Source organism: Oryzias latipes, chromosome 15 (genome assembly GCF_002234675.1).
Source record: "Oryzias latipes chromosome 15, ASM223467v1".
Classification (NCBI taxonomy): Eukaryota; Metazoa; Chordata; class Actinopteri; order Beloniformes; family Adrianichthyidae; genus Oryzias; species Oryzias latipes.
The window spans coordinates 3,899,296-3,957,438 of record NC_019873.2 but is presented as its reverse complement, the minus strand read 5'-3'; the positions used below and the strand labels follow the sequence as shown (position 1 = coordinate 3,957,438).

Genomic DNA, 58,143 nt, shown 5'->3' with positions numbered 1-58,143 from the left:
AGAGATCTGCAATTGGACAGGGTGGGGACTGTGGGCTGAAGCTTGTTTTTGCATTGTCCTGTGTTTTTCCTCTGTGGCCTGTCTTTGGATCTGCCAATGTCTTTTAATAGGGACCTGTCTTTCAATCTGGTAATTCCTGTGGTAGGTGTTGTATCTTTGATTGTGGTCCCTCCTTTGATAGGTGTTGTATCTTTGATTGTGGTCCCTCCTTTGATAGGTGTTGCATCTTTGATTGTGGTCCCTCCTTTGATAGGTGTTGCATCTTTGGTTGTATGGCTGCCTTTGATAGGTGTTGTATCTTTGATTGGGGTCCCTCCTTTGATAGGTCTTGTATCTTTGATTGGGGTCCCTTCTTTGATAGGTGTTGTATCTTTGGTTGTATGGCTGCCTTTGATAGGTGTTGTATCTTTGGTTGTGGTACTTCCTTTGATAGGTGTTGTATCTTTGATTGTGTGCCTGGCTTTGGATAAACACCTGTTTTTTGAACAGGGCCTTTTGTATGCACTGAAGATTGGATTTTGCCTTGTATCTTATTTTTAACCGGGTCACCTATTTTTAGAAGGGCCATTCTATCACACAAATCATCCATAATAGAAGGGGGACTCATTCTAGGTCTAGCTGCTGAGGTATCAGCCACAGGTGAATTCCAGACAGTTTTAGAAGAACTGATTTGGTCACGAATATTTGCTCTGTAGCTTCGTCTCAACATTTCACTTGTTCTTTCTTCTTTTGTGTACACGGGTTCACTGATTCCTCGGAAACGAGCAAGTAATTGATCCTTGCTAAATTTACGCTGAACCCACTGTTTGGAAGAATTCTTGTCATTGATTGAATCTATGTTTCCAAAACTAAAGGAGAACACATTCTGGGTGTCCACTTTGTTCTTGGATGTTGCCGTTCCTTGGTTTGAAATCACAGCTGGGTCAATTCTTCGGAAGTGAGCCAGCAGCTGAAATCTGCAATCTTTGCGGTGAGCCCAAAGTTCAAAGGATCTCTTGGAATGGATAAAAGAGCAATACTTAAAATGGAAGGAAAAAGCTTTGGCGCCTGAAATCTTGGTCAAAGTTAATTCAGGCATGAATACTTTAGGGTTATTCATCTTTTTGCTTTGATAACTCAGAAAGAACTCAAAAAAATTCACTGTGCGAAACGTGGGTCTCTACTGGTGAAAGGTTCACTTAACTGCTAAGTTAGGATTATTTTTCCTGACTTTCAAAGATCTATAAAGGGAAAAATCTGATTTGGTAATATGAGCAAAAATTACATCACTGATGACATCATAGTGTTAGATTATTATGTCAGATGATGATGTCAGATGACATGACTAATGATGACATCACTGATCATGACGTAATAAAGACATCAAACAAACAAAAAGACATTTAAATATATATAGATATATTGAACATAGATTGGATATTAGTTCATTAATTAAATGAAAATAAAACAAAAATAAATAAAAACAATCAAAAATTAAAAGAATAAATTAGAATGGAAATGGACACACGCATATGCATAAAAAATAGCCTACACATCCAAAGAAATTCCTTTAGACATGAACAATTTCTGTAACTAGATACAAAACACTGAAAAAGTTTTTATTCTATGACTGTAACAGCACTAAATAATGATGATAGCTGCTCCTATTTGAAGAAGAAGGGAGAAGTGTGTGTGATGGTGGGTTAAATGGTGTTTTTGGTTCTTTCTATATTGTTACATTTTTAATGGATTATTGTTTATTGAGTCACTATTTAGTTTACAGCTTATTGCTTTTAATATCAATTTGGCTGAACAAAAATTTGGATTTCAGCTGAACATTTGGAGATTTTTAACAACAATAAAGAAATCTATTCTATCCCACCACTAATTGATATCCAACAAAAATGTCATTTACAATACAAACTATTTTCTATTTTTACATATAATTTAGGCACTGTATTCTTTTTAAATCTTCCTAACACAAAGTTTATATCATACAGCTGTGAGGATGGAGAGAAAGACGAGAAAAGAGAAAAAGAATCAGGACAGATGGAGGAAAGAAACAGGCTGGTCTTATGGTGGAATTTCAGGGCAAAGCCAGTTAATACCACGTTTTGAAATAGTATTCTTCATTCAGAGGTGGTTTTACCCTGAATTACTCCCTGTCCCATCACTTTTTAAAATGGCAACTGTTGAACCCATCCTGAATAAACCTAGTTCAGATCCCAAATTATTCATTAATCTCCGTCCAATCTCTAACCTTCCCTTCTTTCATAAATGCTTGAGAAAATAGTTGCCTCCCAACTCAATGATTATTCAGAACATAATAATCTTCTTGAACCTTTGCAGTCTGGTTTCCGCCCCTCTCACAGCACTGAAACGTTAGGTTAAGAACTTGACCCCGGTTCTCTGAAACATGAGTGAGGTATCTCACTATGGGACACGCCCCCTGCGCTGTCCCCCAGAAGTTCTTTTACATTACGCCAGTCTTGACTGGCAGACAGAAGGTGACGTCTGCTCTCAGGAGGCGGGACTTTATCCTGGTATAAGAGCCTGACGCCATCTTTTCTCCTCATTCTAAGTAAGCGCACCCCTTTCGCTCCAGGCAAGGAGGGGGATCTGGTGAGATAGCTCACTCATGGGTTAAGTTCTTAACCTAACGTTCTCTTGCAACATTCGTTTCGGTATCTCACTCTGGGATGTAGAGACTCCCGTTTTGCCAGATAAGCTTACCCCGAAGACCAACAGAGAGCAGGTGTAGGTGTGGACCCCACACCTAGCACTGCGTGAGGCACCCCTGGTCTAGTGACATCCAATCTATGAAATCTGATGAAGGTGTGAGGTGTAGCCCAACTGGCAGCCGTGCACACGTCATCCAGAGAAATGCCATGAAAAACTGCCCATGATGATGCCATGCCACGAGTGGAATGAGCGCGCAGGCCCGCCGGGGGTGTTAACCCCTTGCTTTTATAAGCCATGGTTATAGCGCCTACAACCCAGTGTGACAGGCGTTGTTTGGTTATGGGCTTACCTGTGTGAGGAGAAGCCCACGACACAAACAGCTGCTCAGATTTTCTGAAGCCAGCAGTCCTCTCCACATACATGCGCAGCGCCCGCACAGGACACAGTGTGTGAAGCCTCCTGAATCCTCCGTCGAGGAAAAAGGAGGCGGGTTAAATGCCAAAAACTCAATGGGGTGGTAAGGTATGGCAGGGTTGAAAACTTTGGGCGTAAATGCCGGATTCAGTTTCAACAAAACCTTAGAATCCCCTCTGGAGAACTGCAAACAGGACGGGTGAATGCTCAGCTTTTCAGCTGCTCTTCTGCAGACATGATGCAGGTCCATCGCGGCGGTCGGGTTTGGAAAGCCGCCGCACACGTTGCCCGCAGCCAGCGGCTCTGCAGCCGGTGGCAAAAGGAAAGGCTCGCTGTCCTCCTCGTCCTCCTCAGAGCCGAGGCTGATGGACTCGTCTCCGGAGTCGGGCACAGTGTCCACCATGTCCTGGAACTCCGGGGGTGCAGCCTCCTGCTTCTCCATGCCCTCGAGTGGCGCGACCGCATTTAGTTGGTCGCCCCAGCTCGTGCCTGCCTCTCTCCGAGTAGACTCAGCTAGCTCTGGTAGCTGGTTACCCCCAAGACCGGGTCCGCCTTGGACATACTAGTTTGGCGCGCTAGTCTGGGTCTCAAGGTCTTGAGGGAGAGGCGCGCACAATGCTCACAATTAGCCGGAGATGCTAACGCGTCCTGGGCATGTCGCAGCCCCAGACATGCAGCACAGGCAGAATGGGTGTCTCCCCCCTGCAATTTTGTTGCCGCATGTGCAGGCTATAGGCAGAGGTCTGACCGTCTCCATGGCGAGGAAAGGTTCAGGCTCCATGACTTCGTCGACTCCGATTGAAAGCGAAGCGCGAAACAAACTAGTATGGTGGCTAGTTGTAACGGGTGCTGTTTGGAGACAGACCAACCGCGTAACCCAGACAAGCTTAATGTAACACCGACTAGCGTTCAGCGACCGAGTTGTTAGCTCGCTGTAGGAACAGTTAAGCTAGCTTCGGATACTTCACCTGCCGTCTGAGGATGCTTCTGGGAGCGAGAAGAGGTGTTAGACTGAGGAGAAAAGATGGCGTCAGGCTCTTATACCAGGAGGAAGTCCCGCCTCCTGAGAGCAGACGTCACCTTCTGTCTGCCAGTCAAGACTGGCGTAATGTAAAAGAGCTTCTGGGGGACAGCGCAGGGGGCGTGTCCCATAGTGAGATACCGAAATGAATGTTAAGAGAGAACTGCTCTGCTCAAGATCATCAATGGTCTTCTCGTTGAAGCTGATTCTGGCCTCCTCACCATCCTCATCCTCCTTGACTTGAGTGCAGCCTTTTCATACCATTTCACATTCCATACTCCTCCAAAGGCTCTCCTCCCTTGGCATCACTTCCACCCTACTCCGTTGGTTCCACTCCTACATCTCAGACCACACCCAATTCATTCAGCTTAAATCATTCAAATCTCAGTCTTCCTTTGTCTCTTCTGGTGTCCCTCAAGGTTCTGTCCTTGGTCATCTTCTTTTCATTTACTTATCTTCTACCCCTTGGCAATATTTTCCGTAAATGTAAGGTTAATTTTCACTGTTTTGCCGATGACACCCAGCTCTATGTATCAATCAGACCTGATTCCTGTCTTCCACCCTCCTATCTGAAATCAAAAACTGGTTCACCTTAAACCTTCTTAACTCAATAGTGATAAAACCGAGCTGCTTCTCGTTGGTTCCAAATCCACCCTCTCCAAAGCCACAAGTGTTACTCTTTCCATCAATTCGTCTTCCGTCTCCCCGTTCTCTTCGGTTCTCCTCCTCTGTTCAGCTCTCTGTTCCTCCGGCCCGCCTCGTCACCATGGGAAGCCGAGCCTTCAGCTGCTCGGCTCCCAAACTCTGGAATTCCCTCCTGACCTCCGTAACATAGACTGTCTTCCAACTTTCAGATCGAAACTCAAAACTCATCTGTTTATTTCTGCCTTCCCATCCTGATTCACTTTTGATTTTGTCTTTTATATTTATTGTGCTCTTAATGATTAATTTTAACCTTTGTTTTGTAAAGTGTCCTTGGGTTTCATGAAAGGTGCTTTAAATAAAATGGATTATCATTATTATTAAGCATTGCACTGAGTGAGGCCCAGTGTGAAGTATTGTTTGTGCCACTCAGCCTGCATTACTGAGCAGTGTATTTAGACCTGATCTTCTACTTTCCTGACCCTATACTGTATTTGACTCCGTCTGCCTGCCGCCTGCCCCGAAAATTGCCTGGATCCTGACTTCTGTCTCTCCTTTGATGCTCCTACGCTCGTTGTTGACCCCTGCCTGCCTGATGCTAATTTTAGCTTTGTGGACTTTTAGCTGAGCTGAAAAACTTTCTGCATTTGGATCCAGCCGTCTGCTTGTTGTCGTGACATGAGGAAACCTCTACATAATCCAAATAGACACATTGGACAATAAACTTTGTGTAAAGCTGAAAACTAAAGAATTTGAAGCCCTACATAAGAATATATAATTACCAACAGCAAATCTGTGGTTTTGTTTTAGAATGCTTTGCAAGAAAGCACAAAATATCATGTTATTAAATCACACTGTTCACTCTCTGACTTTTATCATTGCTCAAATTACCATTTTTACATTTTCTCAGATGCCAACAACCTGTTCTGGGCAAATGACTGGACCTGTAGAGGCAAGATGAACATCAAAATGTTTTCATGCCCACAATAAACTAGAACTTCTTTTTATGTTGTTGAATAATTCAACTGATAGTTCAATTTCCTGGAAAACTTCCCACCCAGGTCGTCAGCTTGCATAAGAACAGCTCCTGCTCTGATATGACTTATCAAACTGAGAGCTGCCACAACAGCTCCACTGCTCAACATCTTTTTCACTTTGTCAAAGACTTGACCAAACAAAGTTAGTGTTAGCTATCTGTCACACACCTCGGTATGCAAAATTTGTCCCATCTCCTGGGCCCCTGGGGGAGCGGTGAACTGCAGACACAGCAGCGCTCAGGAAGCATTTGGTGGCTTAACCCCCCAATACAAACCTTTAATGCCGAGTGTCAAGCACGGAGGCATTGGATCCGATTTTTAGAGTCTTTGGTATGATTCGGCCTGGGTTCCAACCCACGACCTTCCAGTTACAGCAGGGCTCCAGACTGCGACCAAAATTTGAGAGTGTGCGACTGAATTTTAAATCCAGTCGCACATGTGCGACCAGTAAATTTGCCTCCCCCACCCTCCGTATTTTTATACATTAAACGTGGAAGGGGCAAGTCAATGATCAATGAAATGAGCAATGAAATCATCAATGAGACGCGAGCATAACGCACGCAGACAGACACACACACTCGCGCAAATACCCATGAGACTGGAGCACACGCGAGAACACACTCGCGTGTCATTGAGTGATGCCTGAGGCGGCCAATGCATGTGAGAAGAATAGGGAAAGTCACTGCAAGTGGCTAAAATATGTGGAGGGGGCGGGGCCTAGAGATAATCGAGTGCGCGTAAACATCTGTGGGAAGGAAACGGAGACAAATATCATCACGACCTGATATGTGCGTCTGAGCTATGAGCAAGCAAACTATTGATTCGTTCTTCCGACCTGCGGCTAGTGTGCCAGTGCCAGAGTGTACAGCAGGGGTCTCAAACTCGAGAAGCAAACCAATGTTCTCATCATGCACGGCTGTTTCGGCAGCACACCGCTCCCGCGGGAGATGGTCAGCTGGGGAGCATAAATGTCCCACACCTACATGCGTGACAGCTAACGGGGCTCTAACATTAAACACGTGTGAGCAACAACACGATTTAGTCTTAGTCACATTTAAAACAGGCGGGGAAAATGCAACGACAGACGTGTTTAAGATGAACCAGCGCCCTGGGGGTGGGGGGCATGAAGGCGAAGCTGCAGCGAGACTGAAGGAGAACAGGAATTAGGAGTTGTCCTTAACATTCAATTTAGTTTAAATATGCCTCTCCCCCTAAGTATGATCTGTGATATGTATTACATCTTTTACAATTTTTTTAATGTTTTGTAATGGATGTAACCTTTTTTAATCATTTGGTATTTTAAATTATTTTAATTGATCAGTGAACTACAAAAAAACCATCAGGACGCATGTCCCATAATGCATTGTTTTGTAGTCTGTAAGGCAGCTTTCAGTCAGTTCAATACTAAATTTCCAGCTGCATTCGCTCAGGTTGTGGTCTTGCTTCCGCCCCTTTCTCGTGATATTTTTGTTTTGATTGACAGGTGATGTTAGGGCAAAAACAAAAATATGCGTCTCACACCAGGTGATCTGTGCAGTGTTGCGTCCATCTGGGTGATCTCAAATTATTGTGCATCTTGGCTGCACCTATTTGGTGTCGCCAACATGAATTTCCATCCTCTAATATTTACAAACATTTAAGTTTTGTTTGTAACTGTGAAATGACCGAAAGGTTCCTACGGTAATCACTTCGTTACTAAAAACTTTTTTTATTCTAAATGTATGGTATTTTGTTTGCTATTTGTACTGTCATGACAGCGATGGTGCTGTCAGTTTAACTTGTTGTTGCATCTTCAAAAGTGCAGATTAAAATGTGACACTGAATTAGAAACAGCACATTGTAATTTCTGCATCTATTATTAAAGTATTTATTCGTAATACAGTGGAAATTAGTAGATCTGGTTAGCATGTTGATTTACGGTATGCGCCCCTAAATTTTCTGGTTGTGCCCCTAAAATTTTCAGTTGGGGGGAACAGTGCTCCTAGTGAAAAAAGATAGTCTGGAGCCCTGTACAGGGCGGACACTCTAACCACAAGGGTTCACCAACAGGGTGTCTGTGCAAATTGGAAAAATTATAAATGGCGTATACTTATTTAGCGCTTTTCTACCCTCTTTCGAAGGCCCAAAGCGCTTTACAGTCACAGTCCCATTCACACACAGTCACACACTGGTGGTCGATGGGGAAAAGGAGGAAGGCACATTCATAGGAAGAAAGAGAAGAGGAATATCATGAGTGTTGGACTGAGAGTAGTGCCTTTGAATGTTAGAACTATGAGAGGAAAAGGTAGAGAGTCAATTGACAGATGGAAGTAAAAGTAGTGTCAAAAAGATTATGAGTATGAAGAAAGAAATGGAAGGTGTGATGGTGAATGTTGTCAATTGATAAAGTGATGCTCTTTCCTCTCTGCTCTTTGTAGGACAATATTATCTAAAAAAAAAAAAGTAGAAGGGAGGAAATCTTGTACAGATGATGTTGGAGATGCACAGGATTTCTTCTCTGCCCTCTGCAGAGGATAACATCATCTGCAAAGAGTCAATGCAGATAATGTTGTGTTCTTTTCAAAGGACAACACCATCTGCAAAAAGCATAGAGATCCTGTGATCCTCAAACCAGATCCCCTCCAGCCCCTGGGTGGGCCTAGAAATTCTGTTCTTCAAGTTTATTTAAAAAAAAACAACAATGATAAAGTGCAGCCCTGCTGCAGTCCAAAAAGCACGGTGAACAGGTCTGACTTACTGCCGGCTATGTGAACACAGCTCCTGCTTTGGTCATTCAAAGATCGGATAGCTCTTACTAAGGCTCCCAGACCCCATACTGACAGAGCACCCTCCACATGACACCACAAGGGACGCAGTTGAACATCATCTTCAAATCCACAGAAGACATATGCACTGGATGAGCGAACTCCCACAAACCCTCCAGCACCTGTAGAGGGTGTAGAGCTGGTCCACTGTTACACGACCAGGACAGAAACTGCACTGTTGTTCCTGGATCTGGGGTTTGACTGTCGACCGAACTCTCCTCTCCAGTACCCTGGCAAAGAGTTTTCCAGGGAGGTTGAGGAGTGACCCAACTGGTCCTGATGCCTGGATAACTACAGTTAGTGTGATCAAGGAGACAGGTAGGGATGTACTTGGTGTGTAATCAGGAAAGAAAGTTGATGAGACTTGAAAATACTCTGAGGTACAGGGAGCGATTAAACATCTTTTGACTCAATAATGGCAGCGCGACCGACACTCGCGGCGGCCTCTCCTAGTAATAATACAGTGCCATCGGATGTTAATGTAAATTTTAGTGATTTAAATGTAAAGTATGTCAGCGAGAAGTTAGTATACCAGCAACAGCTATTCTTGAAATTTAGTTACAAGGAATCTTGTCATGACAAACCTGTGCTCTGTGTGCTGGGGGAGCTTGACTCCTATGTAGAGGTCTGATGGAAACCCTGGAATAACATTCCAAGGGAAGCACCAAAAACAATGCAACAGGGTGCAAATGGGGCTAAAGTGGAGTAGCTAACAATAGACTAGCCACTTAACCACACAAGCCAGCAATTCCCACACTCCTGCTGGCAAGCGTACGCTCCCTGGAATACATCAGACTTTGGAGAGCTTCCTAACGTAGCGTGAGGAACTGTGTTCTTCACTAACCGATAAACAAAGAGGCGCCAGGTTTGTTATGTACACACACACCCTATGGTGTCAAGATGCCGTGGTGGTCTCGACCCATTGCTCGCCACATTTGGACTCCGTCTGAAAAATGCCGACCTTTCTACGTACAGTACCGACCAAAAGTTTGGACACACCTTCCCATTCATTTGAATGAGAAGGTGTGTCCGAAACCTTTGGTCTGTACTGTACATACCGCGGGAGCCAACAGCTGTAATCATAACATCTGTCTCTATACCACTGAGCGCTAATGTGAAGGAAGCCATTGCAGAGCTGTGTATCAACCTCAGTGAGCATCAGAAAGATTATCCTGACGCCTTCTTCATAGCAGCTGGTGACTACAACCAGGCAAGTCTTGCATCTGTTCTGTCTAGATTCTACCAGCACATAGACATTGCAATCAGGGTAGGGAATACACTAGACTAGATCTAGTGTATATGAACATTAAGCACTCGTACAAAGCTGCTACTCTTCTGCCCGTCGGCAACTCTGATCATCTGGCTGTTGTGTTAACACCAGCCTACAAAACCAGAGAGAAGCAGGAAAAGTCAGAGATCAGAGAAGTTAGAATTTGGCCACAAGAAGCAATTTCAGCACTGCAGGACTGCTTTGAGGCCAAAGGGACATTTTTAGGAAAGAATCAACTTATGACATCACCAACCTCCAGGTACACACCGTGTCTGTCAAGGGCACCATTGAAAAAGTCTTGACAGAGAGCTTTACATCATGGTTTGGCAGCTGCAAGGTTCAAAACCAACAACGGCTCAGAAAGATTAAGACTGCGAGCAAGATTGTTGGTGCCTCTGTTCCGTTCCTGAAAGAGTTATACCAGCAGCGTGGTGGATGGAGGTGGTGTGGGAGTTTGTAAGAGGCTGTATAAGGAGTTATAAACATGTTTGACTTTAGTGCTAAGAGGTACACTACACTATGATATTACTGCCAAACCACCTCCTTTCCCTGAAGTCCTGGATATCTGATGGCTATAAAGGGGGGGGGTTGCTTAATTCAGTCTAGCAGTTATCCTGTTGGTGCCAAGTTTCTGTCTAATGTATGTGTAATGTGGATCTAACAAGTAACAACCTGGCTAGCTGGGTTAGCTTCCACCGCGTGCAGCTGCGGTGCATCCATCTATTAACATTACAGACATCTAATTTTAAGTAGTACAACTTGCGCACACACACACACACACACACACACACAAACAACCAACATAATGTAAAATTATTGAGATCATTTTTATTCTTAGAGAATTGTTGCAGGTTTTTTCCCCCTTCTTGCATTTGAGAAAATCTCTTAGTAAAAGTCAAAGTCACTTCATTATGAAGCACTTTGTTAAACAAAACGCAGCAGTCAGGAACTCACAAGTAAGAAAGGAAAAGGTCAATATCACTAGAAAGTGAGAAAAAAAAATGTTGAAATAAAGAATACAGGAATTACAGTACAGTTGACACAAAACAAAAAACTGAAATAAACACATGACACTGTCAGACAGCTACATTTTGGAAGCTCTTTTCTTCTGGCGCAAAGGAGACTGAACGTTCCATAATGTTGGACCAGCATCACTGAAAGAAAAGCCAGCAAAACAAAAGTTAAACCAAAACAACTTCACGTTATTAGCAATACTTTCATAAATATTTGTTTGTATTTGTTACCAACAAGTCTTAATAAAGCCACAAGAGAAAAGACAAAACAATTATTAGGACCACAAAAAAAACATTTTTATGAAAGTAATCTTTGCAGGGTTGTATTTTGTCTTTGAACATTCATTTTTATTCTCAAGAGGCGAAGCTCTCCTTTTCTCATACCTTTGGAGTAAACAGTCATTTTCTGTAGGAAAATGCTTCCAAAAAAGGGATTTTGATCAAACTATTCTCCTCTGATGGAGTATAACAATTGCACCACATTACATTGGGCCAAATATGTTCACATAGCACATTTATTTTTTTAAATACCAAGTAACTGATTCGGAAGAAAGGACAATGTTCATTTGAGCTTGTATTGTGATTTTTCTCTCAGTTAAAAACCCTGAAGAAGTCCTCCATCGTTACCAAACTACTGAAAGAATTTTGACGGACAAAAAAAGCACGATCCCACATGTCACCAGTGTAATATAGACAAAAATACAATAGATTTGACTGCAACTATTGCAGAAATGACTGGCTGGAAAAGGTGAGGATCTGGGCTCATTTCCTGTTTTCACGGTGGGTGACAAACTCATGAGCTATGCAAAGGAGTGTGAATCATTCCTGGAACAACACAAAACTCTGGAAGAAAATATAAATAATATGAAAAAAAATCTGTTCTTTGGAATGCTCCTTTTTACTGTTTTGTTGAGAACCTAAAACAAATTTCATTGTGATGACACTTTGTATGCTGCAGAAGTGTATCATATTAAAGATTGTTGTTTTCACTGCTGTCTTGTTTCTCTTTAAATTTTCCACGTTACAAGAAGTAATCAGGCCAGAATATGTTTTTACAATGCAGTTACTTCACCTTTACCAACAAGTTAGCATTGTCTCCTTTGGTAAGGTCAGAAGACCGAGTGTGTATGTACACTGTACGGGGAGGTAATACGTGAACATTCCCAGTATTTACTACTGAAAGTACCAAGTAATAGAGTGGAAATAGGGCTGACTTTCTTTTACAGTCCAGTTTCATTGTACTTAAGAGGTAGTTTCTGGGGTAAAATACCATGAAACATACGAGTGCAGACCTAAAGGTCAAGGTACTTTATTTGTACTTACCTTGTTCTCACATGTGGTAAGTACCACACAGAACACCTTTGCACAACATGTAAATACCCAGTAAGTATATCATAAATACCCAGTATTTACCACATAGGTATGAACCAAATAGTACCACATAAATACGCAGTATTTGCAAGTACAGACTAGACACAAAAGAAGTACCATGTAAGTACCCAGTAAGTCCTATGAAATGTACCATGTAAATACCCTGAAAGTACCCAGTAGTTACACAATAAGTACCATGTAAATTCAACTTAAGTACACTGTAAGTACTTCACTGTAAAAGAAAGCGTTACCAAACAGGGAACCGAGGAGATTGAAAGATTCAACAACCAATCAGGACACAAAACACAGGTTAAAAAATAAAAAAATCGGAAAAAACAGAAACTGCAAAAGGTGAACTACGCTATAGCAAAAGAACACTGCATTACCTTTTATTTATAAAGTCCCTTTTAAACAGGTCATCATAGTCAGAGTAGTAAAGATATAAAAACAAAAGGAAAGACAATAAAAAAAAGTCCATAACAATAAATCAAAGCTGTGAACTTACTTCTGTTCATTTGGCCTCATGTGAAGGACACTGGCCTCTCCATTGAGGGCTGTGAGGACGCAGTAAACAAACGACTTGAATGACTAAAATGGATATCAAAGAAGTTTCCTTTGTCTATATATCCACAGATAAATTTGATGATTTAGAGGAAAAGTATCTTACTTGATCCCTGTTCACTGTAGATTGCACTGAGGCCTTCGTTAAATGTTATCTGCACGTTTGTGCCTAGAAATCAGCAAGAACAAAACCAAAATGTAAACAATGAAAACATGTGAGGCACACTGATCATCTCAGTTTTCTTTAGACCTTTCAGTTCACACCTGCTTTTCAGTCTCAGCATTAATGTCTGTATTTTTGGTATATTAGCCGTATTTGTCATTTTTTTTTTTCGTTTTTTTTTATTAGGTCTATTTTTCAAGACTGGTGCTTGGAAATGAGCAGACGACACCCATCGGCCACTTCATTAGGTCCACCTTGCTAGTACCGGGTTGGACCCATTCTGTCTTCAAAACTGCTTAAATCCTTGGTGTCACAGATTCACTAAGGTTCTGCAAACTTTCCTCATAGAGCTTTGCAGACGTCGGTTGGAACCTGTGGTTCTTTGAGTTCCTGTTGTCTTTCTATCAGCTGGAACCAGTCTGACCTATGACCTCTGGCATCAACAAGGCATTTCTGCACACAGAACTGCTGCTCACTGGATATTTTCTCTTTTTCAGACCATTCTCTGAAAACCCTAGAGATGGTTGTGGGTGAAAATCCCAGTAGATCAACAGTTTCTGGAATCCTCAGACCAGCCCGTCTGGAACCAACAACCACGTTCAAAGTCCCTTAAATCACCTTTCTTCTCTGCTCTGATGCTGATTTGAACTGCAGCAGATCGTCTGGACCATGTCTACATGACTAAATGGATTGAGTAATCTTAACCCTTCTTCCAGGTGCGTTTGACCAAGAATGAAGCACTGGCCGCACAGATTTAGAAAATTATAAGCAAACTGGCACTTAATAATAATCATAACAATAGTAAAAGCATATTTAGAAGATCATCTCACCCTATGCCGTAGCTCTATTTGTTTACAAGGGAACTCCCCATTTCTTCTTCTATGACCGTTTCCGGTATTTTACAGAGTTCTCCACAAGTCGAAATGATTGTTCCGATAAAAAGTGTGCCGTATGTAAACTGGGTCCATGTACACAGTTCAATTCTAATGTGATCTTTGATCCGAGCAAAGATATTTTGCAGCGTATTTTCAGAAATAACCTTGACATCTAGTTAAAAGTAAACCACCTTAAATGTATACTTTTCTGGGTTGAACCATAACCTGGAATATACATGGAAAAGGCTGGAGTGCTCTTACCTTTGGGTGTGCTGAAGGCTCGATCTTTCAGAGCTTCGCTAAGCCTCCCTGCAATCAAAGTGACATGAAACAGTCAAAGTCTACAGTCACTGCAGAACTAAAGTTAATGGAGACGCTTACAGGAGCCACAGTCTCACATTAAACCCTGATAATCATATTAAAAACTGTTCCAGATGAATAATCTTGGTGTAAGGGTTTTTCTGTGCTGTCTGTCAATGCATTTTGCTTTTAACGTTTAGGATCAGCATTAAATGGTCTGGACCTCCCTTACATTTGATGCACAAATCATACCTGTTCTTTCCAGGGCAATTGATTTGGAGCTGCTGTGCTCTCCTGGTCTAGATCTGCTCACACGCCTGAGGAAACACACAATTGCTCACAAATGAGCACAGAACAATATTCAATGCTGACAAAGCAGTCAAGTCAACAATTACTTTCTCAAACAAAACAGATGACTGATTATTTCAATTTAAAAATGTAGAGGACTCTGGGGACTTACAAGTCAGTCATAGGTCGTCTGGGCATCTGTGGGTGTGGACGAGGCGGCTGAGGCGTGGTGAAGTTAAAGGTCAGAATGCGGCTCTGCTTTATGGGGGAGCTGTGGACTGAACCCTGACGGGAAAACACAACACAACACAAAGTCAGGAACTGACAGACACAGCAGTTACAAGAAAATAACAGACAAATGTCTCCTTCAGGCCTGAGGTGTTTTGTTTTTTTACAAATCTTTCTTAGGTTCCGTTTTATTTGCTAAATGCAATCCATTGCATCAATTCCCCCATTTGACTGGATTACACCGAAATACACAGGAATTATCACACACTTACACTCTACACTTACTTAAACTCAAGATTTTCTCCTTTTTTTATGAATGCTAAACTTAAAGCTCATTTTAAAACAAATAATGACAAAAAGTTTTTGGTGTCTCACTTTTCTGTTAATACTTCATGAAATGAAGAAACCAATCATGGCTGCTTTGCAAGTTTCTTCTCTTTGTATTTGATTTGAGTCATTATCAGTTTAGCGCTGAAGCTCCTGTCAATGACAGCAGCAAGAACACGAAGAGCCTGGTGCTAAACCTGCAGTTCTGTCAGTCTGAACAACATGGTTGATGAGATGGTTTAGTTCAGAGTTTGAGTCCCTCATGCTAGAGATTAAAGCTGCTGCTAATGTGTTGAAGGAAAGTTTAGTAACAAAAATCTGAATCATGAATATATTTAACAAGCTGTTGTGTTTACTGAAGCTCAGACCACAGAGAGAAAACGATCAATCAAATGGCTTGGTCTGTGTTATAATCTATAATCAGAGTCTCGTTGGTCCCCCTTCATTTCAGCTCTTCAGTCTTTCCACCGGGTCATGGGGCAACAATAGAGCAGAACCCCCAAAAACAACCTTGTCTCTACAAACATCTTCAGTTTTCTGGAGAAATTCTAGACATGAAAAACTGTTTTACTTCAATGAGTCACGGGTCTTTTACAACAAACGTGTGTTCCAGTGGTCTCCCTGATAGATGGTAGTCCATCCTTAGCGTCTCACTGGATCACAGAGTTTTTTAGAGTCATTTTACGTTTCTATTGAATTCACCAATCAAGATCAACGATTCACATATCCAACCATAAATCTGACTGGTTGCTGTATGCATGTCTTTTAACAAAATGAATTCAAATTAAACTAACATGTATTTAATCACATCTCTGATACCTTGATTTAGAACAGGAGCACAAAACCAACAAAACAGATAAAAACTCAAAGATTTGAAAAGAAAAAGTATATTTTAAAGTATGTAAACTTTAAACAATGACATTCAGACTTTTTTTCTGTCAACTTCCTGGTTGACTTCAGCCTTAAACTAAACCATCCCTCTTGTTTTGGATCATTTTAGAGCAAATCCTGAAAATCTTCTCCAAAGATCTGCTGACTTCAGTTCCAGTAGATTGATGACGAGAAGACAGCAAATGAAGACACGGCAACACCTCAATAGAAATTCCAGTTCTTTTAGAAAGAAACCGACTTATTTTCATCTTTAGAGGAAATTGATCATTTTTTTTTGGTATAATTCTATATTCATCATGGTTTATTTTATTTTTCAATGTACATTTTTTATAATATTATTTTTCATATACAGGTACATTTAAATCATGTTTGCCAACTGAACTGGTGGCTTTTTTTAACCAACATAAAACACTCGATACTTTTACTTTGAAAATGAGAAGCTTTAGTGACACTTTACTCTGAAAATTAACTTTAGAACAATATTGATTTGTACTACATACATTAAATGTATAAAGATTGCAATCTCAGATGTTGCACTGCAATACTCCACCCGATTGGCTGTAAACCTCGTCAGTCGGTCTCTGGTTCGTGTCTCCTGTCCAGAATGTCTTCAGTTTCCTACATTAACACATCTTTATTTTCATTCTACAGTAATGGACTTTTTGTTCCATGAAGGTTTGAACTGGGAGAGTTTAAGCAAGAGAAAAGAGTTAAAATGTTCATGCCTGTCTGAGAAAAAAAGTGTGTAGTGAGGAGTTTTACAGCCTTGAAACATCTGTTATCCTACTTTGTGGATTTCGGTTATCATGGGCTATTTTTAGAACACATCCCTGCGATGAACAAGGGAGCAATGTACCGATGGAGCTCTGCCCTCACTGGTCGTCTGGTTCTTGTGTGAGATAAAGTCTGACCTGTGCAGTTTGTGCTTCTGCTCCTTCGCTCAGGGTGCAGTTCTCCATCTGTTCCTGCATCTTCTTTTCCTTTTCTGCTGTTTTCAGAGCAAATTCCACTTCAGCAGCCAGTTGCTCATCTCCAGAGAAAAACTCCTTCACCTCATTGCGGTATTCCTGCATCATCACCTGTGGGAAATTACATGAATAAATCGCTGTTCTGCCACAGAGAGGCTCGACAAAAATACATAGAAATACTAGATTTAGAGACGCAAAAGGCTGAACATTCCCGGTCTGGCTCTACAGGAGACAAATAACCTGAACATTAAAATGAGATTGTGTAGATGCAAACAGAAAAACATGTGTAACAAAATAACTAAGGAAAATAGACTGTAGAGCAGTCTGTTCCATATCAAAAGTCAGGCTTTAAAAATGGGTCCAACCAGCATCTAGAAGATTCTGCTGATTCAACGCAAACTTGCATCACCAGAACACAATGAAATATTCATATGGTACAAGAGTCTTTAATCACAAAGCTTTAACACATTTAAACATCTCATTGCTTAATAATAATCTTCCAAACATTTTTATGCTGAGAAGAGTCTTCAGGATCCTGGAGAAGTGAAGCCTTTAAAGTTAGATTCAAACTTAAGAAATAGAAAGGAAGGAAAAGAAACAAAGATTAGCTTCTACAATGGGGTTTTGGTGAAGATCAAAGCAGCTCGAGTTCTCAACTAGAGGATTTTCTGAGGAAGACCAAGCAAAAATGATAAATGGTGGATGCTTCTATAACACTTTTCTACCGTGATTAAAGTGCTTTACAGTCACATTCACCCATGCACACACTGAGCACTGCTGCTGAACTCTAACTACCAGCTATGTGGATGTGAGTGTCTTGCTCAAGGACACTTCTGGAGCCTTGGAATCAGAGGATGATCGCCTCCCTCCACACAACAGCCGCAGAAAAGAGAGTTACAATAATCAATGCGGGAGTCAATAAGGCTGAACAGAACAAAGTCCCACTTCAGCACTTCCGTCATCTTTTGATCTACTTTCATAGAGTTTCCAGTGAGCCTTTCATTGGGATTTGAGCCCAAATCAAACATCTTTGTTTTCTAGGACAGAGTTTCTGCAGACTTCATTGGAAACTTGCCTCTGAGTTGTGGGTGGGACCTTTGGAGTGAAGCTCTTTATGAACTATGAGTTATTTTCTCAAACTTTTTTTCCAACCCGAAGGAGAAATGACTCCATATTTTAGGCTCCGCCGTTCTCTCAGTGTGACGCTCATTTCATGACACCATCCTAGAGCTGGCCTCGACAGCGTGTCTGCGTTTCTCCCACAAAAACAAACATCCAACCTTTTGCAAAGATGGATGTGCATATTGTGCATTTAAAAGGAAAACGTTTTAGCAGAGAACTGCTGGCTCCATGGAGAAAGTGGATGTTTGTGTACGCTCAAAGATTGATTTGGCATGGTATATATAGGCCCTTTAATATATGACCTCCATCCTTAGAAGAATGCCACAAGAACATGTTAGAAAAAGAAAACACCTTACCATTGGAGTGAGTCAAAAAACAACATGTGTTGCATGTTAAATACATGTGTTCAAATTTCATGCAATTACATGTTACCTATTGCTTCTATTACTTTTTTACTATATAATTATTTTTCTGCTCTGTACTGTAATGTCCCATTTTATCCTACATGTCAAGTTTGACTTCTTGCAAGTTCTACAAATGAAAAGAGTCTAGTTTTTTCTTTCCCCAGTACTGGTCTCACCTGAAGGTAGGCCATGAGGTCTTTGAGAACAGGAGATCTTCTCTGCTCTAGCAAGTTCTTTAAGCTGATGACTAGAGGAATTGTGTTCTCAATGAAAGCCTTCTTCTGGACCTTTGAAACAAAATAAAAAAGATAATATGAATCAGGTTATCTCAAATGTAATTCTGAACAAAAAAGTACCGTAATCAAATTGATACCTCTAAGAGTACTTAGACGTTCTTAACAGTACAGTACAATGAAACTTGTTTTGGGATTATTGGATGTTGAGAAGGAAAAGGAATTCATCAACAGGCTTTTTCATTTCCCCTTCTAGACCTTTTGAAAGCCTTCTGCCCAGAGCTGCGTACCTGTGACAGCACTTTCTTCTGTGCGGCCTGCAGAACAGCCTTGGCCATGTTCTCCTCCTCTATTTCTTCTCCTGCAGTCCCGCCAGCAGTTACAGCCTGAAGTTTCATTTCCTTCAGGCTCAAGATTTTAAATGTCTCTGATAAAATCTCGGCACCATCTGCATCCAGAGGCAGGTCCTCATCAGCAAAGGATGCTGGGACGGAAAAAAGTAAAGACACTGTGACTGCTGCTCCTCAAGAAGACGCCAATGGACAACCGCTCCCTTTGGTGTTCAGGATAACAGGCGTGCTGACCTAAAACCGTCTGGTTGATCTTGTTGGTGGTGTTGAAGCGCTGTGCATCTGTGAAGTGCTCCAAAAGGAAGCGATAGATCCGAAAGCGCTTCTCATGGTGCTGTGCTCCTTTCAGGGAGAAGCGAACTTTTTCTCTATGCAGATTTACAAGAACACTTCAAATCACCTTCAGAGTTATGACCCAACGTTCACATCCTTAGTTTACACGCACAATAATACGCTCTTTTTATGTGGACGTGAGAATACCCTACCTCTCACTTTGAGGGAATTTGTTGTAGGACTTGTGCTTGTGGTAGGAGTTAAAGTGGAAGATGCACTCAATAAAGTGCTGACTGAACATTTCGGGGTTCTTCTTGAGCAGCAGGTGGACGAGGCAGTATTCACACAAGCTAAAAAATAACAACAGGAACATTCTGGTTAATCATGAAGTGAATATGTAATGAAAATACAATGGTTCATCTGAGTGAAACTTGTTTTGTTACAGAAAGATTTGCTGATGACTGAAGGCTCTGCATGAACATCTGCTTCATCTTTACAATCTCAAAGGGTTTTGTCTGTTCTGAGAAGTCAGACCATTTGCCAGTACTAGCTTTACAAACCCAAATCTGTCATGTGATGCATCATTAAGGAGGAAGTATCCATTATGTAAGGGTTAATGGTTGACGAAGTGTGCATTATATAAAGTAATTTCTATAATGCACACTTCGTTGGCCCGCTTATACCATGGTCACATACCCCAAAAAAAAATTTAATCAGTTCTTAGTACTTTATTCTTGTTATTTTTTGGTTTGGATCGCTTCTGTCACAAGCAGCGAACTATGTGTTGCGTGGTGCAGCGCGCAAAGGAAAGATGTACGTATTTTCTAATCGCCACGATGGGTTGAATAAAGCATCAGACGCTGGTTTTTGTCCAAATGATGAAGCTAAAAATATTGTCAAAGAAGCCAGCGCAGTGATACAGAACATTTAAGCTATGTGACCAGAACTTCTTTTTTAGGCGTACATCATCACAGAGTATCATCACTTTTTAACGCACACCCAGCAGCCAATCAGAATTGAGAATTCACCTGGACCATGGTATAAAACATGTTAGGCAGCAGGTAAAATATTGTTCCTGGCTGTGAACAAAACTCCCCGTAGTATTTTTAGACTCTGGACCTCTTCTTACGGTCCATTTACCTCTTCCTTGTAAAGTCTTTAAAGAACACAATACTTCATTTTACTTGTAGATGAGAAACAGGTACACCAAGTCCCCCACTGAATCTTAAACACTTTTTATCCAGACTTCTCCCAGAAATCCAGTTTTTTTTCCTTCTCTTTAACATGCTGGTCTGTCATTTTTTGACTTATGTTCTCAAACATCACAGGATCTTGTCTCAATCTCTTCATACTCTAAGGTGTGATATTTCTCAGATAGAATACGTGTTTCTTTTCGTTTATAATGGAAATTTATAATACAGCTATTTTTAATATCTGTCCTCATATTACAAATGTCATGCTTTTCAGTGTTTTCCTGAAATATAAGACATGAATAATGGTAAAAGTGTACTGTGGACTCCACACACCCACTGCAGCTTCCACTCACTTGACAGGTCACATACCTGGCAACAGATGGGACCGGGTCAACAAGTGACGCCATAAAGCGAAAGAACAACGAGCCCTTCCATTTAACGAATTCCTCCTAAAAAGAGCAAAGACATTTGAGGACATTCTGACAGATTTCCCAGTAGATTGCCACTGAAAAACATCTGTAAACCCAAGAGCATTTTAGATGTACATCTACTATAACAAGCTGTTACAAGCAACATGCTTTTTTATCTGCAGAAAACATTCAAAAGATTTACAACATCTTAGTTGCATGTTTTGTGTCCATCTTTATTTACTGGCTTCAGAGAAGAAGGTGCTTGAGTAATAACAACTTTGAATGTAAATTACTCACAATAAGTTGAGGAAATCACGCCAAACTCTAAATCGGAATCTAATCGGAAGACAACTGTATCAGGGTAATAGACACACCTCATTGTGTGTTTTCCACACGTGTTCAGCGTCTGACTTTTTGGGACCCAAACCAAATAATTCTACAAGAAAAACCTTTTCATTATGGCATCAATGTCAACATTGTGTGGGTCTAAAAACGACTCTGAAGTCGGCTCCTTGGTGTGAAAGACAAGAGCTGACTCCTTCCCGGGAGTTTTTTTTTCTATTTCAATTCACCCTTTCTTACTGATTTTTCTCTCTAAGCTGCACACGACTGCATGTCTGGTCAAGTAAGAAGTAGTGAATTCATTTTTCAAATAAGTAATGAGTAAAGTAATTTAATAACTATTTTGATCCAGTTTCTAAAGTAAAGTAATCAATTACTTTTTAGAAGTAATGTATCCAACACTGCCAGGGGGAGTGGTCACTCAGTCCAGTTCTCTTAAACAGTCAATGATCGAGACACAGAACTACTGGCAGGGCTCTAGACTACATTTTTGCACCGGTTGCACAGGTGCGCCTAACTTTAGGTGCACCAGCAGAAAAGATTGGTGCGCCCACCTTCTCTCTCAACCACATTGTATTTAACTCTATTACACTGTCACTTTTAATCGTTGTCAATATCGGCATCAAGAGTTGAAAAGGATCAACTTACAAACTGGTAAACATGAAGAACTTTATGTCAAACAAAGCTCTACAATAATGCCAAATTACATTTAAAATGCTTGTGTTTAAAGACCCACTTTGTGAAGATTGTTTTTTGTATTTTTTTCCTCATAACGGCTGAGCACAGCGGAGTGACCACGCATTTTTATTTTTTATGATCAGACCGCACCCTCAAGAGAAGAGCTGAATGTAGCACCTGTAGAAGAGCGCAGTGCCACAGAACAACATCATGAGTCTAGTGAGGAGCATGTCGCTGTCGAGCTGTCATTGCAGCAAATGGTGGGAATACCCGCCACCGATATGCTCAATGTTTGTTAATTACGGTAGAAAAATTGTGTTTCTTCCCATTCTTAGTAGCATCAAAGGAAACTAACATTTTTCATTGAAATTCAGACCAAACAGGAGAAGCACTCATGTAAATATCAATATCTCTGCGAGTAGCACTGTTTCAAAGGTAACCCCACCTGCAGCAGGTTAGTGAGCATGATCAGAGTCTGCTCCCTGATGACATCTTCATCGTCCCGGAGACAGGCAGAGATGTTAGGTATGTAGTGGTCCACAATGTTGGTGTATCGAACACAGAGATCACACATGACCACCACGATGTTGTTGCGCACAGCAACCTCTTTGCCGACCTCCAGCTCTCTGGCAAACACTGGCAGATACTTGTGCACGAGCTCCTCCTGCTGCAGGCACAGCTTACCTGAACCACACAGACCGCAAACACAACATGAAACATTGGAAACACGAAGAGCAGCATGCAGTTCTTATGAAGAAGACTTTACCTAAAGTTAAGACTCCATGGGCTTTGATTCGGGGGGGTAAAGCGTTGACTTTGAACTGAGACAGAGGCAGTGAAGCTGGCAGATCATCCTGGCAATCTGTTCAAATTCAACAAAATTTAAACCATATATGGGATTTGTTTCCCAATTGTTTTTAGGACCTCTTTGTATAATGGAAAACCCATCTCTTCTTTTAGATTTTTTTTTCCAAAACAGCATTAAGGAATACACAAGAAAACTCCTTCAACACAGCTGGAACATGTGACTTTTAAACTCCACATCTGCTGAGATAAATGCTGCCCTCACCTGTTAGTTTGTTAGAATGTGCTGTCAGCACAGATTCCACCACCAGCACCGTCTTCTTGCTCACTTTAGCCGGACATTGAAGTGATGCCACACCCAGAGTGTGGAGATGCTTTATCTAAAAACAAATAATAAATAAACAAATATTTAAAAAAAAAAAAAAATCACTCATTCTGACAGATTTGTAAAAAGTTCTTTCCCTCCTACTTAAGCTACAAATGTTAAATTCTAAACACATTTTGCTCACATTTGGTCAACTTTACAAAATAAAATGTTTTCCAGAATAAAGACTGAACAGAATACAGAATACACTACAGAGATATCATCAGGTGTGCCATAGGAACTTATTCAACTTCACCCAATTTGGTCAAAAAACATTTACGATAAATCATAAAGTACTTCTTTCTTTTTGCTTATTTGATTTTTTTAAATTCTGATAAGAATAACTGTATATTGTTGATACAGACAACAGAGTCTCATTATATTTCCAGTTTTGGTTGGTTAAGGCCTTGTGATCTTTTTCAAAAAAAAGGGGAACCTTGGCTCACAGAAGGTTGGAAAACACTGGATTAAAAACCCAAACAGCCATAGTCAAGCTGTAATGAGTGAAAAGCAGGATAATTTTACTCTAATGTCTTTTTTCTAACCAGTGGTTCGCTTCATAACCATGTAGCTACTGTAATTGTGTTCTTTAGCTCCCATTAAACATTTTCTCTCACTGACACATTTCCCAAATCTCCGCTATAATCAGAAGATGTCATTCGTAGCTGATCCAGTAGAGTAGATGTCATGCAGGTCAACAGACCCTCTGTGGAAAATGCACATTGGTGGACTCATTTTCATTTTGAATTGCTAATGTTTAAGATTACATGTTCCAACAGACTGAAAATGTGTAAAACCTAGAGCTGGGCGATATGGCCAAAAAATTAAATCTCGGATTTTTTTTTATTCAAAATTCGATTATAATCCATTTTTCCCCTGCTTTTATTTCTTCAAACATTCGAAAGATGTAATATATTTAACATAATTTATTTTATGTTAACTTCTTCTTTATAAATTGGCTCTAATACAAAGTTCAACTAAATCCAAGCTGTAAAAATGTTTGTAGAACAAAGCAGCAGAGAAATACTAGAACGCACTCAGCAGAGCATTTCTGGTAGCAACAACCATGAAAGGGATTTTGCTCTTTGTGGTTTGATGCTCTAAGTTTGAAGTCACAACTCCAGAGACCAAAATCCCATTTTAGACTCACCAGACAAGATGACCAGTAGATAAAAAGCAAATGATTCCATTATTTTACAAAGAAAAACTATAGGTGTTATATTAAAAAATGATATTAGCGATAGAATTTCATTAGCGATAGATATAATTAAGTCTTTTCCAAAGTTTAGGGAGAACGGTACAAAAATAAATAAATAAAAGGTTTCCTCTAAAGAACAGAGACTGGATCTTTTATCAAACCCCTCTGGAGGCTCTGAGGGTCCGAAAGGGGCGTTAACGTGCCCGCGCCTTAACACCTGGTGCGCCCTATGGTCGTGAAAATATGGATACATGGAAAAACTATGGGATAAATTAACAAACCTGATAAAAACTGAAATTTATACACATTTTACTTTAACTTGGAAAAATATCTTATTTGGTTTTGTTAATTATGGTAATACAATTTCATCTCAATTTATTTAATAAATCTTCTGATTTTATTAACCAAGTCTTATATTCACAAAAAGACTAAATTTGGAAATAAAGCTCCCAATTTTGTTGATTTACTAGCCCAAATTAGATTTTATTTACAGTACAGACCAAAAGTTTGGACACACCTTTCCATTCATTTGAATGAGGGGTGTACAAACCTTTGGTCTGTAATGTCATTCCATTTCCCCCAGTACAAAAAAAAGCGATTAAAACGTGTCATTTTGCTCAGCTTGATAATTTAATATTTTTATTTTGTGTTTTTATCCCCCCTGGTGATTTCTCTGAACAATTGATGAACAGTTTTTTGTTCTTTGCTGTATGTGTGTGTGTGGGGGGGGGTTTCTAGCTCAACACCGGCTCTGTAATGTTACAAAGGCACTACTAATAAAGTTCCATACAAAGTGTCTCTTCTTAAATTTATAAAAAAAAGTTTTATAAATGTTTTATGAATGGTTTTTGTTTCATTTATTCTCCACGTCTTAAAGTTCACTCCGTGAAAATATAGTCTGACTTTAAACCGGAGCAGCTCGATAGCATTTAGCATCCTAGCATTAAGCATCGTAGTATCGTAGTCTAACCACACAGCTGTCTGTTGCTGCTGTATTTCAACAGGTTTTTCCTCCAGTTCTTTCTAGATCCTGTTATAAATCATCATGTTCTGCTGCTTCATCAGCTTAAACTGAAGCTACAGGAGGCATCTAGCAGAAGTCTCTAACACTAGTGTTTTCTTTTTCCGCCTCATGGAAGAAGCTCCTCTCTGCTTGCTGCTGTTTCCACATCTGCGCTCTGAGAGAGACCGACGGACTGACTTTACTCCAGACAACGGAAACGCAAGAGAGCAGATAGCTGGGAAACTAAAATCTAGATTTTCCAAAAAAATAAATCGTTTAAAAAAATCCAATTAATCGCCCAGCCCTAGTACAACCCCTCTGACCAGCTGATTACAGAAGGTTAAAAATATGGTTGACGGCAGTCATAGGAAATTCTTTTGGTAGAGCGGTTCTAGAAATTTAACTCTTCAGTGAGTCACTTCAAGTCATATTTAAAAATAATAATTTTTTTAAAGCCATGCACACTTATTTTGACTTGACTGGACCATGGTTGTTAGAGCAAAAGGTGAAGATATCATTTAGCAGGTAGAATAATGGATGCATTGCCTATGCCCTCATAAGGCCATCACCTTTATGCACCTGCAGCCAGGTGTGGTTGTGTCTGCTAAGTGTGTTTGGGAGAAAAGAAGGTGAGGGCAGAGAAACTGTTTTGGAACCACAAATATTTCAGTTAACCCTTTGAGAACTTTTTTGTTCTAGGACGCAAGTCCACAGCAGAGAACGTAGAGACTGATGTATCTTTTAGAAAGAAGCTTTGGATCCCCATGAGAACTTTTGTATCCGAGTGTAATTTGATTCAACAAATAAAAAGAAAAATCATTTTTGGTGAGGGACAAGTGACCACCAACTTGCAATGACAGGAGTGTGGTTGAATAAGAGGGAAAAGCCTGCTCACCATGAGCTCTTCATCAAGGTCCTGGGCTCCATTTTCATTGAGGATGACAGCGGATAAATAAGCTTCACAAATAGACACGAGCTCGCCACAGTGCTGGTTTAGGAAGGCCTGAAGACAAGAAACCCAAAAAGTCCTCAAATGCAAAACGTTTAACAGTTTGACAAAAAACGAAGTAAACATTTTTGATATGAAAGAAATGTTAAACTCCATGAAACTTAAAAAAACAGATAACAGAATATGAGCTTAGAGTGTTGTGATAATGTGAGGATAACATCAAAGACACAGATGGACACAAACACAACTCAGATGAACATAATGCACAACATCCACACACACACACACACACACGAGTCACAACGCAAGGGGGAGACAGATGCCTACCACAACAGACCCACCAAACTAGTGACACAAACACTTGGTAACAACTCAATCTCTCCATGATCTATCTGTCATCTTACTGTGGTTGGGTGGTTGAGAGCCAAAGTGATTCTTGTCAAGAGAATATGTTCTTGTATGATTATGTTTTTGGGCTTGCAGGCAGGGACCTGGTGGCTGTGCCTCCTCCCACAGAACCAGCTAGGCTCGATGCAGAAAAACCACTTCAGAATGCCACTAGAGATTCGGTGTGAATGTGAGTGATTGTGTGACAGACCAGCAACCTATTCAGTACCCCACCTTTGCCCAACAATAACTGGTATGGGCTCCAGCAACCCCGTGTCCCTTACAGGGCTTCATTGGGTTTGAAAAATGAATGGATGATATTTCCTGTCTAGTTGGACTCTGGACTCTCATTTTTAACTTGGACAACAAGCCAAGTATGATGAGAAAGACCCTCACTTTTGGCTACTCGCACTTCTTGTTCGACAAGTAAACAAAAACGAATACATATTTTTTAAAACAAGGTTTCTTTCCAAACCTGGGTCTCTTTGATGTTCTCCTGACAGCCAAGCTGATAAAGAGTCTGCACGGCTGTGCTGATCAACTCAAGAGACAAAGTGAAACTCTTCAACAAAGACATTAGATCCTCTGAAAGAAGAAAAGTGAGGGAGGGTCATCATTCTCCAGCTTCTTCTAGTGAAGTCTATCGCCTTTCCACAATCATTTACCAACTATCCTGTTCTTGGTATCATCATTTAAATGAACTGCAACGTCTCCCATAACAGATAGAATGTGACAGAAGGTTGTCACGTCGACATCTCTTGATCTGCAAGAATATAAAGTAGATTTTTGGGTAATTAAACAAACACAATTGGATCATCAAAAATGACCAGTACCAAAATGTCTGGAAATGATTCAGGTAAAACTCGTGCTCGCCTGATCGATGCGTCCCACGAGTCCAGGATTTTGCCACATGGGACTTTGGGACATGAAGTGGCGACCTTGGAAAGCAGCAGCCAGGCCCCTGCAGCATGATCGGCCTTAAAGTGTGACATCAGGTTTGTGATGAAAGCCGGCGTGAACTTGTTCTGCTTCGACCAAATGGTGAAGGCTCTGCTAAAATAACGGCTGGAACAAAAGAAATGTTACAATTAGTCTCCATCTCCTTTTCTCTGGCAAATAGACTGATGTGATCGTAAAGACACACTCACATTAAATTGAGGTCTATATAGCTTTGCTTTTGGTCAAACCACAGCCCGTTTGCTGTGGTTGATACAGATCATTGAAGGACCCACTCTGCTGTTAATGGGGATTTTAACATATAGGATTTTTCTCATAGTGGAGGACATATGTAAAGAAAATTAAGCTCACAAATGCATTTCTTCATTCACATTGTTCTGAAATAAGGTGTAGATGAAAAAACGTAGTTGTAGAAAGCTTGTGGTTATGGAAAAGCTGCAACCTGCAAGTCACAGTCCCCCTGCTCTGCTCCATTCTGATCATCCACTGTCAGACACATAGATCCATGAACTTCTTTATTTTCCGGGTCTGAGCTGGAATCTGGATCAGAACTGGACGGCTGGATAGATCTGATGTTGACCACCATTTTTGTTGCACTGCTAAAGATAATTGTGAGGTGTGCGGGGGGCTGTAAGCTAGCAGGAGTGTGAGTGTAAACAGAAGGATCATGGGAAATGAAGGCGGGCTCAGTCAACACCAACAGTCCCGCCCACATCTCAAAGGGAACATTTTTGATAAACTCCTACGCTCTGCAAAAACTATGTTATAGAAAATTACAGGTTTTTTTTAATTCCATATAAAAATGAAACAAAAAACCTAAATAAAATAAAATAAAAACAGACTGGGAACAATCTTAAAATGGATCAAAAGATCAGACTGGGGCTTTAAGATGATTCTTTTAAGGCAGCCAGTAAAGTGCCACAGATTTTCCTTTAACCCATAACCTTCATAAAGAAAAAGAAAAAAAATTAATAAAAAGAAATGGGGGGGGGGGGTCTGACTTTTATGATGAGACGGATAAATACATTTAAAAAAATAAATAGGTCACAAAAACAGCCATTTTGTAAAAGTATTAATAAATGTGAATCTACCATTTCAAATACTTTATTAGCAGCTTTCTGGTAACATTAGACATTAATTATTATAATAATAATTATAATAATAATAATTATTATTATCATTAGACATTAATATTATAGTGTGTGGGAACAACGGCTGTAATAAATCCATATTTGGAGGAAAGACTGTTTTTTCTGTTAAATGCAGTTCTCTTATTTTGAAATTAAAGGCTCTTCTTCTGTTTCCTCTTTGCATCTTTTCTGCCAAAAGAAACTTTTCAAATACGTTTGTCTTTGTTAACTTTGCTAGTGGGTTAATATAGCATGATATAGCACCGGAACAGCCACTTTTAGAACGTAATGGTTGTATTTTTTAACGCATGACAGAGCGGCTTGATGTCCGTCAAGATTGTGTCAGATGTGGTGGAGAGAATCCAGCAGCTTTTTAAAATAAAACTTCAAAATCAGATTTTAAATAAAAAGGGTGTAGAATGTTTTCTTTCCCCTCTGCTGCCCGGTCCCAACTGTTCTATGGACCGATTAGGCCCACGGCTCAGGGTTTGGGGACCAATGTTGTAGAGTACTGCCAAGGGAATTAACATGGTGAGATCGACCAGTGGAGCATCACAGTAGTTGTAACTACAGAAAATGGATTTAGCTTAGTAAAAAGACCGGTTCTGGTCAGTTCTTACCTCAGGTTTCTGCATTCATGTGACAACAAGCCTAGCAGATCCCATGTAAGCCTCTGATCTGTGTCCATGTGATGGCCGCCATTGTACAGTTTGACTTGACTAAGCAGCACTTGTTCCAGAGCGTCCAAGGCCTTCTCCTGCACCGAGCTCTCAGAGTCCACCACAGCCGGCAGCACGCCCTGCAGCCATGCCTTCTGGACCGTGCTGCACTCGGCTTTGGCCTGGTAGTGACAGGACATCCAATGGCAACAGGTTTTTATTCCCATTTCCAGAGATGGGCAGTAACAAGTTACATTTATTTGAGTAACTTTTTGAAGATTTTTAATACTCCAACTAGTTTAACTAGTTCAAATGCATATTTTCTATGGAATTATTTGTGTCTCATAATAAGTCAATACCAGAAATGCTTTTTCATTTTCACAATAAAGCTGCATTTGTTGACTTAAAAAATAAAATTAACAATCCTCCAAAATGCTTTTTCCTTTTGTACTCCAACGCCGCTCATTCTGTGACATCGTTAAAGAGAAAAAGCAAAGAGGGGACTGCATTTCCATTTATACATCCCTCGCGCAAAAACTGTTGCATAACTTAATTCCAGTCAGCCTTTCCAGGGGGGAGGCGGGGCGACCTGTCCAGGGTGTATCCCGCCTTCGCCCAACAGTAACCGGCACAGCCTCCAGCTACCCCGCAGACCAGCGGGTAAAGAAAATGGATGGAAGTTCATGACACAAACCCTCGCATTGAGCGGCCACACTGGATTTATTTTTCTACCCTTTGATCGAGTCACTAAAAACGCCACGTGCCCAAACCTTGTCTTGCCAACCTTGCCGCGTCTGACGCCCAAGTCGCGCCGCAGGACCTCAGATCGCGTCCGTACGTTGACTTAACATTGAAATGTGAATGCAGCATTACATGCATACAAATTTTGGATAGTCTATCTCTCTTTACCCATTTTACAAAGAAAATACTAAACAAAGAGGCCATTGGCAGGAGAATTGGATTTTACACAGTTACCGTTTTAATCTGTTATTGTACAAGTTTGAGGGTTTTTAAAGTGGTTTTCTTTTGGGTATCACTCACACTGAGCAGCTCTCCAACACACTGTAAAGCCTTCTTCCTCACAGACACAGCTGGGTCTCTGGTGCGCTCTGACAGAGTCTCCAGATTCTCCCAGGTTGGGGGAATTACACCATGCTTCAGGAGACCTAGCAGGGCCTAAGACCGTAGTCAGAGGAACACATAAGAAGGTCAGTCCAGAAAGGTTCTATAGGGTGAAATGATCACTTCTGGCTGACCAACCCTGGTCATCAAAAACCCAAACCCAGCTGTTTTCTAGCTCTCCCTGCACCGCTTGCTGATGATGATGATGATGACCAGACTGTGGAATCCCTGCAGTCAGCTCAGCAGCAGCTAGCGGAACAGGGAAAGCTGGAAAACAGTCATGGGTGTGGTCTTTGATGACCAGGGTGGACCTTTAGTTTCCTTTATTTCAAAACAAAAACAGTAAAGCACCTGCAGCGCTGCCTTCCTGACATTTGTCTTTGAGTCCTTTACACGGCGAAGAAGAAGAGCCAGGTTTGCCTTTGCCGCTACAAAACATGGAAAGAGTCTTTTATTACAAGATGGTCGACAGAGAGCCACAGGAGTGTTGACGGAGCCTTTGCACGTGCTAGAATCTCACCTTCAGAGCCTGAGCCGTCAACACAGCTGATCTCCACCGTCCTGAAAGGCAGGCTTTTCATGCTGCTCTGCGTGCACGAAGGTACTGCAACACAATCCCATTTGCAGCAACAGTTACTAGAACAGGAGCAACAGCAGCCTGGGCCTTGACATAAAGCTTCACTGAGGTCTTGACATCGGTGCTGCATTTGTTAAAGACCCACTCCAATGAATGGGTGATGTTAACTGCTCACCATTGATATGGTAATTGCCCCAGGATTCCTGCATGTTAGCCTCTCACCTTACCAACCGAGCTACCCAGCCGCTATGATAAACCCAGAGATTAATGACCGATTAAAAAATAAATGAATTAATGGCGTGTTGTATTTTCAAATAGCAACAAGCCTCTCAACTCATCCGAACTAAAAGGAGCTCCGCCTACATGTCGATATTACATCTGCAGTCTTTTTTTTTTTAAATCATCAGACCTGAACACTAATCATTAAATGAGAGTAGTGCGAGGATCCTACATCTATCTATCTATCTATTATAGCTCCTGCTTGATCCTGTTCAGACATGGGAAAACTTGTATTACTTGCCAACTTTTATGTATCATGTGTGATTTAATAGGCTCAGTTTTATTATCTGTTGGCACTTTGCTTTTAAATGAAAACAAATAAACTAGAGGCTTACTTGATTGGAGTACCAAATGTTTTTAGCGATTTGAGATTCTTCAGAGAGTTTTGACTTTTTTTTTTGGCTGTGAAGTGAATTTCAAACAAGCCTCGATGCAACAAAGAAAAAGCAAAAGGAACCCAAACCTCCTGCGAGTTCACTGTCCAGCACCGTCTGAGTCCCAGCTGAAAATAGAAGATAAAAGTCTGCTTTAGTCAATGGATGAAGACAACAAAACAATGATAATGTTATTTAAGTTTGTCCAAGTACTCTGTACAACAAACCACAAACATATGGAAAACCACATGAAAAAAAGCATTGAAAAGGCGCCCAAGTCTGCCTTACAGGTTGAATAGCATTAGGTATAAGATTTTGTAGTGTTGATGAATACTAAACAAACTCCAAATGTTTAAATATCCTTCAATAAATCATTTTATTTAGGGGTGTTGGAAAAAATAGTTTCGCCAATATATCGTAATAACCGTGTTTTACTGTGAAGCACTATGTGATTTTTATTTTGAAAGGAACTGTACAAATAAAGTTTATTATTATTAAAGTTTATTATAATAGTTTATTTGCCCTCTACAACAGTGGTCCCCAACCCCCGGGCCGCGGACCAGTACCGGTCCGTGAGTCATTTGGTACCGGGCCACACAGAAAGAATAAATAACTTGCATTACTGTTACATCAGTCCATGTCATTTTTGACGCATTCCAAGGCGCTATTCTCGGTCACGTGATAAGTATAAGTTACTGGTAAAATAAAACCCAGCAGCTAGTAAAATTAGTAAAAAAACAAACGTCTCTGGAAAGTTTCTTTGCCGAGGGGAAAAGGCCCAGCCAGGAGACGGAAGAGGAGCCTTCCACTTTTAAAAAAGAAAGCTATATTTAATTGACAGTACTTGTTTTTTGCGCCATGAGAGTGTGGGAAAGGGAGAGGATGATGAGACCTGTGCGATGTCAACTGTTAAGCGTGTCAAAATAAAAGCACAGGGCTCGTCTTGTCACGAAACTCACTGCCACGTTGCTGCCAGTATCGTATAAAGCTATCTGGTGGGGGGTTTTTCCCTGTTCAACATCGGGTTACGTATCGTATCGCCAATACACACCCCTAATTTTATTGTCTTACGTCAGTTTCAGGGAACAGTTCAATAAAATTCATGAAAAAATATTTATTATATTCATACTCAATACTTTGCCTCCATTTATTTGAACATTTTTATCTAGATTTAATTCTACGAGGATGAGTCACTGTTAAATTATTTTTGTATTGAAAGCATCAAATGATGTTATTCTAGTTTATGCCCATGGTTATAAGCTTGTAAGTATGCTCTTACTGCCAGAGAAGAGGTTGTGGACGGCCCTGGTGACATTGAGGGAGGGCAGCTCCAAACACTGAGCCAGGCAAGAAAGGGCGTGGCCTTGGACGGTGGGAGAATCATCCATCCTTCGAGCAAACAGCAGATCCTGGATCAAAAACCTCTGTGGCAGAAAGATGGCAAGCTCCGGATCCTGAGATTCCTCCAGCCGCCTCTCTGTCTGCTCCAGCAAAGCCATGACCACGTCCACGGAGAACAGTCGATGGACCATCTGCCGACAGCAGGGCAACAAGTCAGCACTGAGGTTCTAGCGGCAGCTGGTGATGAGACCAGACTAAGAAAAGTCTCACTCCATCATCTTCTGAAGATCATTCCCAGTGGGCTTTGAATTCTGATTATGCCGTTTTTAGCACAAATAAAAAAAAACCTGTGTTTTCTAGGACAGTTACTGCAGTGCAGCAGTAGTTCACAAGAAATTCACCTCCGAGTTTTGGGTGGGACCAATGGCATGGAGAAACTGTACACCCCTTCCCCTCCCCATTGCTGAGAGCTCTCTGTTTACATCAATTCACCAGGGGATGCATCAGAATAGAGAGGAGCTGGGAGCTGTGACCCACTCAGCGTATTTTGTACGTCACAAATATGATATTTTTCATCTGCTCCCGATTCACAACAACTTGATTAAAGAAACACTCAGAAATAGTTCCTGTCAGTCCTAAAATCTTCTGGAAAGGTTTAAATTCTTTTTAAGTGTCAGCCCCCAAAGATCACCTTAAAAATCAGCTGTTTTCCATCTAGTAAAAATAAAAGGCCCCTTTGCAAAAACATATTATGACTATTGAGTTCCAACTGTCAATGTGAAATAGCAGGACACTACATCATGAAGTCTTTCCTGAACTTCATTTAAAATAATAAAACAGTGCTGTAAATACAGAAATGCTAGAGACCAAAGTTTTCCTGCATGGAGCAGAAATATGTCATAATATTTAGCCATTTGTACACTTACCTTTGGTTGTCTGGAGAAATTAAACAGCCATTTAATGAAGCGGCTGTAATCTGCATTTTCCATCTGAGATGTCAGCATTCCCACAGCCTGGGCTCCGTGGCTTCGGTACTCGCTTTTCTCCACCATCTACATGCCGACACAGCAGAATCCTGTGAAAAGAGCTGTTGCCAGCTCAGCTGATCCAACGTCTTCATGACTGACCTGGAAGCAGATGTGCTGCAGCAGAATCTCCAGGAAAGGTTTCGCCAGCTCCCTCTGCTCCTCCACCAAATGACTGGAATCACATTCAACAGTTCAAACGTCAAAGACATCCTGTAGAAATAATAGAAAGGAAGCGCACACACGCTGCTAACTTTGGTGGCGCTGCAAAAGCACACTTCATAGGTTTGTTGATGCCTCTAAATTGTCTGTTGTCTGTGTGTGATGGACTAATAAATGGCCTAAGATGAAGTCCAGCTGCACCTTTCAGGAGATGTGGAAAGGCTCCAGCATCCCTGTGACCCTGAACGGTGCATATAGAAGATGGATGGAAAATACAAAAGAGCTATGAAAACAGGAGAAACAGATAGAGGGAATGGATGCATAGATACGGGTATAAATAAACAGATGAGCATTAGGCTAGCACACTGACTATATGTGAGAACTGGACTGAAACTAGTGTGACGTCACTCATTGAAAATGGTTTACTTCTGGCTCCAACCAAACCAAGTCAATTCATTTGCCATTTCTTGGATGCCACCTCATTGGAACCAGACAACATCCAAGTCGGACTGAGTCCGTGTTCTATGGTGACCACCCTCTCCAATCAGGAGTGAACTTGTTGGAGGGCCACACCCCTACCACGTGAAAGCGGGAGAATCTGTCAACTTACTTTTATTGAAGTATCTGACTGGTCAGTTTATACTCATTCAGACTTGCAAAACAGAAAACAAAAAATCCAAAAATATGCTTAAAAAAAGTATCAGACCAAGAAAGTTAGAATAACCGGAGTAAAAGCAGTTTATTTCTCTATAGAAGTCTATGGGATTTTGGTTTCTTGAAGCCAGCAGGTACTTCCTGTTTGGAATGCTAGGGGGAGGGGGGGGGGGGTCACTCAGTCCAGTTCTCTTATACAGTCAATGGCCTAGAAAGAAAGCGTGAGAGAAGGAAAATAAAACATTGCCAAGGAGGAAGGGAAAAATGCATTCTAGGAGATAAAAATAATGAAGTCAAACTGTGTCTAATAGTTTAGGGTTTCAATTGAGCTGTTGAGTTGATTGTGGTAAAGATCTGGTGTAAAAAATGTTTCACATCTGAAAGAATTTCCTTAAGAAAACTGACGTTTTTTCATTGAGACGCTGCCCTCTAGTGGTCATAGGAATATATTTCAGAATGAAGGTTCAGATTTACAGGACTGTTGCTTGAATGTAAAAAAACAAGAGTATAACTAATGGACATCAGATGACATCACTTTAAATAGATTTATTTTACTCTAACATTTAAGAAACACTTGGTAAATAAAACAATTCCAATACTACTGCAACTATTCCAGGAACCCCATGTCCTACCCACCAGTCACACGCGCACACACCAACCATACTAAAAGCAAAGACAAAGCAAAAATTCAAACCTCTCACCTTACAAACTGAATGGCATAATCCCTGATTGCCAAAACACTCCGACTGAGAACACGGAGGACCGGTTTCCCTCGACTCTCTTTATTCATCATCAGTATGGCATAGAGCAGCTGATGGAAGACGCTGCGCAAAGACTACACAAAGAACATTGTGTTATCATGATCAATCCATGCCCTAAATATGCCACAACTTCCATTTTAACATGAAGTCAGGATACCACAAATTATTTAAATTGCATTCACCAAATTTTGTAAGAATAAAAGGAGAACAAAGGTTAGCATTTTTGGTAGGAAACACAAAAACCCTCATTGCAAACATAAGATTACACATCTGCAGCTCCTCTGATGTTTACTGCATTAAACTGAAACCTTTCTTTCTGTTATGTATCATTTATGATGTACAATTTTGCAACACAAAACCTCGTTTTTTCATTCATTCTCATCAACATCAGACATTACGCCATTTATGATTAACAAATCTTTTTTGCAATGACGTGTCCTCACTAGTGACGTGGTTAATCACCCCTCTTTCCCAAAAAGGTTTTTTGATTTGATTGATTCATTTAAGACCGTTTTCTATGCGAGGCTGAATGCCTGTCTGTGTTAAGTTAGGAAGGAGAGTTTCTGGAAAACATCTGCTTCTGAAAACTTGGCCTCACAGTTTTATCGTAGAAACACAAAACATGCTAAATCCCACTTAACCCTTGTGCTATCTTAGATGACCCCCCCCTTCCATTGACGTGTTCTCCCTACCATGACAAAGGTGGATAAAGGTGGAAAGATTTCATGTAATCCATGGACACCAGTGAAGATCACAAATCATTGAAGAAAAAAGGTTCAGAGCACTGTCTAGTGGGTCTAGATGACCCAACTCCCAATGTTAAAGTGCCTAGGATAGCACAAGGGTTAAGTAGACCAGTGTTTTGTAACCAGTGTGCTGCGGGGGATGGTCAGGTGTACTGTGGGAAATTACTAATATTTTATTTAAAAACCCACACAATGTCAATGCCAGCCCCCCCAGTGAGTTTATAGAATCTGTCTGTTGGAAAAACTGTTGTCAGTTTAAGGACAGCGTTTTCTATTGTTCCAATTTGATTGAACTGTTGTTGGAAACACTGTGAAGAAGATTTTTTTTGTTTTCAGCAGTGACGTTTCTTATTCGTTTGCTGCTGAAGTTAACAGAAAACCTTTTGAGTGCAACATTGTTTAAAGTGGCAAATATTTCTTTTTAAAATCTTTGCCTTTTCATCAGTTATTTTTTAATTCTGATCTCTCCTAAACAAAAAGGTATAAAGCATGACGATTTTTATTTTATTATATCCAATTACAAGACAAGACTGTGACCAAACAATATATTAAATAGTAATAATTGTGGTTTGATTTGTGAATTGATGGTCTTTCTTTAGTAATCGAATCAGATCACCTGTAAGCCTGTAAACTTATCTAAAGAATACAGATATTAAACAGACAGAGCGTTTACAAACTGACCAGAAACAGAGGTAACTGGACCTTACTTCTTTCTGGTCTCCATGTTTTGCTAAGCAGAGCAGCTCAAGCCCATAGAAAGCCATCTCTGGAATGCTCCTCATTTCAGTCATGTCTCTGCACAGGCAAGAAGATCAGGCTGCTTTCATGGATCATTTCTTCCACATATCAGAGAGTGGCGTAAGAAAACTCACCGTGGAGCAGCAAAGGTAATCTCACCAAGGACAGGTTCAATGTGAAGCAGCTTACAGAAGATCTGCAAAGACCAGAGGATTTGATCTACTCACGCTGCTGTGTGGTCTGAAGAACCGGGGGGGTGGGGACCAGAATTACCTGCGTGAAGCTGCTGGCGGTTTCTGGCCGGTCTTTGAGTGGAAATGTTTGGAGGAGCCTCAGAAGGCTGTGGACCAGAAAAACGGCTGCTTCTCTGATCTTCATCAGATCTTCGTTTGAGAAATAAATATCCTCCTCCTCCTCGTCCTGTTCCTCAGCTTCATCCATTTCCATCTAACAACAAAAAATCTTTTCGATAAATGAAACATTACAAAGACCTGTCCAAAATGCAATACATCAGCTATATAATCATTTAGGTCATTTTTCTTTCTAAACATCACAACATATTGCGTAAAATGTGAGAAGTCCCACCACTGACCAGTGGCGGTTTTTGATATGGGCGAGGTGGGCGGTGGCCCAGGGCGGCACATCATATGGGGCAGCATTTTCTGTGCCGACAGTGTAACACATAGGGAAATAGCTACGTCAAAGAGGAGACTCTGGCTTTTATTTTTACATGCCTGCTACAGTCGGCACTTAGCGCTTTTATTTTGACACATCAGACACTTAACATCACACCCATATCTTCATCCACTCCCATCTCCACACTTATGGTGCAAAAAATAAAATAAAATAAATAAAAAGATGAAATAACTAAGAGTGAAACAACGTAAAACAGCCACATGAAAAGGCACTCAGGCAGAAGAAAAACCCGTGCTCAACCCAATTTCGACCAAAGCAGGCAATGGGGATTATTTCCCACAATTCCCCGCTCCGACACAGCGGACCTAACGTGCACGTGACCACCGCCCTCTGCTGCAAGACACTTGCGGCCCACGCCTCTTTGAGATAGACTATGGAACATACCAAGTCAAAAAATTCGAGAGGGGGGAGCAATTCACCGGTGGCTGGATGAATCACGCTATCAGGTAACTGGGAGTCTTTCAGTCTAAAAATCAACTCTAGGCCACAGCTGCGCGCTCCCGCCATAGAGACGGAGCCGCGTACGTCAGAAAGAACGGGAGGGGAGGGGAAGGGTGGTGGGCGCATCTGTGAGGAGCGCAGCCTACATTTTGATAATGTCATTATTTACCAACTATTGTAGATATTGTTATTACGCGTCTTTTCTGTTGTTTAGTTGGTGTCAGTATTTGACAAAGACAGCAGGTAATGCAGAAAAACAGCTGCACTTTATGAGATCATAAATAAACTATAGATCATTTTTTTATGAATGGATGGAGGTTTTTTGGAGGATTTCTATTGTTAGTGTTGGACAAAATTAGGGAAATGCCAAATATTTTTGGAGTAATCCCACTGATGAGTTCTATGATTTAGTTTGTAATGTTTTATAAAACCCAAAAATGATATTCACAATACGTTTGTTTGTTTTTTTAGATCCAATCGCTTCGAATTGTTTTACAAAGACACACAGGACGTCGCACACCAAGAAAGTATTGCTAAAAATGATGCAGAAGTCCAACTCTAACAAATGATAAAAGAGCAAAGAAAATGGAAAGACATGATTTTTTATTTCTTATTATTAATATTTTCAGGCTTTGTTTGTTTTGTTTCTGCGGCATCTCCATATTTGTATAATTTGTACAGAATACATTTTGATGGAGAGCAAAATATTATACGTTATTTAAGCTTTAACTTGAGTTATTCTGGATTAGAGTTCATGTTTTTATTCATATTTATGTTCAAAAAGTTCATTTTTCAGTATTAAATGTTTTAAAGGTTTAAAAGTTTAGCTTTTTGTGATCAGTAAATGTTTATCTTGTTCAGCCCAAAACCTAAAGCATGTTTTTAATTTAGGCCCCTGTGCGACTGAGTTTGACCCCCCTGTAATACGAGTCTAGACATTTGTGATGGGGCGGAGCCATCCTTTTTATGTCTTCTCATTGAAGCGGAACCAGCCTTTTGTCACTGAGGCGGAGCTGTCTTTTAACGCTGTTTTCTTGATTTACCTTTTTGATCCAACCTCATTTATATTGTATTAGTTTGCATTAAACACTGGAGGTGTCTTTTGTTTCTAAACCTAAACTTTTGTAATAACTTCTGAAGATTAGAGATAATGTTTGAGTTAACTCTCTACACATGCGGTAACAGGGCCTTCATTAAATAATAAATAACCTACTGTCAATAGATGACTGTAGTAATATAACCCAAAATGTGATGTCCACACATGTGAACGCCAGGTCTTCAGAGGTTAAAGGTTGCATACAGAATCTCACATCCACAGCATTTTTGTCATCAATACACAAACAGGCCAAAGTAAAAGGTTTCTTCAGTACTAATGTCGTTGTCTCTACTGTCCTGAAGGGGCTCTGTACCTGTGGAGGCTTTTTCTTCTGGGCTTTGGCTCGTTTCCCCTCGCCTTGAGGATTTTTCATCCCATCCTTTTTGCGCTTTTTTCCAGAGTCTTGAGGCCAGCAGTGTGAGGTCAGGTCAGAGCAGGTGTCCAACAAAACTTCATGAAAGACTTGGTTGGCAATGCTTCCTTTAAGCAAAAAATAATAACAAATAAACAACAGGACCAAGTCTCAGTTAAAATATGCTTTTAACCACAGAGTTATGCTGCATTTGAAGAAACCTTAAGGTTCCCTTACCTGGGATTTTCAATAGCAGCAGGTAGAGTGAGGCAGCATACAGTCCACCCACTCTGTTCTGTGTGTTGGCAGCTCTGGCTTTAGCCCCCAACACATAGAAAGAAAGCACAGCCACCAAGGCCTTGATTGATACCCCATTCTCCCTAAAAATGCCCCAAAAGTTCTGCAGAAGAAGAGTGGAGTTTTTGGTTAAATATTTTCCATCAGAATTTCAGGAGAATCAAATGTGCCACTTTTTTTTTTTTACATGTTTTTTACAGTTGACCACATGTTTTTTAAACTTTTGCAGCTGTATTTATTTATTTTATATTTATTTAATACAAATCTTATTTTTGATAATTTTCATAATAATTGTATTAATAATTTTAAAAATATTTTTTTAATAATTTAATATGAATGTCAGTTTTGATGTCCTTTTTTGATGTTATATTATATAGATTCATTCTGAATGTCGTTTTTGCTGCCACAGATAAATGAGATTTCCCCAATGTGGGATTAATAAAGTCATCTATTTCAGTTTCCTTCTGCTTTCAAGGTTTGTGTTGGAGAACAAAGGAAATACAGTCAGAGATTCCAGTGTTTGCTCCAAATCATCTTTATAAAATAAGAACTGGTTTAATAATGACTGGATTGAAGGACAAATTTAATTTAAGACTTAAATAACGTGAACATTTTGAAGTTCAGTTTAAAAATGATTAAGAACAAAATAATAAAAACAGCATTAAGGTCAAGTGACTAACAGACATATTTAAACTAGTTTGAAACAACTTATTCACTCAAGACTAAAACGTTTAAGTTATATTCTTGTAAGTTGTCTGGAGAAACTAAAAAAACTTCACTCTGTTCACGTTTTTATGTTGTTACAATTAAACTTATAGGCATGAAGATAATGTTGGGTTTTTTTGTGTAAAATGTGTCAAGCATGCTGTGATAATATAAAAAAGAAAAACATTTAAAAAAAATGATGATAAATCACAGCTTAGATATAATATTGTTTTGATGAGGCTACATTCTAATAAACTGGAGGGAAAAACGACTGCATGGGCACATTTTCGACTGCAACCTGAAGCTTTTGTACCTCAATTACAAACAAACCATGGAGGGTCTGTACCTCAATACTGACTATATTATTTAAAGTTTTGGTTGCTGGTGTGCTGCCGGATTTTTATCAAGTAAAAATGTGTACCTCGACTCAAAAGGTGATTTAGACGATTGATTAATGCAATTACCATTTACAGTGCCTTGTGAAAGTATTCGGCCCCCTTGAAGTTTTCAACCTATTGCCACATTTCAGGCTGCAAACATAAAGACATAAAACTGTAATTTTTTGTGAAGAATCAACAACAAGTGGACACAATCATGAAGTGGAACAAAATTTTATATTTCAGACTTTAACAAATAAAAAACTGAAATATTGGTTGTGCAAAATGATTCAGCCCCCTAAGTTAAAACTTTATAGCTGTTGCTGTGGTTCCAGCTGTGTGTCTCTGGGGGTTTGTCTCTCCGTTTTGCACATCCACAGACTGAAATTTTTGCTCATTCCTCCTTAAAACAGCTGGAGCTCAGTGAGGTTGATGGAGAGTGTTTGTCAACAGCAGTTTCAGTTCTTTCCACAGATTCTCCTTTGGATTCAGGTCTGGACTTTGACTTGGCCATTCTAACATCTGGATATGTTTATTTGTGAACCATTCATTGTAGACTTAGCTTCATGTTTTGGATCATTGTCTGGTTGGAAGACAAATCTCCATCCAAGTCTCAGGTTTTTTGCAGACTCCATCAGGTTTTCTTCCAGAATGCTCATCCATTTGGCTCCATCCATCTTTCCATCAATACCTTCCACCGGAGGCAAGGTTCAGTGTCTTTCCCCAAGGACACTTCGACACATGGTAGGGCAAGGCGGGAATTGAACCTGCAATATTCCAATCCAAGGTCGACCGCCCTTCCCCTGCACAACAGGCGCCCTGTGTGTTCAGGGTGATGAGCTGTGTTGCTTTTAAGCCAAACGTTTTGCATTGTTGCCCAAAAGTTGGATTTTGAGCTCCTTCTTCCACATGTTTGCTGTGTCTCCCAGGCGGCTTTTGGCAAACCTTTTATGGAAATCTTTCAGAAATGTCTTTCTTCTTGCCACTCTTCCATAAAGGCCAGATTTGTGCAGTGTCTCCTGATTGTTGTCCTATGGACAGACTCTCCACCTCAGCTGTAGATCTCTGCAGTTCATCCAGAGTCATCATGGGCCTCTTGGCTGCATCTCTGATCATCTTCTCCTTGTTTCAGCTGCAGGTTTAGACGGACGGCCATGTTTTTGTAGATCTGCAGTGGTCTGATACTTCTTCCATTTGAACATTCATGCTTGCACAGTCTCCTTGGGATGTTTAAAGCTTGGGAAATCTTTTTGTATCCAAATCCCAATTTCTCCACGACAGTATCTTGGAGCTGCCTGCTGTGTTTCTTGTTCTTCATGATGCTCTCTGCGCTTTAAACAGACCTCTGAGTCCATCACAGAGCAGCTGCATTTATACAGAGACTTGATGACATCCAGGTGGATTCTATTTATCATCATAAGTCATTTAGGTCAGCATTGGATCATTCAGAGATCCTCACTGAACATCTGGAGAGTTTGCTGCACTGAAAGTAAAGGGGCTGAATCATTTTCCACAGCCAATGTTTCAGTTTTTATTGTTAAAAAAGTTTGAAATATCCAATAAATTAAAATGTGTTTTATATCTTTATGTTTGCAGCCTGAAATGTGGCAAAAGGTTGAAAAGTTCAAGAAGGACAAATACTTTCACAAGGCACTGCATTTATGATTCGATTTACAATTTGATTAACTATCAATTAATGTGTTTGGTTGTGACAAAAATAAACGTTTTATTCTTTGTGTGACAAACTAAACAAAGGCGAGACTTCTCATTTCTACCGTATGTGCTACTGTTTATATAAAAACCTATCTGAAAGCAGGTTTTTCATTAAAACATGTTGAAAGAAAATGGATAAATACATTAGATCTATAAATATTGATTGTCTACACAAGTCTTTGGAAGATGATAACCAAACTAAATCTCCAAATCCCACTGATGACTGATCACATTATAGCTGTTACAACCTGTTGAGTGAATAGTTTAAAAGAGTTTTGGGTGGAACTCTATTGAAAGGTCCATAATACAGTCCACTGAAACTAAATGATGGCAACAACATGACAGCTGCTGGACTCAGGAAGAAAACTGAAACCTGTGAGGATCCATTAATGCTGGTAGACTGTTGTTGATCGGGAACGTAGGCCAGAAAACAGTGATACAGGGTTCTGAAGGCCTCGTCTTCACTGCCATCCAGTTCTTTCTCCAAGACGTCATTCAGTGGTTTCCTCTCTGTAAACTCGGTGTCCCATGCCAGGTTCACCCAGTCTACCAAAAAAAAACCACAGGTCAGCAACAGCAAAGTCACTACATAAAGAAAAAGACACCTATCAGAGTTTTTCTTTCTTACAGTGACATCTAAATGCGCTTTTTACTTTTTTTGAAAGTAGTCAGATTCAGGTTACACCATTATCTGAATAACTCGCCACGAACACTTTGAGTACTCCTGTCCAGCTGCTCGTTAACACAACTCTCCAATCAGCCAATCACATGGCAGCAACTCAAACCATTTAGTCATGTAGACATGGTCCAGACAATCTGCTGGAGTTCAAACCAGCAGTAGAACAGAGAAGAAAGGTGATTTAAGTGACTTTGAACGTGGTTGTTGGTTCCAGACGGGATGGTCCAAGTATTTCAGAAACTGATGATCTACTGGGATTTTCACCCACAACTAGGGATGGGAATAGAAGCCCCATGAAGCTTTCCTAGGGGTTCATGTAATTGTGCCGGAAACATGAACCAACCAGTCAGGGCTTTGAAACCACACAGAACAGCGACATCTGGCGGCGGACTGGAACTTCATCATCTGCTTCACCTTAGCTCCTTGTAACACTTCAATGTGGAAATGATGATGAAAAGACGTCGAACAAAATAATGTTGTTAATGGTGATAAAAAACGAAGTAAAACTAAACAACGAGTTACGTTTTCTGTGAGAAGTACTTGACACAGCAAAACACACATACATGAAGAAAATAAACCAAAGCAAAAAAAGAAAAAAATTGTAAAAAACCAAACCACTGATCTGAAACCCAGGAACTCTGGATGAAGCCACCATAATTATTCCACTGACCTATCTCTACTACTACAATGCCTTCCGGCCATCATATATTGTTAGAACTATTTTCCTTACAAATAACATTCATTAGTGTGTTGTCTTATTAGGAGAAAGCGAGTTGAAACGATCCTGGGCCAGTTTTTTTTTTTTTTTTTTTTTTTTTTAAACCAGGAGTCATGGTAAAGTGCGATGAGCTGACGCTGATTCCAATTCAGGGGTAACAATAGAACTGCTGGTCGAGAAACGTTCGGGATTCATTTGTATTTCTAGAGAACAGCGCCGAACTGTTCAAACACAAGTGACATCTGAACCCTGGTTCAACCAAACGATGCCTCTGGCGCGTCATACGTCATCAACCAGGTGATCTGCGCTAGTTGACACGCGCCCCAAAATATTGTGCCGAACCACTCTGCTTCATGAAGGTGAAACAAGCGAAACGTCCGTGTCACACGGGCCATCCCTAGTCCCTACCCACAACAGAGAATGTTCTGGAAAAGAGAAAATATCCAGTGAGCTGCAGTTCTTCTGTGGGCAGAAATGCTGTTGATGCCAGAGGTCAGAGGAGATTCATGACCAGGCATGTCCGTCTCTTTAGTTCCATCTTCTGATGCTACTTCCAGCAGGATAAGCCACCGTGTCATAAAGCTGGAATCAACTCAGACTCTGGTTTCTTGAACATGAACATGACTTTACTGTTCAAAACTAATTTAAACAAGCAAGCTTTGAGGTGCCAAGGTGGTACAGAGCCAGTCAGCTATTTGTGGATGCTTACATCCCCGCCTGTGAAGCACTACTGCGTAAGCTTACATACGGCCTTATGGAACGCCTGGACAAATCTAAGAACTCAATTATCATGTCTCTGACTGATCCCAAAAGAAGCTCATGCCGCTACACTTCTGCCCTGAGGAAACACTGGATACAGCGATTATACTCTTTTTAATTTATATCTTTTTACTTTTTATTATGTATACTGTATTTGTATCTTTTTCTATGGACTACATCTGAGTCTGAAATAAAAGTGTGTTTGAAACTCCTGCTTGCTCTGGTTTGTTTTTTAACTGACATGATATGAAACGACAGAATAATGCACACAAACGAGGAATGCCTTGTGCTTAGTTTATATCTAACTACAATGTGATTATTTTCTGCGACAATTAAACAACTAAAACGAAATAGTCAAGTTCATTCATGTTCAGCAGTTTCGACGACGTGATACACAAAAACCATGACGGCCGCGTCAAAAAAATACCCGACAACCGCATGACTTTACAGAACGTAATATGAACGTGCCGAATGCAAACCATACCTTCAGGAATTTCATTTAATCTGAGGAACTGTAGAGCAGATATAACATCCATCTTGTTTGTTTTAAATTAGCCCGCTCGAAACGTTGTCTTTATACGCATGCGCACTAACAGCATTTATTTTTCTGATTAACAGTTTGAACGCTATCGCCACCTACTGGTTTGGAGTGTATCCAGTCAGTCAGTACTTTGGTATTTTCCTCTCCCTAAACCAACTCGTTCGTTTTCCTCCTTCCACATCTACTTTTCTATTTTACATCTTACAACTCCTGCAAGTAGAAAGATTTATTCAGGAAAGAAACCACATTTTTGTGGTTTAGTTTATTGTGTTTTTCCACCATTTTGCCATAGTACCTTTTTCATTTAATGGTTTTATTCTTCAGAAAGAAGATCTGTCTGTCTGTCTGTCTGTCTGTCTGTCAACAAGCTACCATACAATCTTTCACAAATGATAATGACATTACATAGCAATATAACATTACAGGGGCACAGCCATTTCTTCTTCTTCTTTCTCTTTCGGCTTTTCCCATCAGGGGTCGCCACAGCGAATCCTCCTTTTCCACCTCACTCTATCATGGACATCTTCTACCCTAACATTAGCCAACTTCATGTCCTCTGTTAAGACATCCATGTATCTCCTCTTTGGCCGTCCTCTTGCCCTCCTGCCAGGCAGCTCCATCTCCAACATCCTTCTACCAATATATCCACTATCCCTCCTCTGAACATGTCCAAACCATCTCAGTCTGGCTTCTCTGACTTTGTCGCTAACACAGGCAACATGAGCCGTCCCTCTGATGTACTCGTTCCTTATCCTGTCTAACCTGGTCACTCCTAAGGAGAACCTCAACATCTTCATCTCCGCTACCTCCATCTCAGCCTCTTGTCTCTGTCTCACTGCTACCGTCTCTAACCCATAGAGCAGAGCTGGTCTCACCACTGTCTTGTACACCTTTCCTTTGAGTCTTGCTGGCACTCTTCTGTCACACAACACTCCTGACACTTTCCTCCAACCGCTCCAACCTGCCTGCACTCGCCTCTTCACCTCTTTTCCACAATCCCCATCACACTGAACTGTTGACCCCAAGTACTTAAACTCCTGCACCTTCTTCACCTCAGCCCCCTGTAACCTAACGCTTCTACCTTGATCCCTCTCGTTCAGACACATGTATTCTGTCTTACTACGACTGACCTTCATACCTCTTCTTTCCAGAGCAAACCTCCACCTCTCTAGCTGTTCCTCCACCTGCTCTCTACTCTCACTGCAAATTACAATGTCATCCGCAAACATCAAATGGCACAGCCATTTCTTGATGTCCAAAATTGCAAAACCTTAAAGCAAAATAAGATTAGAATAAAAACAAAGGGGTAAAGAAAAAGATTCAAGGAACTGATAAAAAAACCTAGTAGAGGTTAGTTGTGAGCCAGTTAATTTAGCAGTTTTCCAGGTTAGCATGTTTTTGTATTGAGCTAGAATGTATTTTGAATACATTGACATAATATGGAAAGTACAGTTTGCTACCTCTCCATTTACAACACTGAATGTGATGTTTGTCAAGTATGAAAGTGTTTCTGAAGAATGACTAAAAACAAAAGTCAAAACCAGAAATGCTTTTTCATTTTCAAAATGAAGCTGCATTTGTTGACTCAAAATCAAAAAGAAAAAGCAATCCGCCAAACCGCTTTTTCTTTTTCTTATTCTTTTTCTTCTTCAACATTGCTTATTCTGTCACTTAATTAAAATGATATAGAAAATGCCATTTGAGACTTCATTTTTAAAAAGTTCTCTAGTAAATGCTTAGCAAAATTCAATTAAAAATATCTAATTTGACTATTAAAATGGATTAACAGAAATGCTTTTTCATTTTCACGATGTAACTGCATCAAATGACTATATAAAATAATTTTAAAAATCAATCATTCAAAATGCTTTTTCATTTTTTACTTCAAATCGCACATTCTGTGACACAATTAAAGTAAAATGAAAAAGGGAGTTGCATTTTCGTCTTCACATCCACGGTCTGAAAAGTATAGCGTAATTCAATTCCAGTCAGCATTAGGAGGGAGGCGGGGCGATGACGTCAGTGCTCACTGTTCCACCTCGCTTTACGACCTCCCGGCAAACAGTGTTGCCAGATTGGGCGGTTTTGGTACTAGATTTGGGTGAAAAAATGGCTTTGGACGGGTAGGCATAATTTGGGTGATTTTAGGGTCGGTTCGGCGGTTTTTATTTTCTCATAAAAATACATTAGCGGACTACGTTAGGCTGGGTGGCTGTTGGAGTTCTGCTAAGCTTCTGCAGTCAGGACCATAAATATTTGGACAGAGACACATTCTTTCTAATTTAGTTTCTGTACATTACCACAGTGAATTTTAAATAAAACAACTCAGTTACCATTGAAGTGCAGACTTTCAGCTTTTATTCCACGGGTTGAACAAAAACATTCCATAAAAATGTGAAAAACTAAAGCATTTTTTGAACACAATCCCTTCATTTCATGGGCTCGTAAGTAATTGGACAACTGACTTCCATGCTATTGCATGGGCAGGTGTGGGCAATTCCCTTGTTATGTCATTATGAGTGAAGCAGATAAAAGGCCTGGAATTGATTAGAGGACTCGTGCTTGCATTTTGAAGATTTTGTTGTGAACAGACAACATGCGGTCAAAGGAGCTGTGGGGAGAGTGAATCATCTAAATTATCCATTAATGGTACTACATCTGAAAACCCTTTAAAAAGGAGCACTGGGAAGTTTAAGATTAATTCAATTTCTTAAAATATGTTCATGAGAAAAACAAATGTTCAAAAGACTAATCATTCAAATCACATAAAATGCAAGGTTCAACACAAAGTTTAAAAAAGAAATTCAGGAACAGGATACATTTTATTAAAGGGGCTATTTTATGCAAAACCAATTTTTTTGAGCTTCAATGTGTACTAAAATGTTTATTCCTCATGAAAAGAAAGCCCAAAGCAATATTTTGACCTGTTCAAGCATTTCTGAGTATTCCTCTAAAAACCTGCACTCTGAGCACCAGCCCCTCCTCGTCCACAAAAACCAGCAGGTTGTCACATTGTGACATAGATAAGTGAAGAACAGCCGGAAGGAAGGAAGAGTCTGCACTGCCCTGGCTAACACAAACATTCACTTTCTCTTCGGAGCTAGTGGGGAATTCTTCCTTTTTAATGCACAATATGCATATCCATCTTTGCAAAAGTTTGAATGTTGCTTGTTTTCGTGTGCGAAACACAGACACGATGCTGAGGCCGACTTTAGGATGACGCCATGAAGTGGGCGGCACACACAAGCTGAGAACGGCGGCGCCTCAGAAATCCAGTCATTTTACTTCCGGGCTTGAAAAAAGCTTGTTCTCTTGTGTGCCAAAGTTAATACATCATCATATGCATGAATACAGTTTATTAAAAGGCTTAAGTACAGCATCGTATAGGTCTCTTGTGAAAATTATGATTGGGCTCAAATCCCAATGAAAGGCTCACTGGAAACTCTATGAACGTAGATCAAAAGATGACGGAAGTGTTGAAGTGGGACTTTGTTCTGTTCAGCCTTATTGACTCCTGCATTGATTATTGTAACTCTCTTTTCTGCGGCTGTTGTGCGGAGGGAGGCGATCATCCTCTGATTCCAAGGCTGCAGGAGTGTCCTTGAGCAAGACACTCAAATCCACATGGCTGGTAGTTAGAGTTCAGCAGCAGTGCTCAGTGTGTGCATGGGTGAATGTGACTGTAAAGCACTTTAATCACGGTAGAAAAGTGTTATAGAAGCATCCACCATTTATCATTTTTGCTTGGTCTTCCTCAGAAAATCCTCTAGTTGAGAACTCGAGCTGCTTTGATCTTCACCAAAACCCCATTGTAGAAGCTAATCTTTGTTTCTCTTCCTTCCTTTCTATTTCTTAAGTTTGAACATAATTTTAAAGGCTTCACTTCTCCAGGATCCTGAAGACTCTTCTCAGCATAAAAACGTGAGTTTTTCTCCTTTTCTGCCCATAGCAGACAATGATGTAGGGGTATTCCTTGCAGGATGAGATGGTGCATTGTCATGCATGAAGATGATTTTGTTACAGAAAGCACGCTTCTTGTTTTAGCACTTAAGGGACCGACCAGCTTTCTCCTCATGATTCCAGCCCAAGACATGACTCAGCCCCCTTCATGCTAACATTGCAGCCTTGTTGGGACTTGGTGAACATTCACCATCCACCCACTACTCATCAGTGAACAAGAGTCTTTGAAAATGAGTTTTCATATATTTCTGGGTCCACTGCAGTCATTTCTGCTCATGATTTTTGTTTATGGGTGACTGAATAGAAGGTTTACGTAGAACTGCCAACGCGTGTCTGTCCTGAATTAGCCACAAATCTCTCAATAGTACGATAATCACACTGAAGTAATGATGGGACTGGTAAGAGTGACGCGTCGCACAGTTTGAAGCCCTGTGAGATGACTCATTGACTGATTGTTGTAATATTGTGCTAAATAACTTAAATTGAATTGAATACTAAGCAGATGTGAGAGTTACCTGCCTGGTTTTTTGTGGTGTTTTTGTCTTGTTCTGTTTTCATTGTCAGTCTCACCAGGTTCTGGTTTCATATAGTTAATCACCCTCAGTCTATTTAAGTGTCTAGTTTTCAGTAGCTCAGTGTCAGGTCCTCTGCTCTGCTCTGTTTTCTTCCGTCACTCCTTTGTTGCTCCCATGGTTTTTTCATGTTTCAGTTTATTTATTAAATGTTTTAGGTTTCTGCCAACCATGCCTGGTCTCCAGCATATTGGGTCTCACACCACAAGTTTGTGACAGCATGATAAAAGGCAGAAACACAGAAAATCCTACCAGATATGGAGAAAGTAGAAAGTATCATAAAATTGAGGAGGAAAAGGACAATAAAGGATAGATTCCCCAGAACAGAGGTAGAGGCTGTAGTGGAGGTGGTTTATCTACGTGTTACCGGCTATTTTTTCTATATTTGTTCACTATTTAAATTGGATGCAGTCATTGACTTGTGTGCCTGAATGTTTTAAAAGCCTTCATGCAAAACTCACCAGTCCACACCCTAGTAGTCAAATGATCCCTGTGACATGGCATTGGTCTTGTTATTGGGTGGAGATGGGTCCATCAAGCTTGGCCCACTGAAAGCTGGAGACCCCACCAGATATAAGATACAATTATCAACTTTAAAATTAATTAACTAGAAAGATTAAAAACATTGTTTTGAAAATCTCAAAAAGGAAAACATCATTGGGAGAACAACAATAGACGGTCAAGTTTCACATGTTCTCTTTTTCCGGCCATTTTGAGCGTTTAATTGACCCCACAAATGGGATTCTTCAAATACTCAACCTACTCAAAGGAAGGTTGGGTTTCTTACTTCTCTAAGCAGGCAAATTGTTTTCAGCAGTGCTAACATGATCACACAAGGGTTTTCTAATCATCTGTTAGTCTTCTGACACAATGAGCAACCATAGTGTACCATTAGAACTGGTGGAAACGGACATCTAGCTGGGGCCACAGTCACAGAGAAAACCATTTGTAAGACTTTATGCTGAAATGGTTTAGCACAGGGTCATCAAGTCTGGTCCTCAAGAGCCATAACCCTGTCTGTTTCCCAGCTCTCCCTGGACTGCCTGATGCTGACTACTTGAACTAGATGTGTTCAGTGAATCAGGACGTGGAATTACTTGAGTCAGCCAATCAGCAGCAAGCTGGTCAGGGAGGACTGAAAAACAGGCAGGGTTGAGCTCTTGAGAGCCAAGGTGGGCCAGCCCTGGCTTAACATCTTGCAGTGCTAGCAAAGTCCGCCTCCTTAAGAAGACACGTGCAGACCACCTGAAGTTTGCCAGTGAACACCTTCATGATTTAGAGAGTGATTGAGAAAAGGTGCTGTGGTCAGATGAGACCACAACTGAGCTCTTTGGAATTAACTCAAGAGAAATGCTTCCAATGACCCCAAGAACACCATCCCCACCGTCATCCATGGAGGTGGAAACGTTATGCTTTGGGGGTGTTTTTCTGCACAGGGCTACTTTACTGTGGATGGGAGGATGGGCGGAGCCATGTACTGTCAAACTCAGAGTTTGACACAGGAGGCTTAAATGGGTCGTGAATTGGTCTTCCGACAGCATAATGACCCAAAATGTACAACCGAGGCTACCAAAAAACGACTGAAGATGTAGATCAAGGTCATGGAGTGGCCCAGCCAGTCTCTGGACCTTAATCCTATTGAAAACCCATGGAGAGAGCTGAAGCTCAGAGTTGCTAAGCAACAGCCAACCAAATCTAAATGAAGTCATTTGGAAAGAAAGTTGGATCAAAATTTCTCCTGATATTGTTGGTGCAGAAACCTGGTCATGAACTACAAGAAACCTCCAAGGGATGAAATACTAATATCTCTCAATGAAATGCTAAATAAATGTTGACAAATTCTTTAAAGTCGACTCCTTGATTTTCTATCCCTCGTTGTTTAAATGAGCAAAGACTACACCTCCTTCTTAAGTGGGGAAACCTAAAAAATCACCAAGGGATCAAAAACTGTTTTGGCACAGCTAAGCCTCTACTCTGCTGTGTTTATTTCAGTGCGTTTTGATCCAGCTGTTTTACTATGGTTCCTTGTTGATTTTTAATTTGCTTTCACATGACAGAAATGTGTATTCAGAGGACGATTGAAAATCTGCAATCACAGCAGATTTTCTTCTTTTCAAAAAAGAAAACATGGGTTTTGAAGGAGGATGATGTTCTTTATTGTTTACAGGAAGACATTGCGAATGTCTTACATGTCTGTGGTGGAGACTGCAGATTTAAATGCAGTCTAACTCAATTTCATCACATTGGAAGGAGGTTTGGCTCAAATCCTTTTCTGTAATTATCATAAAACCTAAACTGTACACCTAAACTCAACTTTGATCCTTTTGCTACATGAAAACAAAGTAAAGTCATGAACAGGAAGGGTATTATCAAAGGCTTTTCTCTCCTCAGTCGCTGACCCGCCCTCCTGCCTTTCAGTCACCTTCATTACTGTTCAAACAAGTCAAAACGATCAAGTATTTCAATCCATGAAAATGTTGGATAAAATGGCCTCCTGTGCTCCCTAAAAAATGACCCTGGACTTTCTATGCTAAAGAGGATGGGAAAAGAAGAATAGGAGGTTATTTCCTTGAGAACAAGTCCAACTTAAACTACCAATTTTGTCCTTTTTCCACCAGCAGTCAGTCAGCTAAGCAGACATTCTAGTGTTTCTATGCAATGTTTGGAGACAAAAGGCGACTCGCTGAGTCCAGTTTCACGTCTAAAGATCAGAGTACAAAGTCCTCCCTTCAGAGTCCTCCCAGGTAACACATGGTTGTGGTTTATAGGCAAACCTCGTCACATCCAGTTCAGGTTTACTGTAGTACCACTTGTTAAGCAGCTGTTCCACCTGTTCTTGCTTGGTTATTCCGTGGAGCCTTTCTTCTTCCTCCTCCAAGTCTTCTCGAATAACGGCAAAGAAGGGTGGATGTGGAAGATGAAGAATGGTGTCCTCACGCATGTCCTCAAAAAACTGCACCACACACTTACGGGCAAAGTCCCGAGCGTGCAAGACGCAGGTTTCATCAAAGAGCCGCTGCTCCACATCCAGATAATTGCTCCAATAGCGTGTCTGCAGGAACTTGGCGTGGTCATCAAAGCAGGGCTTCACCAGTCGTCCCAGTGCTCCCAATAAAATAAGGAACAGGAGGATGGACCAACCCACTGCCTAGACAGGGAAATAAGTAGAACAACAAGACGTTGATCGTGTAATGTTAAATAAAAGGTGGCAGTGCGATCAGCTCCAATTGTTTTCATTTATGTGGAGGGTGTGTTTAACCCTTGTGCTGTCCTAGGCACTTTAACGTTGGGAGTTGGGTCATCTAGACCCACTAGACAGTGCGCTGAACCTTTTTTCTTCAATGATTTGTGATCTTCACTGGTGTCCATGGATTACATGAAATCTTTCCACCTTTATCCACCTTTGTCATGGTAGGGAGAACACGTCAATGTAAGGGTGGGGTCATCTAAGATAGCACAAGGGTTACATGACACCCAAGCCCACAAAATCTACAAAAAGGCCTAAATGCTGAGCAAGTGATATGTTTTATTGAAGTTCTTTACATGTACTTACAAAACTTGAAGGTAAAAGAATTTACCTGTGAATAGCACCGAACATAACGAGAGACGGCTTTGCGGAAAGAGCTGTTCCTGAAAATAACATCCTCTTTGCAGGGCACTTTGGCCATGATCTTGGTCATATCCAGCCCAGTGTTGTTCGGTGCACCTAACAAAAAACACAACACTTGTTCAAAGTCATACATTATGGATAGGTCAAATTTGTCGAAAGCTGTGTGCTTGGCGTGTTTTAGATACCTGAGAACAGTGCAGGGTCCACACTCACACTGAAAGCACAGATGAAGATTTTTCCATCCAACAAAGTGACCAAGATCCACACCATTGGTGCGAGCAGAGCCCTCTGAATCATAGCTGAAAATAGGTATCTATAAGAAGATGTTCAATTTATTACACCCCTCCAATGAAAATAGTGTATATAACTCGTTTTTGTCGCATTTTTCTGATGACGGAGGGCATTGTTACAAAGTAGATGTATCTACTTGTCACCTGTCTGCTCTAGCTCATCACTTTCAGACACATCATGCATGTAAAGCACAAGACTGGTTTTATTTTGTCATGTTTTTCACATTCTCTTCCTGGTGCCCAAAGAACAAAATGGTGACCACGGCCTTTACTTCCTGTTTAGTAGTTGGGCACAGGAAGTGGAAAGTATTTTGATTTCTTTGTTTACCGTTTTGTTGGAATGATTTGAGTTGTTTGTTTATTTATGTTTGTCTATGTTTAAAGACTTTAACTGCATGATTTACAAGACATTTCTATATTTTGTTGTATATTTACCTTATTGTTTGTTTAAAGTGGCCTCCTTCCTGGGCGTGGCCAGCCAGTTAACTGGAGCCCATAAAAGGAAAAGAGCTCAGTGTGAGGGGGGAGAGCATGTGTGAGCTGCGCGGCCCAGGTGTGAGCTGAGCGGCCCAGGTGTGAGCCGCGCGGCCCAGGTGTGAGCCGCGCGGCCCAGGTGTGAGCCGCGCGGCCCAGGTGTGAGCTGCGCGGCCCAGGTGAGATCATAGAATAAAAACCTGTTCCTGAACTTAAAAGTCATCTGCCTCCTAAGTAAACCAGGCCACTCTAGTCACATCACGTTGTGACAGGCATATATTAAGAAAATTGCATTTCAGAGTATTTCTTTATTCAAAAATTCAGTTGGAAAAAGAGATAATTTGTTCCATTAAAAAATGTTGGGCGGGCCACAGTCTCTCTGATCTGCTCCATTCTGATCATCCACTGTCAGACACGTAGATCCATGGTCGTCTTTGTTTTCCTGGTCTGAGCTGGAATCTGGATCAGAACTGGACGGCTAGATAGCTCCAATATTGCTCGCACTTTTTGTTGCACCCGTAATATTTAAAAATAAATTCTTTAAAGACCCACTCCGATCATCTCGTTTTCTAGGAGATATTTACTGCAGGGCGGTAGGAGTTCACTAAAAGATTCACCTCCAAGTTGTTGGTAGGACTTTGGCTGCGAAGTGACCCCCCCCCCCCCCTTCCCCTCCCAGTTGCTGAGAGCTTGGAGCTTGTGGCTTGCCCAAAGTATTTTCTACGTCACAAATAAGCTCTTTTTCAAACAGCTTTTTTTCGTCTGCTCCTGATGCACAATTTGAATTAAGAAATACTCAGACCATGCTATTTTCTTCAGTAATGTCCTCCATCATCAGAAAAATATCACAAGAACGTATTTAAAACACCCAAAACATGATTTAAAAAAAAAAATCAAAGTAGCTCTTTAACAACCATACAATGAGATATCGTGGATTCTTTCTTAATATCGCGTCTCTCGCTGCTAAAGAGTATCTATGAAGAACAAACTCCTCATTTTAAGTGCAATAACTTGCTGAATAACAAATACTTTGTTGCCTTACTCTAACCACAGGTTGCTGCAGTTGTTGTGGGAGTTAGAATTGTCTCAAAGATTCAAAGAAAAGGCAGAAGAGACTCAGAGAGGGCCAAATCTTTGGAATTGGCTTTAAGCTTCCCAGGGAACATGCCACTCTCACATCCTCTTCAGCTGCTGAAGCCTTGTAGTAGAACAAGAACAGCATACCTGGCCTATTCAGTGCATTTTGTGTATAACGACAGATAAAGACCAGCCTGGCAGCTTCACAGCAAGGTAAAACAATTGTGACTCCTACGTATTGTAAGGAGCGGATTTAGTTGCATTCTTAAATGCCACTGTTGCGTGTCCTTTTAGTTCTCAAACTCTGACGTACTTGACAACAGCAGGATTCTTTGGCCTGTTTCCTGCAGGCCTCAGCCACTCATCCATCATGACCCCTGTGTGCCGATTGACAAGCACTCCCAAAAAGAAGAAAATGACGGGCGGAACGATCATTACTCCAAGGGAGTAGAGCTTGTTGTACTGTGGGAGGCAGGGGCAGTTAAAGTCAAAGCTGGTGTAGAGCTTGACGCTGACCAGAGCGAGTACGATACAGATCCCATTGGAGATGGACTCAGAGTTTGACTGGAAGTACTGCAGGACGAGCTTCAGACGGTCCATGACTCTGGGTCAAGTTGTACTTCTGGTTTCACTCCTGAATGGATCAAATAAACACAGATTTTTTGTTTGTTTTACTTCCCTCAGAAAAAAGTAGCACACTTGAAGTTTATTTTATTAGGTTTACTTGAGTATAGGTATAGCAAGTCTACTATAGACCATGTATAAAAAGGGTAAGAAGTGTACTAACTGAATACTTCAGACTAAAATGGAACCTTTTAAGTTTACAGTGTGTAGATAGCATATAAAAAGTAAACCTCAAGTATACTACCTCACTTTTATTATAGACTGCATGTACTAGTACACTTAAATAGACTTCTATTTGCTAGTGGAGAAAACAAAGAAATTCATGTCTCACTTACCTGAGATGAAACAATCCTTTTAAATAAATGTGAAAATCTGGGATTAGGTTTCCAGCTGAGCGGTTTTATTTAAAGTACTAGTTCTAGAGTACGCACAGCAGGGATCCTGAGAAGAACGTGAAAACACCTGAGCAGGTGTCAAGGCAGCACGGACACACCCAGTCTGCTGAAAACACAGCCGGTCAGAGGCGGAGCAGCAAGCCATGTTATTGTTCAACAGTATACGCAGATGACGTACTGATAACGTGAAATTAAAAGATCAATCTTAGCATATCTACGGATATACTGAATAACAATTCTGTGCATACTTTTTCTGCTTTCATTCTGGATGAAAACATCAGTTTAAAAAGCTGTAAATATGAAGATAAATGCTGTGAGTGTGGTGCACACGGTGCTACCAGGACAGTTTCTGCACTTTTTATGACAGATTTGCTTTAACTTCATTTCTTTAAAGGCAAATTTAACTTGCAAATCAGTACAAAAACAAACTAAAATAATTACTATTATCCATGGCACTGAAATGACTTACAGTTACAGTCCAAATCTGATCATTTAGAGACAAATGAAGAAACCCTGAGGATTCTTTGAAGTTTTTAATGTCATGGACCAGAAAGAGCAAACAATTTGGTGAATGTATAGGAAACCTTTCTCAATAAAGGAATGGAAAGAAACCTAGAAACCCCACACGGCTCCTGGTGTTAAAAAGGTTGGCGTCACTCCCTGGCTCTCCTAAACCAGATATGTATCCACACCCTTTACACTCTCTGCACAGGTGTCAGTTTATGCTTATATGTGACACACTGGGCATAACTCACGGGGCATAAAGGTTTTCCACTTTAGGTAAAATCACCACCAGTCTCCTCAGCAGCTTCAAGCCTGTTCATGATAGGTTTGTTCTGTTTCTACCCTCCCTGTTTCCTTATTTATCCCCCCCTCTGCACTCCTTTCCCTTTTTTCTTTTTTCACACACTATTCCCTCCCCCTCACCTAAGCTGCCACATAACCCAGCCACTCTACAATAGTACTGATCTGCACAACACACTCAGACACTCAGGATGTCCAGCATTACATCACATGCACTGTGCATTACACATTAAGCCTCATAGCAACATCAAGCACACCATTATGTGTACATATATACTCATTTTTGCCTCCATCAACAACATACAGTTTCTAACATTCACCTCAACAGCAGCATGTCCACCCTAAGGTTAGTTACTTGGAATGTGCACGGAGCTGGAACCAGAGAGAAGAGACTGAAAGTAATGAGCAAATTAAAAGATCTCAAAACTGATTTTGCGTTTCTTCAAGAAACTCATATGTCTAATTCCTTAGTGAATATTCTCGCCACAGCAGATTTTCCCAACGTATATTCAGCCTGTTATAATTCTAGACAGAGAGGAGTAACAATTATGATAAATAGGGAAATTAAATTCACAGAAACTAGTACAGTCATAGACCCAGAGGGAAGATTTATAATAGTCACTCTTTCCACTCAAAATATGCAGCTGTGTTTAGCTAATGTGTACGCCCCCAATGTAGATGACCCTAAATTCTTTCATTCCTTCTTCTCTGCGCTATCTGAACATACAGACAAATCGCTAATCATTGCAGGTGACCTCAACATGTGTTTAGATCCAGAGATGGATAGGCTAAATAACACAGGAAATCTTAGACTCTGGCAATCCACAAACACTGTTAAACAGTACATGGAGGATTTTGGTCTTTGTGATGTTTGGCGTTTATTCCACCCCACGA

At 40.6% G+C, this 58,143-nt stretch overlaps 2 protein-coding genes across 3 annotated transcripts; both read right to left on the bottom strand.

Annotated features, from left to right (window-relative positions):
* Positions 1-10,652: 10,652 nt before the first annotated feature.
* Positions 10,653-45,494, bottom strand: ncapd3 (non-SMC condensin II complex subunit D3). 2 transcript variants are annotated; one of them, XM_011484054.2, is made up of 35 exons: positions 45,387-45,494; positions 43,120-43,292; positions 39,892-40,054; positions 39,616-39,782; positions 37,343-37,516; positions 37,204-37,265; positions 37,039-37,126; positions 35,526-35,659; positions 34,111-34,183; positions 33,910-34,035; positions 32,922-33,174; positions 31,732-31,770; positions 30,933-31,016; positions 30,764-30,840; positions 30,332-30,466; positions 29,252-29,472; positions 27,418-27,609; positions 27,210-27,307; positions 27,020-27,129; positions 26,104-26,211; positions 22,909-23,023; positions 22,606-22,701; positions 22,285-22,523; positions 20,779-20,858; positions 19,429-19,566; positions 19,178-19,311; positions 18,884-19,077; positions 18,537-18,647; positions 16,778-16,945; positions 14,593-14,705; positions 14,385-14,449; positions 14,094-14,141; positions 12,901-12,963; positions 12,739-12,787; positions 10,653-11,003 (listed from the first exon to the last, which is right to left on the bottom strand). In XM_011484054.2, the coding sequence occupies exons 1-35, from the start codon at positions 45,436-45,438 to the stop codon at positions 10,934-10,936; spliced, it is 4,212 nt and encodes a 1,403-aa protein (XP_011482356.1). In that variant the 5' UTR covers positions 45,439-45,494; the 3' UTR covers positions 10,653-10,933. The 2 variants fall into 2 exon arrangements, with proteins under 2 accessions (XP_011482356.1, XP_020564934.1); XM_020709275.1 differs by having other exon boundaries at positions 10,890-11,003; positions 12,739-12,821.
* A 6,613-nt stretch (positions 45,495-52,107) lies between these two features.
* calhm3 (calcium homeostasis modulator 3) lies at positions 52,108-56,115 on the bottom strand. The gene is made up of 4 exons (XM_020709273.2): positions 55,740-56,115; positions 53,771-53,898; positions 53,554-53,681; positions 52,108-53,123 (listed from the first exon to the last, which is right to left on the bottom strand). Exons 1-4 carry the CDS (start codon positions 56,024-56,026, stop codon positions 52,677-52,679), a joined length of 990 nt encoding a protein of 329 aa, XP_020564932.1. The 5' UTR covers positions 56,027-56,115; the 3' UTR covers positions 52,108-52,676.
* Between the last annotated feature and the right edge of the window lie 2,028 nt (positions 56,116-58,143).

Excerpts from the sequence above, each read along its gene's own strand:
- calhm3 (XM_020709273.2), bottom strand. The coding sequence starts at position 56,026 with ATGGACCGTCTGAAGCTCGTCCTGCAGTACTTCCAGTCAAACTCTGAG. Across the intron at positions 53,682-53,770 it reads GGACCCTGCACTGTTCTCAG|GTGCACCGAACAACACTGGG; the intron begins GTATCTAAAACA and ends GTTTTTTGTTAG. Across the intron at positions 53,124-53,553 it reads ATGTTCGGTGCTATTCACAG|GCAGTGGGTTGGTCCATCCT; the intron begins GTAAATTCTTTT and ends TTCCCTGTCTAG.
- ncapd3 (XM_011484054.2), bottom strand. The coding sequence starts at position 45,438 with ATGGATGTTATATCTGCTCTACAGTTCCTCAGATTAAATGAAATTCCT. Across the intron at positions 27,130-27,209 it reads TACCAAGAACAGGATAGTTG|AGGATCTAATGTCTTTGTTG; the intron begins GTAAATGATTGT and ends TTCTTCTTTCAG. Across the intron at positions 23,024-26,103 it reads ACCTTGATGAAGAGCTCATG|ATAAAGCATCTCCACACTCT; the intron begins GTGAGCAGGCTT and ends ATTTGTTTTTAG.